The sequence below is a fragment of the Sorex fumeus genome, unplaced genomic scaffold (genome assembly GCF_029834395.1).
Source record: "Sorex fumeus unplaced genomic scaffold, SorFum_2.1 ptg000044l, whole genome shotgun sequence".
Lineage (NCBI taxonomy): Eukaryota > Metazoa > Chordata > Mammalia > Eulipotyphla > Soricidae > Sorex > Sorex fumeus.
Window position 1 is genome coordinate 44527303 of NW_026606101.1, and position 55610 is coordinate 44582912.

General features: G+C 59.4%; 2 protein-coding genes across 4 annotated transcripts; one reads left to right on the top strand and one right to left on the bottom strand.

Annotated features, from left to right (window-relative positions):
• Nucleotides 1-21371: 21371 nt before the first annotated feature.
• FGFR3 (fibroblast growth factor receptor 3) lies at nucleotides 21372-29972 on the top strand. Its single transcript, XM_056122121.1, has 17 exons — nucleotides 21372-21680; nucleotides 23552-23800; nucleotides 23907-23960; nucleotides 24439-24608; nucleotides 24693-24816; nucleotides 24919-25109; nucleotides 26050-26194; nucleotides 26489-26679; nucleotides 26764-26909; nucleotides 27096-27217; nucleotides 27393-27503; nucleotides 27613-27803; nucleotides 27880-28002; nucleotides 28089-28159; nucleotides 28228-28365; nucleotides 28635-28740; nucleotides 28812-29972. The coding sequence occupies exons 1-17, from the start codon at nucleotides 21593-21595 to the stop codon at nucleotides 28956-28958; spliced, it is 2367 nt and encodes a 788-aa protein (XP_055978096.1). The 5' UTR covers nucleotides 21372-21592; the 3' UTR covers nucleotides 28959-29972.
• A 3692-nt stretch (nucleotides 29973-33664) lies between these two features.
• Nucleotides 33665-54907, bottom strand: LETM1 (leucine zipper and EF-hand containing transmembrane protein 1). 3 transcript variants are annotated; one of them, XM_056122123.1, is made up of 14 exons: nucleotides 54614-54907; nucleotides 52854-52914; nucleotides 46039-46492; nucleotides 44329-44472; nucleotides 43066-43203; nucleotides 42060-42263; nucleotides 38684-38803; nucleotides 38264-38395; nucleotides 37924-38067; nucleotides 37551-37682; nucleotides 36470-36604; nucleotides 34784-34974; nucleotides 34367-34505; nucleotides 33665-33930 (listed from the first exon to the last, which is right to left on the bottom strand). In XM_056122123.1, the coding sequence occupies exons 1-14, from the start codon at nucleotides 54690-54692 to the stop codon at nucleotides 33781-33783; spliced, it is 2223 nt and encodes a 740-aa protein (XP_055978098.1). In that variant the 5' UTR covers nucleotides 54693-54907; the 3' UTR covers nucleotides 33665-33780. The 3 variants fall into 3 exon arrangements, with proteins under 3 accessions (XP_055978098.1, XP_055978097.1, XP_055978100.1); XM_056122122.1 differs by having other exon boundaries at nucleotides 37551-37685; nucleotides 54614-54903; XM_056122125.1 differs by lacking the exon at nucleotides 46039-46492 and having other exon boundaries at nucleotides 37551-37685; nucleotides 54614-54681.
• Between the last annotated feature and the right edge of the window lie 703 nt (nucleotides 54908-55610).

The window sequence follows — 55610 nt, forward strand, 5'->3', positions numbered from 1 at the left end:
GTTGTGAAAGCTGAGGCCCCGCAGAGAAATGGCCCCTCCCAGGCACGGAGCCCAGAGGTCTGGAGACAGGTACTCCCCTGAGCCCATCCCTCCTGTGGCCACCCCCGAGCCCCCCTCAGGCTCAGATCCAAGGGGCTGTGGGACCTTAGGACAGAGCCGCACTGGCATCTGCCCCATAGGGCCCTGAGGGAGGCACAAGGGTCCTTGCCCGCGCAGGATAGGGACTGTGGCAGCCCCACACACGGCCACTCTGGGGGAGCCTTGGTTCCAGGCATGCTGGGTCAGGTGGCCTGCAGGGGGCACTGGTAGGCCAGCCTGACCCCTCTGGGGCCCAACGGCTCAGGGCTGCCTCCCACACTACCTCCCGGATGGACAAGGACGGCCACCTCTCCCTCATGCCCTGCCAGTTGCCGAAGGGCTTCCCTGGCCACTAATCAGGGCCCAGCCCCTCAAGTGCTCCATGTGCTGCTGAGGTCGCCACAAGCCTGGTACCAAACGCCCCCGCGAGAGAGCCCATGGGTGTGTGCCGCGAGCACCCCAGGACCTCCACTTCGAGCTGGCAGGGGCAAGGTCAGGGAGTGAAAGCTGCCAACAGAAGGCGGCATGGGGGGCTGGATCGATAGCACAGTGGCCAGGTGTGACCCAAAAAGAAAAAAAGGCAGCATGAACGTGTGACATGTGGAGCTGGGAGTGACGGGAGTTCGTGAGTGAGCACGTGAATGTGTGAGTGAAGAACGTGAGTGGGCAAGTGTGTGTGAACGTGTGAGTGAAGGTCTGTGGATGAGAGTGACGTGAGTGGGTGAGTGTGTGGATGAGTATGTGAGTGAATTAGTATGGATGAGTGTGTGTAGATGAGTATAGCAGAGTGTTAATGTGAGTGTGTGTGGATGTGTATGGTTGTGAGTGGGTGAGTGTGAAGGTGAGTGGATGAGTGTGTGGATATGAGTGGATATGGACAAGCTCATGAGTGGACAAGAGTGACTGACTGGATGAGTGTGTGTGTGTGGATGAATGGATGAGTGTGTGGATAAGTGAGTAGATGAGTGTGAGTGGATGTGTGTGAGTGTGAGTGGATGAGTGTGTGTATGTGAGTGTAAAAGTGAGCTGGAGGGGCTGGAGTGATAGCACAGCGGGTAGGGCATTTGCCTTGCACGCAACCAACATGGCCAACCTGGGTTCGATTCCCAGCATCCCATATGGTCCCCCGAGCACCGCCAGGAGCGATTCCTGAGTGCATGAGCCAGGAGTAACCCCTGAGCATCGCCGGGTGTGACCCAAAAAGCAAAAAAAAGAAAAAGTGAGCTGGAGTTCATCATCTGACTGATGATATCTTTTATTTCAGGCAGTTTATCTGATTCAGTTTACTCAGATGGGTAATTCTGTGAATATTGTCAAACTTCTCATTAATCCCATTTTTTTTTTTTGGTGTGGCTATAAAAGAGTAAGGTAGAGACTGGAGTGATAGTACAGGGAGGCAGGCGTTTGGCTTGCACACAGCTGACCCGGGTTTGATCCCCGGCATCCCATATGGTTCCCAGAGCGCCATCAGGAGTAGTTTCTGCGTCGGTAATAACCCCTGAGCATCAACTGGGTGTGACCCAAAAAGCAAAAAAAATTTTAAAAAGAGTAAGGCATATATTGTGGTATAAGTCAGGTGCAGTGGGAAATAATGGAGTGGGCATAGGGACATAGGGCCCTGGAAGATTAGTGAAAGCAACAGCCCGGTAGGGTCTGCATCTGCACAGCGCCCGGTACGTACCTGGTGTTCAAGAAAGGGTGGAGGTGCACAGATAGCAATGAGACGCATTCCCTGTCATGGGCAGGTCTGTCTCATACAAGGAGATGGTGGTGCGGGTGGGTAGTTACATGGGTGATGTATATCCCAGGGCTGGATTATTTCTAGTAATAATATGGGTTTTTTTATGGACTAACACTGTGAGTGAATGCACATGTGAGGGACATGGATTGAGGAACTGGGAAGATGAATGAGGGAAGGAGTGTGATAGTGGGTGAGTGGAGATGAGTGGATATGTGTGAGTGGAGGAGTGTAAATGAAGGAGTTTGAGCAAATGGATGAGTGAATAAATGTGTGTGAGCAGAATGTGAGTGAATACGCGTGAGTGTGGGGTAGATGAGTGTGGACGAGTGAATGTGAGTGAACGTGAGCGAATGAGTGGCTGTATGTATGTGAACGTGTGTGAGAATAAATGAGCAGGTCAGTATGAAGGAGTGTGTGAATGGATGAGGATGGGTTAATGTGTGTGAAAGTGAGTGGAGGCGCCACCATGCTTGCCCGGAGGGGAAAGGGTGTTGCTCCCCTCCGCCCTCCCCCCTGTGGAAAGAAAGATGGCGGTCGCATGGGAGCCTTGTGGAGAGCAGGTATGAGCCGGGGGGTGTGGGGGCGACTAAAACCTTATGGGAAAGGGGGCGTTCCGGCCCGTCCTTCACGCCCTACCGAGGTCACCAGTTGCCCCCCACACGACCACAACTCCAGAGCACAGAAACCAACCTATTAATTATCTGACTTTCAGTAGAAATATTTCCAGGGTTAATAAGTAAAATAACAGAAATCCAAAACCGCGTAGCCGCTATTTAATTCTTGAACCCAACTGTAGAAAGCAAATCATTTCACAATGCTTTTTCAGCATGTCTGAATTGGGGGGGGGGGGGGGAATGTAAACTCTAAATAATAATGGTGCATCTTTTATCAAAACAATGAATCTAGTCAAAGTAGATAGAGTGTTAACTAGAATTCATCTGCCTCACAGGCATTGGGAGGGGTGGGGAGTGGGGTTTTATTGGGGTTCTTGGTGGTAAAAAATAAGTATTGGTAAAGGGAAATGTGTTTGATATTTGCATGACTGAGACCCAAACCTGAAAGCTTTGTTGTAACTTTTCCCACAGTGATTCAATAAATAAATAAATTATTTTAAAAAATAATTTTTTTTACCACCATTTTGTCAGTAAAGAAACAAACAGCACCCGGCCCAGACAAGGTCAGACCTGAACACCTGAAGAACCTGCCGTCAGTACTCATCAATACACTGGCTCGGCTCTTCACTCGCTACCTGTCTGAATGCAAGGTTCCGTCCCAATGGAAAACCAGCAGGACTGTACTACTGTTCAAGACGGGAGACATCCATGACATTGGCAACTATCGCCCGATCTGCCTATTGTCTGTCATCTACAAGTTGTTCACTCGAGTCATCCTAAATAGGATTGGCAGAACACTAGATGAAGGACAACCATGCGAGCAAGCCGGGTTCCGCAAAGGATTCAGCACCATCGACCATATCCACACGATAACCAAGCTCATTGAGGTTTCTCGGGAGTTCAAGATGCCGCTCTGTTTAACGTTCATTGATTTAAAGAAGGCCTTTGATTCTGTTGAGATGGAAGCGGTCATTGAAGCCCTAGCCAATCAGGGCATTCAAGCCCAATACATCAGGATTCTCCGTGAGCTGTATTGCGGATTCACTACCAGGATCTCACCATTCTACAAAGAAGTGATCGTTGATGTCAAGAGAGGGGTGCGGCAGGGTGATACCATTTCACCGAAACTCTTCAGTGCCACCCTCGAGAACATCATGCGACAACTGGAATGGGAAGGAATGGGAGTGAAGATAGATGGTCGGCAACTACACCACCTCCGCTTTGCTGATGACATTGTTTTAATAACACCAAACATCAGCCAAGCGGCACAAATGCTGGCCGACTTTGACCGTGAGTGTGGAAAGGTAGGACTACAGCTGAATCTTACGAAGACAATGTTTATGAGAAACAGCCTCGTTCCTGACGCCCCATTCACTCTCAACGGAACGACCATCTCCGAATGCAACAGCTATGTGTACCTAGGTCGAGAGGTCAACATGACAAATGACCTGGCACCCGAGCTGCGCAGGAGGAAGAGAGCGGCTTGGAACGCCTTCAAGAACTTCGAAGCAATAGCTAAGAGGACGAAGAACCTCCGGCTCCGGGCACATCTCTTCGATTCCACTGTTCTTCCTGCATTAACATATGCCTCAGAGACCTGGGCCCTACGCAAACAAGATGAGAACGCTATTCAGGTCTCCCAAAGAAGAATAGAAAGAGCTATGCTTGGAATATCACGTTTCACTCAAATGAGAGAAAGAATCCGGAGTTCTGACATCCATCGATGATCAAGAATCAGGGACGCTGTCTCATTTGCCAAGGTGTCGAAAATCAGATGGGCTGGTCACGTAATGAGATTTAAAGACAACCGCTGGACTAGAGCTGTTACTGACTGGATTCCACGGGATGTCAAAAGACCGCGTGACCGCCCACCTACCAGATGGTCAGACTTCTTCGTCAAGATCATGAACGATCGGTTTGAGGCCCTTCATGTTCCCAGAGCGAACAGATACCATTGGGCTACACTAGCACGCGACAGGGACAAATGGAGACGTTACTGGCGCCCGCTCGAGCAAATCGATGACTAACGGGAAGTTAAGTGATTAAGTGATTTAAAAAAAAAAATCAGGAAACTATGCAGAATACAAAAAAAAAAGAAAGTGAGTGGAGGGCCTGAGTGATAGTTCAGTGGAGAAGAAACTCGCCTTGCATGTGGCTAACCCAGGTTCAATCTTTGGCATCCCACATGGTGCCCTGAACACCCCCAGGAGTGATCCCCAAGCACCGGCCAAAAGAAAACGAGAATGAGAGCGAGGAAGAATAAGTGTGACCTGATGTGAGTGTCTGTCTGGTGCCCTGCAGCACTGTCCTCCCTCTCATGGGCAGGGCGTGCTATTGGGTGGCACCCCAGGAGGGCTTCTGTGCTCTGTTAGCCAGAGAGGGCTCAGCAGAGGCGGCTGAGAGGACCCTGCACTTCAGCTCATGGTAGAACCCGACGGGCACAGCGAGGAGAGCATTGGCCCGCAGCCCTGCACACACAGGTCATCTGTTCGCTCATGGGCTCACCGTGAAGGAACAAGGCAGGCAGCACAAAAGATAGGGTCCGTTAGCCTGTGTCAACTGCTCCTTCACAGGGCCTCCTGCCTTGGCACCTTGGGGGTGACCCTCTGGGGCAGAAAGGCAGTCTCTCTCTCTCTCTCTTTCTCTCTCTCTCACACACACACACACGCACGCACGCACGCACGCACGCACGCACGCATGCACGAAGCTCAGTGGCCAGCTGCAGCCTCTTGCATAAGCCCATACCCGAGTCTTGTGGGAAACACAGGGTCCCAAGTCGGTCCAGGCCCATCAGCCCTGGCCACATATGCTGGCATAGCCACACCAGGGCAGGGCCTGGGGTGAGCACCTTCCCATGCAGGGACATTCCATCCAGGCCAGCCCTGACAGTGGGTCTGAGCCCCTGGCCCTGCCTGGCCCCTTGGGGTGAATCAAAGTGACCCTTGGCACCGGGTCCAGGTAAGAGAGGGCCCAGGGTCCCTGGCCTCAGGGCTGCGACTCCCGGGTCACCTGCAGCTCTCTGAGGGGACCCTGGGCTGGGCTCTCCGAGAGCAGGGATGTGGGGGGGGGGCGCTTTCATGCTGGGGGGACCCACCCGTCCGAGGGCCACGGGCCAGACAGGCCGGATGTGCCCTGACGTGCCACAGAGCCCCCGTGCCAGGTGCCAGCCGTCTGCCAGTGTGTGAGTTCACTGTGCCCGCGGCACCCACCCCACCCCGCCGCACCCCACAGGCGACGTGACTTGCCGAGGTCCCGCCGCACCCCCAGGGTCCCCGCCCCATTCCGGAGTACTGTGGGACTCTGAGCTTGCGCGTCCTCAGCCGCAGGTCACAGGGCTGGCCGTGGCCCCCAGGGGCTGCTGGCCAGCGCAGTGGGGGCCCGGCAGAGCCTGCTCCCCGCCCAGCAGGAAGCAGGGCCGCCCTGCACCCCCTCCCCACGCCGAGCAGGAATGTGCCCGCCCCGCCTGGGCTTGTCCACACCAGGTGCCCGCCGCCACGCCCCGACCCGCTGCTGGGGTGAGCCGCTTCCCGGAAGAGGAAGCTGGGGTCCCAGGCAGCCCCTTACCCTGCAGCAGGACCAAGTCCACACCTGGCTCACTCCGGGTGGGTGGGGCCGGGAGGAAGGGGCCAGGGAAGGCAGGGCAGAAGCTCGCTGTGGGGGCTCATGCTGCCCATCAGGTGCCCCCATCCCCCCAACCAGGACGGGTCCAGGTCTAGGGAGCTCAGAGGTGGCCTCAGACACGGCCCCCACTGAGATTCGCTGCCTGACCTTCCTTCCCCACCTGCTGACCACCGACCAGGGCTCCTGAATAGGGCACAGGACAGGGCAGGACGGGGGCACTGCTGCTTCCCGAGGGGCCGGGTCTGAGTCCTGCCGCCGTGACCCGGAGGAGCCCTCCTGCTCAGGCAGGCGGGCCGGGCAGGGCTATCATTGGGCATCTCTGCCAGGCTGGGCATTTGGCCTGGCTGCACAGATACCCCTGCCCCAGCTGGGGGCCGCGGGGATCCCCCGACTGCCCTCTCTGGCCAGCTCCTGACCTCTGGGCCTGTTTCTGGGGCCAGTCTGCTGTGCCCCATGGGGCAGAGGTCCTGAGAGTGGGGGAGGGGAGGGGAGGGGCCGCTGCAGGGGCCAGTGGAGGGCCAAAGGCGAGGACCCTCTTTGTCTCAGATGCTCCCTCTGTGTGCCCAGCCTCTGTGCCTAGAGGCCCCAACCCAGGGGTGGTGGGGGCAGGCCAGCCTGCATAGTGGCCATAGTGGCCTCCGGGAGAAGGGGGGTGAGAGAGGGAAGAGGGAGAGTGCTCCCCCCAACTTCATACAAGTGAGGATGAAGGCAACGGCCCTTCAGCTGGTCCCCTGTGCCCCTCCAGGCCTGCCCGCCCTGCCCCAGATAGCGCTCTTGCCCCGGGCCTGATCACTGCAAATCCCAGGAAGTCCCCACCCAGCCCTGAAACCCCATCCAGCATCCCTACCCCTGCCCTGCTGAGAGAGCAGCGGAGTCCCAATGCCCCCAGCCCCGAGCCTGACCAGCAAATGAGGGCCCATCTGGAGCTGGAGGGGAGGTGCTGGGGGACCCAGGGAGGGGCCCGGGCAGCCTGACCCCAACAGACCTTCCTGGGACTGTGCCCAGCCTGGGCTTACCACAGAGCAGGGTGGCCAACCCCGGGGACTGCGTCCAGCCTGCGATGACTCAATCTCAGTGGGCTTTGTCCTTGGCCCCGCCCCCCTAGCCGGATTCTCTGCCCGCGGGCACCGGCCCTGAGCCCACCCCAGCTCCTAGCAACCTGCAGTGGAGCATGGGCAAATGGGGGGGCTCCCGGCCACAGGGCCTGGGAACAGCGCCGAGGTGGCCTGGGGTGGGGCTGGCTTGCCCGTGCCAGTCCCCAAGGGGGCATCCTGGGAGTGGCTGAGGGGGGCCCAGGGAGGGGGCTTTGTGCGCTGGGGTCCCCCCTTTTCCTGGGCCCCTCACTCAGCCTGTCAGGGCCTCACAGAAGGAGACAAAGGCTCAAAGACACAGTGCAGGGGGGGGAGATGGGCCTGGACGAGGCGCTCCAGGGATAGCCTGGACCCTGTGGGGGGATGTACCCCTGAATCCTGGCTCGAACACATGCGCATGCATCAACCCTGTTCTCCACTCTCCAGGATGGAGCCTGACCTGGCCTTCTGAGGTGTGACCTCTGACCCCCCTTCCTGGAGGGGGTCTCAGTGCTGAGCTGTGGGGAAGAGTGGAGCCCCAGGCTGTCTCTGAGGGCCAGAAGTGGGTACCAGAGGAGGCTCGTGGAGAGAGGAGAGGGTCTGTATGTCCTCACCGTGCTGCCCCCTTTGGGCTGGGTCTCAGGGGACACGTGACCAAAGGTTGCAGCTGGGGTAGTCTGGGGCATCCAGGAGGCTGGAGGGGGCCAACAGGCCAATGCAGAGGGGGCCCAGCAGATGTGACTGTCTCCTGCGGAACTCAGCAGAGGGGTTGAATCCAAGTGACACAGGAAATAGTGTGGGGCCCCACTGTGTGACCTGGGCTTTGCGACGGGGAGTTGGGGGTCTGGGCTGTGTGACCCGGGGCCAGGCAGTGCTCTGGGCTGCCAGGGCACAAACGGGGTCTGTTCCTGGTGGACTCTGTGGGTCCCTGCGCGTCTGGGCGAGGCTCCTGGCGGGACAGCAGCGGCCTGGAGGCGCCTGTGAGCCCCTGGGCCCGAGGCCGGGATCAATGGCCCAGTCATGGGCGGGAACTGCGTTCCTTGAAGCTATAAATTACAGGGCAGCCGGGCCAGCGCCAGCCACCGCAGGCTCTGGGAGGGGTGCGGCTCCTGAATCGGCCTTTCACCAAGGCCCGCGCAGGAAAGAAAACTTTGTTTTATTAAAGCAACAGCAAGGAGGCGCCGGCCAGGCCACAGCACTGGGCACCGGGCAGGCGGGGCTCACTCCACACCCGCGGCGGAGAAAGGCCCGTTCAGGAGCGAACTCTGGGGGGGACTTGTCCTGCTCAGGGAGGGCTGGGGACCTCACTGATGTAGCTCCCAGGGTGCCGAGCTCACCTGTGGCATATGGGAAGGAGGAGACAGTGGGGTCCCACCCCCCTTCCAGAGACACATCGGGGGGCTTGTGAGGAGCAACGTCCTTGTACTTGGCAGAACCTCAGCATAGCCAGGGCCTGGCTATCAGGTCGTCTCTGCCCATGTGCCCTGGGAGGTGTCTGGAGGACCCCATGATCCAGAGGGCCTGCTCTACTTTTGTTTGGGGGCCATACCTGGCCCTGCACTCAGGGATCACTCCTGGCAGCGTTCGGGGCACCATATGGGTGCTGGGGATCAAGCCCAGGTCAGCAGTGTGCAAGGCAAACGCCCTCTCCACTGTGCTCTCTGGCCTCCCTGCCTCTCGGGGACATGTTCCTGGGATGTCCAGAGTGGGGCAGGCTCCCTGTGTGCCCCAACAGGCAGCAGCAGGCCCTCAGCCTTCCCTGGAGTCTGGGGTCTCTGCTGGCCAGCAGTGGACCCCTGTCCAAGGCCTGGTCTCAGGAGAGGGGGTTCCCCACCTCCCACATCTGCCAGGATGACAACGACGCCAAGCCAGCATCTATGGCGGGCAGCCCTGGATAGGCCTCACAGATGGCCCAGGCTGGGCACAGAACAGAGAGCTGGACATGGAGGGCTGGGGCTGAGGCTGGGGGCTGCAGGGAGGCCGGGCACGCCCTGACCCAGCGCCTCTGTGATGTGGTAGGCAGAGCCCAGGCCTGGGGCACCTGGTGCTATGTGATGCCAGAGATGAAAGGCCTCCCCTCCCCCACGCCCTCCTGTGCCCCAGGGAGGGGTCCAGCACAGAGGGGGCTACCCATCCCAGCCACCCAGGGCCCAGCATCCAGGCCAGCGAGGGGATGCACAGTCCTGCGCTGGGCCGGGCCTCAGCCGGGCAGCTCAGACTCTCCTGGGTCAGCTGGGGGTCTTCCAAGGGCTCCCCCAGCCCCCACCACAGCCACTGCTGGGCCCCCGCAGCCTGGCTGGGGCTTCCCGGGATGGGGAGATTATGCAAATCCCGAGGCTCCTTAATTAAATCCCTAACGAGGCGCTGGGGCCCGGCCAGGGGGTGCTGAAAGCCGGGGTCACGCTCTGCTCCGAGGGGCCCAGCCCCGCACGCCCCGGGCCTGGGAACTGCTCGCACCAGGCGCAGCACCTGCGGCCTGCCCGGGGTCCCTGCGGGCGGGCTGGGGCCGCCAGGGTCGGGGGCGGGCCAGCCGGGGCAGCAAGCCACCCCCTCTCCCCCCCCCCCCCCCCCCCCCCGCGCCCTCAGAGCCCCTTTCAGACGCTCCTTGTTGGCCCAACAGACAGGCTGGGCTCAAAGGCCGGGATTAGTGAACATTAGTGCCTGGGAGCCACGGGGCGCCCCCCGCATGCCCACCGCCTGCAGCTCCTGGACAGGGCCAGGGCAAATGGGGACAGGGACCGCAGGGCTGGGGGGACCATCGGGGGCCCAGGACTGGGAGTGCTGCAGAGGACAGGGACTGTAGGAATCCAGGGCTGGGGCGACCAAAGGGGGAGGGGGCTGGAGGGTGGGGTGCAGGGAGACCATGGGCACCTATGCTGGGGAGGGTTTCTGCCCCCGGGGAAGAGGAGGCAGGACACAGGTGCTGCCAGGGCTCAAGCAGACAGGTGGGCTAGTGGGACTGTCCACCGCAGTTTAGCTGCTGCCCCTTCGAAGTTTGAGGCGCAGAGCCGGGGTCAGCTGCTGACACCCTTCCTGGTGTCAGATGGGCAGAAGGGCTTCCCTGGCTGGGCTCCAGGACATGTGCCCCTTGTCCCTCCACCGTCCTGTCCCAGAGGCTTCCTCAGGCTCCAGCTGAGGCTCAGTGTGGTGTGCGCCCCAGGGGGCCAGCAGAGGAAGGACCTCTCCTCACCTGCAGGCGTGGGGCCTACAGGGCTCCCAGCACCAGCACTGCAGCTCACAAAGAAGGGAAAGGGACCACACTTGCCCCCACTCCTTACACTGCCAGGGGCAGGTGGGGGAAGGGGACAAAAAAATCCACATGTACATATGAACACACAAAAGCACACTCAGAAACACATGTGCACTGGCACAGGTCATATATTTCCCCCCCGCACACAAATGGGTAGTGTACATACATGGACAGCGACATGCACAAACACATCTCATGCATCACATGTACATATTCACACATATGCATACACACGTGCATGCATGGGCAGGCATATCATATGCATGCATGGCATCACAAACATGCATGACATCACACATGCACATGCACACGCACACCACACATATGTGCACCCACATGCATGCGAGTGCGCGCACACACACACACACACACACACACACACACACTCCTCGGGGGCCCGCCCAGGAAGGGTAAACATCTCCAGAGGAGGCAGCTCCTGTTCACCCCAAAGAAAAATGTGGCCAAACCAGACCGGGGCTGCTCAGCTCCTCAGAATCACAGGGGCTCTCTGCCTGCTGAGAGAGCACTGTGGCCCCTAGGGGCCAGCCCCAGGGCCGCGGTGGGGGCTGGCAGAATGCTGCGGCTGAGGTGCCTCCGCAGGCCCAGGGAGTCTGCTCTGGTCGTGGTGGAGGGAGGGACCCCCCAGCAGGGAGCAGCAGGGACAGCTCCGGGCCCTGGACGCCTGGGACAGTGCCAGGCTCCTCCTGATGGCTGCAGAGGGTGAGGCCAGGCCCAGACACACAGAGCGCCAGCAAGGCCAGGCGCTATCAGATGACTCGGCACAAACCACACGGAGCCTGGGGTTTGCAGTTGGACCCCCGCAAGTAATGACAGGGTTGTCATGGGGCACAGCTGCCATGGGTGAGGAGTCCCCCCACCCCACCACAGAACCTGTGTCCCCACAGACAGCCCCTCAGAACCGTGTCCCCCACAGACAGCCTCCAGCTACCCTGCTCTGGCTCTGCTCGTGCTGGTCTGTGTGCCCCCACTGCCCCTCAGCCTGGAGCCCACAGAACCTTCTGGAATCCTTGGAACTGCTCTTCGGAGCCCAGCCCATGTCGATAGGGCCCAGGGATGCTGGGTGTCCCGCAGCACAGATGGGCCACCTGCCCTGTGAGGCCACAGCTCGCTGAGTAGGCTTGGGCCCTTCTTCAGGGCGCTGCCTAGCTGTTGGGTCCCCAAGTCTGGGTGGGCCCTTGGCGGGATGTGGGAATCGGGATGGTGGGGGGACTCGCCAGCAAGAAGCTGGAACGTGTCCTGAGCTGACTGGCATAAAAGGAAACTGAGGTAGGGCCCAGAGGGAGAGCAGGGGCTAAGGGGACAGGCACTCTGTGGTCCTCAGCCGGGTCTGCTGCAGGCAGCTTTAATTGCCCCTCGCTGGGCCATTGAACCTGCTAATCCGGCCTCCGCGGGCGGCTCAGGCGACTGCCCCTCCCCCGTGGCCTGAGCTTGGGGGTCCCTGGGTTCCCACGTCCCGCTGGCCCCAATTAAAGCGAGATTGGCGGGGCGGGGCAGCCTTGCTAATGAGCTCCCGGCTGGGCTCCCTGCCAGGCCAGGGGGTGTGGGGCGGGCAGGGAGGGGTGAGGGGGACCCAGAGCCGGAGACCCACCTGTCCAGGGAGGCCTGTGACCCAGTCGGGGACAGGCACCCCAGCCAGCGGCTAGGACCTGGCAGCCCATGTGAGCTGGGATACTCTCACGGCCTAGGGGCTCAGGCGGTTATGATGGGGTGGATGTGAGCTGGGCTCAGGATGCCCTGAGGGAAGACCCCGCTCTGGCTACAGGACCACGTGGAGGCGCATGGTCTGGCTGGGGTGGGGTGCTGGGTCGGGGCCAGCCCCACCAGGGCATGGCTCAGAGCAGAGTCTAGGCTGACCACTCACCTCCCCGGTCCTGGGGACCCCATCACCATTTCTGAGGTGCTGCCAGGCCCAGAAGGCGGCAGCTCACTGGGACCATCTTCCCGGGAGCTGAGTGGGGCGGGCATCCGCCAGCAGCTCCAGGCCCCTGCCCTCCTCAGGGGGAAACTGAGGCCTTCAGAGATGCCTGGGACTCTTCTCCTCTGCGCAGGGGGCTCTGGGCTGGGGGTGCAGAGCTGCGACCACTGGGAGAGGGAGCGCCGCGGAGGCTGGCCCTTGCACCCCACAGACAGCCCGGCAGCATGAGGGGAGGTGTTATCTGTGGCAGCCCTGGGGCCTGCGGCACCCAGGCAGTGTTGGCGCCTGGGCTACGGCCAGCTGGAAACCTGATGCCACCCCGCCTCCTTTGCCCCTGGGACACGGGAACCCTTGTCCGGGTCCATCTGCCGGACAGTGCACAGGCGGCCCCACAGAGGAGGAGGGGTGGGGGTCCCCTGGGATGCTTCCTTCCTGCCACATGATCTAGGTCACGGCAGGGACAGCAGGGAACCGGGCCTGACCCGTGGGACCTGCAGCACCTCCCGGACGCCCAGCCCTGGGGCTGCACCTTGGCCACTCTTGCCCCCAGCTCACCTCCCCAGCTGGGCTGTGGCCTCTGAGCCCCTGTCAACCCTGCGTGTGCGGTCTCCATGTGTGTGTCGATCTGTGCATCCGTATGTGCGTGTGTGTGCATCTGCATGTATATGTGTGTGTGCACGTCTGTGTGTGTGCATCTGTGTGTGCGTCTGTGTGTGCGTGCGTCTGTGTGTGCGCATGTGTGCGTGTATGTGCATCTGCGTGTGTGCGTCTGTGTGTGCGTGTTTGTGCAAGTATGTGCATCTGCGTGTATGTGTGTGTGCCTCTGCATGTGTGTGCATCTGCGTGTGTATGCGCGTGCATGTCTATGTGTGTTGGGGGGTCCTAGGGTGGCCACGTGTCACCACGGGGGGGGGGGCTAGCCCCACCCCCTCCCATTCCTCTGCACTCCCTGGGGGAGGAGCAGCTGCCCCCAGTGCAGTCGGCCCAGAGGGAGGTGCACCAGCTACAGCATCCTACCTGTCCAGAGCTGAGCGGGCAGCAGCAGCCACTGACCCCAGACCCCAGGGCCATTCTCCGACACACTCACCCCGAGCAGCATGTGGGGTCCCCAGAAAGCCATGGGCCCAGCATCAGGGGAGTTTCGAGGGGGCGGGGTGGTCCCGCCCTTTCCCTGCAGGGGCAAGGGGACAGGCCCGTGGCAGGCTCACTCCCCGGCCTCGCCTGTCAGGGTGGGCTTGTGGGGGGCAGGGAGCAGTTGGAGGAAGTGGCTGCCCTGCAGGACTGGGCCTATTGCTGCCCAGTTGCCCCCCACAACCAGGACACCTCTGCCAGGGAGCACGTGTGCGGCTCCCCCTGCCAGGCGGAGTGGCCCCTGGGCGCTGCCTTCCCCTCACACCTGCCCTCCTTCAGTCTTGCGTGCTCTCTGCAGGGCCTGGCCTCTCCCTGAGGCCCCCCCAGCCCGAGCCCCCCCTCCCACCCCCACCCCCGTCCCGCCCAGCGTGAGCACTGTGGCGCCTGCCTAGACGCAGCCCGGACGCCCCCCAACACACACTAGACTTTCCTCAAACAGAACCGCGTTTGCCTTCGGCCCGATTGTCTGTGCGGACAAAGGCTCCTTTCAGGCCCGCAGAGGTTCAGCAAATAAATAAATGAATGAGGTCTGGTGGGGGTGGGGTCGCGGGAAGGGCTGGGGGCGTCAGCTCCCCTCAGCCGGCAGGCCCCTGGAGGCCGAAAACAGAGCGTGCCTAGGGCCTGTGGAGGCCGGGCCACAGGGACACCGATGCTCTGTCCTGCCCCATCTGTCCTGCATCTCAGCGCCTGGCCTGTCCCCTCATCTGTGTCCACCATGGGGTGGCCTACAGCCAGAGCCCTTGGCCCTTATGCCCCTGGAGTGGGGCCCAGGAGGACGGCGGGCCCTGGCAGGGACCACACCTATTGCAGGGTGGGCTCCAGCGGAAGAAGCTAGGGGAGTCCAGGAGGGCTGCCTGGAAGAGGAGGGCAGAGGTGTGCCTTCACCAGAGAAGGGCCTCTGCTGACCGGGCACAGGGCTGACTCTGGCCGTTCTGGGGACAACAATGGCAGGCATTTAAATTCCAATTGAGTTGGCTGAGTGGCCTCTGGCGGGCGTGAGAACAGGAGCCCACACCCCCAGCCCAGGCCCCGCCCAACACATTCCTTTCTCCCCAGCGATGGCCGTGGCCGGCTGTCGCCAGGGGGCCCGGAATGCGGCGCTCAAAGGCCTGGACAAGGGCGCTTTGAGCAGTGACAGGCGGGATTGAGGCATCAGTGGTGCTCGCTGGGCCCCCCAGCCTCCTTCAGGTCAGGCGTGTCACAGGCCTGCCTGGGTGGGGTCCCCCTTGCCGGGGTCCGAGGTCGAGCCAGGCTTACTGTGGGGGAGGGGCTGTGGGGTTCGCGCAGGTGCTTGGGCTTCCTCCTGGCTGTGCTGGGGACTGAACCGGGTCAGCTGCACATGGGGAGAGCACCAGGGCCTGGCGCCACGTCTCGCGGGAAGAGCAGGGAGCTTGTGTGTATGTGTGTTTTGGCGTCTGAACTGGGTCCAGCACTGCAGGGGAAGCACCAACCCTGCCCCTCCCACACTTGTCTTGGTGGGGGGCTACATCTCACAGTGCTCCAGGCTTAGTTCTGGCTCTGTGCTGGCGAGTGTATGAATGTGAGCATGTGCGTGTGTGGTGTGTGTGAGCGTGTGTATGGATGTGAGTATGCGTGAGTATGTGAGTTGTATGTGTGTCTCCTCCCACCGGGAGGTGCCTGCCTCCGTCCTGGCTCACCTGCCTTCACTCCTCTCTCCCCATCACCCAGAGAGCAGAGCTGGGCCCTGCCCCTCGGTGTCCGGTGGCCCTGTCTCAGCAAGGCCTGCATTCGGCAGTCCCTGGCAGTCGGGGCGGGAGCCCCTTGTCTCCTGGGCCCAGCTCAGAACTTCAGCTGGGAGCCATGGGGGGGGGGGGGGGCGGCAGAGGGCTGGGGGTGGAGGGGCTGGCCCAGGACCACTGCAGGGTGTCATCAAGACGCCCCTTCCGCCTGACAGATGAGCTCTTTGCTCCCAGACACAGGGATGGGGTCGGCTATTCATTCTTGGTGTGCTGTCATCCTGCATAGATACAGACACAGATGCAGAGACAGACAGACACAGGCACAGACACACACTGAGACACACAGACTCACATAGACACGCACAGACACAGACGCATAGAGAGACTCACAGATACACACAGACACAGACACTCAGAGACACAGGCAGACACACAAACACATATACACACAGACACAGACACTCAGAAACACAGGCAGACACACAGACAGACACACAGACACGCAGACACCGACTCACACAGACACACAAATGTCAGGTCCTGCAGTGGGATTCAGCTGTGGTGCTGTCCCACAGACAGAGATGTCATGACCCCCCTGGGGTAGGACTGGGCAGCATTCCCTGACTCTAACCCTGTACATCCCTAGCGCTCCTCAGAGCCAGCTCTGGGGGAGCCCAGCCAGCCCTGGGCACCCAGGACAGGGCAGCTCAGACTCTGCAGTCAGGCCCCAACCTCCGACCTCAGGGCGCCCTCAGGAGGGGACACTGACCCCCCCCAGAGTTTCCACAGGTGCCCCAGCTCTGTTCTCACCATCTTCTTCCTCTCTCTGCCCTGTGGGGGGCACCGATGGGGGGTCATCCCACTCACTGCGGGAAGCTTGTTCCCCCACTGTGACCACACATAGGGCAATCTGGGGGGCTTCTGAGACCTTTGCTACCTCCTTGGAGGAAGGGGGCCCCAAGCAGGAGGGAGCCCCTGCCCCCAGGGTGTGATGGACAGGTCTGGCGGATGCCCACTGGCATCCGGAGGTCAGGGCGCAGGTCTGGGAGGGGGCTAGGAGTTGGGGGGTGGCCTGCCGTGTCCAACTCCCAGGCCTCCGGGCTGACCCAGGGCTGACCCTGCCCCGTTCAGTGAGGGGCCTGGGGGCCAGGACTAGGATGATCCCTGGAGAGGTGAGGACCCCGGGCAGAGCAGACCCCCGGCTGGCCCGGGGACAGGAGGGGGGCACTGGGGAGCCTCTTTTCTCCTACAAGGTGCAGGTTCTCACAGACCCCAGAGACCCCAGCTGGACCCTGCCACACCCGGCCCGGTCCAGGGCTCTCCAGTGGGCAGGGCTGTAGGAGGGGAGGGGAAGGGAGGCCACGGGCAGGTGGGGCAGCCCAGGAGAAGCACCCCACATGGAGAGCGGCCGCCGCGAGTCTCCACCTGCCCGCCGCCCGTTTCTGGCGCTTCCAGTTCTGTGAGCTGCGCAGGGTAGAGCGAGCAGCCCTGAATCCTTTAAGCCCTTGACAAGGAAACGCCACGTTGGGTGTGTGAGCATCAGAGTGTTGTGTTTTTGTTTGTTTGGGGCCACACCTGGCAGTGCTCAGGGCTCACTCCTAGTGGGCTTGGGGGACCACATGGGGTGCTAGGGATTGGACCAGGGTTGTGACCATGAGCAAGGCCAGTGACCCGCCTGCTGTGCTGTTTCTCAGGCCCTGTGAGAATGTGTTTGAGGGATGTGTGTGTGCGTGTGTGTGTGTGTCTACAGGGTGTGTGTGTGCTTGTATGTTTGGGGTGTGTGTAAGGCATATGTGAATGTGTTTAAGGGATGATTGTGAATGCATGTTTGGGGCATGTATATGTGTGTGTTGGAGCATGTATATGTGCGTGTGCATTTGGGTATATGTGTGTATATTTAGGCAAGTGTATGTGCATATGTGTTTGGGACATGTGTGTGTGGACTGTAGCGATAGCACAGCAGGTATGGCATATGCCTTGCATGCGGCCGACCCGGGTTCGATTCCTCCATTCCCCTTGGAGAGCCTGGCAAGCTACTGAGAGTATCCTGCCTGCTCAGCAGAGCCTGGCAAGCTCCCCGTGGCGTATTCGATATGCCAAAAATGGTAACCAGTCTCACAATGGAGACATTACTGGTTCCCGCTTGAGCAAATCGATGAACAATGGGATGATAGTGCTACAGTGCTACGTATGTGAATGCATGTTTGGGTATGTGTGTTTGTGTGTGTTTTGGGGATGTGTGTGTGTGTTCATGTTTGGGACATCCATGTGTATGTGTGTGTTTGGGACATCCGTGTGTGTGTGTGTGTATGTATGTTTGGGCATGTGTATGTGTGTGTGTAAGCGTGTCTGGGGAATGTGTGTGTGTGTGTGTGTATGTGTGTGTGTGTGTGCTGGGGGCACCTCTGCACTGAGTCCCACCCAGGCTGGATCCCACCGTGCCTGGGAGCCAGAGACTGGGCAGGGCCAGCCTGCAGGCCGGGGTTGCTGCTTCCCTGCAATCTTGGGGACCTCATTAACTCTGCCTAGAGATATCTTGTCCAGGAAAGCAGAGGACTGGAGCTGTGCCCCGAGCAGTCAGCCCCTCGGCATGTCCTGTGGGGTGAGGCCAGAGCCAGGCAAGGTTCAGTTTGACCCCAGGCACACAGGGCTCCCTGAGCACTGCCCAGTCCCCTTGATGGCTGCCTGTGCCGTGAGGCTGTGCCCTCCACATGTGCAGGAGTTTGCAGCCCCAACCCCAGAATCTAGGGATCGAAGGGAGCCTGTGAGCAGCAGGGGCTTCCCCACACGCGACCCTGAGCACACATGTGGGTAAGAGGGGGCTGCTGACCTTCCTGCACCCACCTGTCCCTCCATGAACTGCTGGTTCTGGGGTGCAACTGCCGTCAGACTCCCCTGGTCTCGACAGGTGAAGACGGTGCCAAGAGTCACCCCGGGCGGTTCTGGGGCCCCCACCCCGCGTGGCCCCCTTAGTGCCCCGAGCTGCAGCGGAAGGGGTATCCGGGCATGGTGGGAGTAAGGATGTCGCTGCCAGGCAACAGAGCAGGGAGTCACCATTTTGGCTCCCATGGGGAGGCCCAGAGAACCTTGGGAGAGTCCTAGGGACAGACCCCTGTTAGACCCCTGCCTTAGAGAGTTTCCCCATCTCTAAGGCAGAGCAACTGACTGCTCTGAACTTAAGCAGACAATATCCCATCCATGCCAGAGAACACGACTGTGCCCACCTGTGCCCACTGGGATCTGCCTGTACCCGCCTGTATCCACCTATGTCCGCTATACCTGCCTGCATCCACCTGTATCCACCTATACCTGCCTGTATCTACCTGTGCCCGCCTCTACCTGCCTATATCCACCTGTTGTGCCTGCCTGTACCCACTCGTACCCACCTATATCCACCTGTACTTGCCTGTGCCCGCCTGTATCCACCTGCGCCCGCTTGTACCCACCTGTACCCACATGTGCCAGCTGGTACCTGCCCGTGTCTGCTGCACCCACCTTACACACCTGGATCGTTTGAGTCCACCTGTACCCACCTGTGCCTCCCTGATGCTGTCTGAGCCCACCCGAGTCAGCCCAGCACTCCCCGGTGTCCCTAACGTCTGCAGGGCCAGGGCTGGGCTCCAGGGGCCTCAGGATGTGTGACATGGGGTGTTTCAGCCATCACCCTCGCGGAGCACATGCCCCACCCTCCTGCCCCCCTCCCCTGTACACCGGACCCCTTTCCAGTCTCCCAGAGTCAGTGGGCTGAGTGGGCTGTGGCCTGAGGACCTTCTCTTCGGGCACAGCAGGTATACCCGAGGGGCGTTGGCTCCCCCAGCCGCACAGCCCGCCTCCTCCTTGAAGGACACCTGCTCCGGGCTCCCTGGTGGAACTCAATGCCCCCTGACCCCAGCTCAGCAGAGGCCTCCTGAGGCGGGCAGCTGGCCACTGTAGCCCTGTGCCTCAGTTTCCCCAGCCAAGAGGGGAGATGCCGTCAGAATGCTGCCAGCCCCGGCTCAGCTGAGCTGAGGGGATTGGACTGTCCGGGAGCAGGGCTGGGCAGAGTGTGGTGACCGTGAGGGGCTTGGCAGGCAGGCAGGCACACAGAGCTGGCTGGCGCTGAGGATTCAGCCTTGTTTATTCCTGGCAGGAGCTGGGAGTGGGGGCACGCAGAGGGGAGGGGCGCCTTTTTCAAAAAATAATAACAAAAATGCTGGTCTAGAGAGCTCCCAAGCCGTGCTGAGCTCCAGAAGGGTCCTGGAAAAAATGCTGAGAAGGTTTAAGTGTAAATGGACCCGAAACACCATAATTAAATTTCCCTTAAATCTACCAGAGTTTGGGGTCAAAGAAAAAACAAAACTGAGGGAAAATACACTTGAGGTTTCAGGCAAATGCCAAGTGCTTAGGAAAATAGGTTTCTGAGCTGCTCAGTGGCTACCGGCCTGGCTCTGCCAGCGGGGGAGGGGCAGTGCGGCCCGCCACCCTGGTGCCAGCCGCTGGGCAGGCAGGCCTCTGCTGGAGTCTGAGGGCCGAGGGCATGTGGGCTGGCTGGCCCCACACCCCCAGAGCCCTGTGTACCCCGCCTGCTCTTGCTCCAGGAGGAAGGAGCTTTGCACACGCGTTGTCCAAGTGTTGGTCCGAGGCTTTGGGACTATTCTCTTTTTCTTTAACAATCTGTGTCTGAGGCTGGAAGAGGGCTCCAAGGGCTGGGATCTGGCCTGGGCCCCTGGGCCCTGCCAGAAGGGACCCCCTCGCATGGAGCCTGGAGGAGTCCCCGGCTACTGCCAGGTGTGGCCCCAAACCAAATTCCATTTCTGTTACGAATCGGAAGTTTTTTCATTTTGTTTCTCAGATTCCCTCAGAATAAGTTTGAAAGGCAGCATTGCCCCCAAGTGCGACCTCAGGGCGGGAGGCAGGCGGAGACCTGGGCTCACTTTCCCCAGCCCTGTCAGCCCAGGGCCCCCCACTCACCTGACCGCACCCCTGCTCCCGCCTGGCCGCCTGCCGCATCCCTGCCCCGGGCACGGGGCACGCTGTGCCTGCTCCCCACCCACAGTGCCCCCCTCACCCTCTGCCTCACACAGGCCCCAGCAAGCTAGAGCGCCCGCTGAGTCACCACTGCTGGGCCAGCCCGCCTCATTGGCCTCCTCCCACGCTCCGCTTCATGGGACCCCCGTGGGTGTGGGTGCAGGAGGGCAGGTCCCCCGTCACCTGTCCACGCCAGATCCAGCAGAGGGTGTGGGGGCCCGTGGGGAAGCTGGGAATCGGAACATTGAGAATCGGCAGCTGAAGTGCTGGACTGTGCGGGGTGCCTGGGATGTGGGGCTGTCCTCTGCGGGGTGGGGACTGTTCTCTGTGGGGGTGTGGGACCGTCTGTCTCTCTGGAGACCTCAGAGTCGTGGTATCAGAGCCACCAGATGCGGCAGTGACACTACAGGGTCCTCCAGATGAGCAGAGGCCCTGAGACACCACCACGGCAGGACCCACTTCTACGTCCCGAGGTGACCCGGGAACACAGCCTGATCTGAGATAGGATGTCTGTCGTTCAGCCGCATGGACAGGTCTTCTCTGGGATGAGGGAGCTAGAGGCAGTCCCCAGGAGGGTTCGGGAGGCAGCTCCTCTGGGGCTCCAGACTGTAACTGCTGAGACCCCAGCCGCCTGACTGGGGGAGGTGCTCCCACGCAGAAAGCCGTGTGTGGACAGAGCCTGGAGCACAGGATTTGGCCCAGGTTGGCCAGCTCTGGCCCGGCCCCCTGGGCAATCAGGATTCAGAGCAGGTGCCCGGACAGGAGGCACCCCCTGGGAACCAGGGGCCCCGGGGGTCCCTGCAGGGCAGGCACGGGGGCTGGGACCGGAAGAGGCTGGGTCTCCCGAGGGGCCAGGGCTGGTGGCCGCGGGCTGCGTGCCGGGTGCTGGGGACTGCGCGGGAGGCCAGGCCTCCCCAGCTCCCCCGCCCTGCTGCGTGCACTGATGCGCACTCTGACCCCAGAGCCCTCTCGCCCGTGGGCCGGACACGGCCACGGTCACGCCAGGTGTTCGGGGCTGGGCCCTGAGCGCCAGCCCTAAGCGTGTGTCCCCGCACTGAGCTCCGCCCGGCCGCGATGGGGGTCCGGCCCCGCGCGGCTCCCACGGCCCCCGCGCCCGCCCGGCGCCCGCGCGCCCCGCCCCGGGGGCGTCTCCGGGGGGCGTCTCCGGGGGCGTCTCCGGGGCGGGGCGGGGCGGGGCGGGCCTGGCCGCGGCGCGGGGCCGCCGGGCTCAGTGCTCGTTGGCGGCGGCGGCTCGGGCAGCGGGCGCCGCGCGGTCCAGCTCGGACGACCCCGCCCCTGGACGGCGCGAGGAGCGCGCGGCCGCAGCCGGAGCCGCCGGGCCGGGGCGCGGGGCCGGGGGTCCCGAGCCCCCCGCAGCCTCCTCCCGCCGGGCCGGACCGGACCATGGGGGGCCGCGGGGCCTGAGGACACCGCCCCCCGCGCCATGGGCGCCCCGCGCGCCCTCGCCCTCTGCGTGGCCCTGGCCGTCGCGGCCGGCCGCGTGGCCCCGGGACCCCCGGGCGGAGCGACAGGTAAGCGCGGGGGCGGCGGGGCGGCGCGGGGCGGGGGGCGGCGGCCGCGTGTCCGGCGCGTCCAGCGCGTCCCGCGCGCCCCGCGCCCGCGCCTTTGTGCGCCTTGGCGGGGGGCGCAGATGCGGGCAGTCCCCGAGAAAGACGCGACTGCCCCGGCCCGCGGGGACCCCGCCAGGTGCGCGCCGCCCCTCCCGCGCCGGAGGAGCAGGTAGAGAGCGAGTTGGTGGGTCAATAAACTTAAACCGGTTCCGTAACGAGCCGGCCCCGGGGAAGTACAAAGGCTCGTGAAAGCGTCAGCGCCGGGCGCACTTTCCCCGGCGAAGCCCGGGGCAGCTGGGGTCAAGGCCCGGGAACCGCGGGCAGCGGCGCCCCTCGGTGGGGGAGCCCCGGCCCCCGCCCCCCGCCCTGGCTGGACTTTGACCCGGACCGGCTGTCCGGTGGCTCATTAACCCAGCTCCTTCTGGCCTCCAGCCCGGCCGGCTGCCCCAGGGCTGCGGGCCCCACCGGGTGGACCCCGCCTTGTTCAGCCGAGAGCGGGGCTGCGGTTCCCTGGAGAGCCCGGGTGTTTGGGGTGCTGCAGCCCGAGTGCTTCTCAGCACCTCCCCGCCTCAGTTTCTCTCCTTGCAAGGGGCGTGGTGGGGGCGAGGAGGATTAGCCGGATAATCCTATAAACCCTCATTAGCCCGCCCAGCCCTGTCCCCCCCTTGCTTAACTGTTAAGAAACCTGAGCGTGTTTCCTGGTGGGAGGCGGGAGCTGGACTCTGGGGTCTCGCCCTGCCCTGATCCTCAGCACCAGTACCTGGTCCACAGGCTCAGTCCCTGTGCTGTGAGGGCTTGTCCTGGGGTGCTTCCTTTCCTGCTCCTCGAAGGCTGGAGACCTGGGCTGCCCCCCCCCTTGGGACCCTGGGGCTGGGGACCCTCAGGCTGTGGGGACCTGAGGGCAGGGGAATCCCAGGACTGAGCGACTGAGTGCCCCCCCCCCAGCCTTGGGGAGCTGGAAGCCCAGTTACCCCTGCCGGCTCCTGCATGTCCCCCTGGGGAGCCCTGCCCAGCACTCCCACTCAGGTCCCTCCAGGCCTGGGGGCTGCCCCTGGCCGAGCCCAGCAGGGTGTGGGGTGGCGGGTGGAGGGACACTCTGCTCTCTGCAGACCCACTGGAGCCACCACTTCTGCCCAGGGCCAGGCCCGGGAGCTGTTGGCTGCGGAGGACGTGGGGTCAGGCTCTGCCTTGGGGGTCTGGGTTGCAGACCCGGGACACTGGGGGACAAGCGTGGCTTTCGGCTGTGACTGGGGGCCTGAATCTAGGCTGTGCAGCTGCAGAATGACAAGTGTGGGCACAACTGACCCACAGGGCCGGGACCACCCCGCCTTGCCCTGGGCCCCGCGCCCGGGCCTGTGCCTCTGCCATTATCCGGCCTGGGCTGTCTGCCGTCCCCCCGGGAGCTGGGCCGGGACCCCAGTGGGCAGCAGTCCCCGGAAGACACCTCCTTTGAACTGTGGGCTCCCATGTCTGCCCAGAGGTGACCCTGTCTGAAGATTGGGCTTCCGCCCAACTGACTGCGAGGGCCCCTCGCCTTCTTATTCCACCTCAGAGCCTACTGTGGGTTCATGGTGTTGCCCACCTTGATGTGCTAGCCGCCGCGCTGCCAGAACATTTTCGGTCGGCGGGCGGGTGCTCGGTGTGGAGTGCTCCCCTCCCCAGGCATGTGAGGGCCTGGGTCCCACCCTCCTCCCAAGAGAAAGCAGCAGTGGTGGGAGAGAAGAGCTCGTGGGTCTGGGGGACACAGGCTGGGCATCGTCCCCTGCTGCGCCATCCGGGCTCTGCAGGACAGCTGGCAGGACTCGGGTGCCAGCCTCATGCTCTCTCGGCAGAGGCCCCGCAGGAGCAGCTGGTCTTCGTCAGTGGGGAGATCCTGGAGTTGAGCTGCCCCCCGGCAGGGGCGCCCGCGGGGCCCACAGTCTGGGCCAAGGACGGTGAGGGGCTCATGCCGTCCCCGCGAGTCCTGGTGGGGCCACAGCGCCTGCGAGTGCTCAATGCTTCCCAGGAGGACGCTGGTGCCTACAGCTGCCGCCAGCGGCTGGGCCAGCGCGTCCTGTGCACCTTCAGCGTGCGTGTGACAGGTGGGTCTGGGGGACAGCTGGGCAGAGGGGCAGCGAGGGGGGAGATGTGGGCCCTGGGGGATGCCGCCCTCCCCGGCTTCCCCCTACCGCCCCCTCTCACTCCCAGATGCACCTTCCTCGGGAGATGATGAAGATGGGGAAGACGAGGCTGAGGACACAGGTAAGAGCAGGGCGGGCGCGGGGTGCTCAGGTGGGGCTGCAGGCGGCATTGTTGGGACAGGCCACCCCAAGGGAGCACACGGGGGCGGGAGGTTCCCAATCAGACATGGACCTCTGGGGGTCCTGGGAGGGGCGGGGCGGGCTGTGGAGGGCAGAAGGAGACCCTGGGCATGGGGGCCCCCTACTTGGACTGGGGAGTCCTGGGCCCCTGGACGCCGGGGAAGTGCTGGCCTGGCGCGCAGCTGACATCATACAAGGTCCCCCAAGTACCTCCTGGAGTGACCTCCGAGTACAGAGCTAGGAGTAAGCTCCGAGCTGCGCTGAGCGTGGCCCAAAATGCACCCCACTTCAGAAGACCATTTGGAGTTTTGTCCTGACAGAAGACCCCCAGAGGTCCAGCACAGGAGGGAAACTGAGGCTGGGTGGGGTCAGTAGGCAGCTCCCCTGGGGCCGGGCTCTCACAGGCCCCCTGGAAGCAGGTGCCCCGTACTGGACCCGGCCCGAGCGCATGGACAAGAAGCTCTTGGCTGTGCCGGCTGCCAACACCGTCCGTTTCCGCTGCCCGGCTGCTGGCAACCCCACCCCATCCATCTCCTGGCTGAAGAATGGGAAAGAGTTCCGGGGCGAGCATCGCATCGGGGGCATCAAGGTGGGGGGGGCTTGGGGGCCGGGGTGGGCAGGGCTCGGGACACTGGTGCAGGCCGGCTGCTCACTGAGACCCCCCCCCCCGCAGCTGCGGCACCAGCAATGGAGTCTGGTCATGGAGAGCGTGGTGCCTTCGGACCGCGGGAACTACACGTGTGTGGTGGAGAACAAGTTCGGCAGCATCCAGCAGACATACACGCTGGACGTGCTCGGTGAGCTGGTGGGGGACAGATGGGCCGACTCGAGCCCAGCCCACAGCCCTGAACCCAGCTGTGCCCCGAGCACACCCTCCTGAGCCACCCCCTCTCCGGCAGAGCGCTCCCCGCACCGGCCCATACTGCAGGCTGGGCTGCCCGCCAACCAGACGGCGGTGCTGGGCAGCGACGTGGAGTTCCACTGCAAAGTGTACAGTGACGCGCAGCCGCACATCCAGTGGCTCAAGCACGTGGAGGTGAACGGCAGCCGCGTGGGCCCCGATGGCACCCCCTACGTCACTGTGCTCAAGGTGGGCACCCCCACGGCCAGGAAGGCCCAAGGGTGGGTGGGTGCGGTCAGCCTGCAGCCTCCCTTTGTTCCTGCAGCCCCTGTGGGCGCTGGGGGCTGCAGCTGCTGAGAGGCAGGCTAGGTGGGGCGGGCCTGCGCGGAGCCGCCTGCTGCCCTCGGGCCTCCACGCCTCCCGCGGCTCTCTTGTCCCTGCAGTCGTGGATCAGTGAGAGTGCAGAGGCTGATGCGCGCCTCCGCCTGGCCAATGTGTCTCAGCGCGACGGGGGCCAGTACCTCTGTCGGGCCACCAATTTCATAGGCGCGGCTGAGAAGGCCTTTTGGCTGCGTGTCCGCGGGCCCCAAGCAGGTAACCACTCTGTCCCACGCCTGCCTGGCACGCAGAGCTCAGCTGACACCCGGCCTGGCGCCTGCCTGCACAGCCCAGCCTGCTCGCCCCCTCCCTCCCCCCCGCCTCTACACTGCTGGCACCTTGGCCTTGACTGTGCCCACCTGCTTTGGCCCCGTGGCCCGTGTTGACCCACCCCCTGCTCCCGCCCCCTCGCACCTTGGACGCTCTCAGCCCTGGCCAGGCCGAGCCCCCTTTGAGCCTCCACCTGCCTGCGCCCACCACTCTCCGCCCACCACCTACCACTGCCCGCTCACCACTCCTGCCGTGTATCTGTGCCTCGGCCCTCTGCCTGTGCCCTCTGCCCCTGGCCCCCGCATGCCACGACCCCCCCCACTCTGCCGCACGCCTGCGCTCACCTGGGACAGAGGACCTGTTGGTGGAGGGACTGGCTTCGGCTCGGTGTGGACGCGCGCGGCGGAGGATTGTCGGCCAGCCAGCTGGCCACGGCGGTGGCGGCCCTTTTCCTTCTTTGCAGCCTGGCTGGATCGTCGCTGGACGGGCCGTGGTGCGGGGTGCTGGCGTGGCCTATCGCTGCTCTCTTCTCTCTTTGTAGACCGCGGGCGCTAACACCACCGACAAGGAGCTCGAGGTTCTCTCTTTGCGCAATGTCACCTTTGAGGACGCGGGGGAGTACACGTGCCTGGCGGGCAATTCTATCGGGTTTTCCCACCACTCTGCGTGGCTGGCCGTGCTGCCAGGTACCGCTCCTGCAGCTGCTCGCTCTGCACCTCTGGGCGCTGCTGGCTTGGGGCACACCCACGCCAGGCCTGGCCAGCCTCGGCAGCTTTGGTGTCTCCCTGGGTGGCGGGTGCTGGCGCATCTGTCCGGCTTCTCTCCTGGGCCTCCTGACTCGCGTCTGCCTCTAGCACCCTTGGCCAGGCCACCCCCTGGGGTGGCCACTCCCTTCCCGTCCCGGCTGTGCCCGCGGCTCTGGCCAGTCCAGCCTGGCACCCCCAGACTGGGCCTGGCCCGACGCCCCCATGTCTTTACAGCTGAGGAGGGGCTGGCCGAGGCGGGCGAGGCCGGCAGCGTGTACGCGGGCGTGCTCAGCTACGGCGTGTCCTTCCTCCTCTTCATCCTCGTGGTGGTGGCCGTCACGCTGTGTCGCCTGCGCAGCCCCCCGAAGAAGGGCCTCGGCACGACCCCTGTGCACAAAGTCTCACGTTTCCCGCTCAAGCGACAGGTAACAGGAAGTAGCAGCTCAGGCGGGCAGGTGGGGGCCCACCCTTGGCCCCCAGCACCGACCTGGTCCTGCCCACCCAAGCAGGTGTCCTTGGAGTCCAGCTCGTCCCTGAGCTCCAATACGCCGCTGGTGCGCATCGCCCGGCTGTCCTCAGGGGAAGGCCCCGCGCTGGCCAATGTGTCTGAGCTCGAGCTGCCTGCCGACCCCAAGTGGGAGCTGTCTCGCGCCCGGTGAGCGTGGGCCCGGGGAGGCTCCCGACAATCCAGATGGACATGCAGGAGCACGGGTGGTGCCTGGGGATACAGGGTGCGGCGGCCCGCAGGCTGAGGTCATGATCGTCACAGCAAGGCATTCACGGTTAAGTGTGGAGGGCTTCCTGGGAGTGGTGATGCTCATGGTGGCTGTCTCTGCCTCAGGCTGACCCTGGGCAAGCCTCTGGGAGAGGGCTGCTTCGGCCAGGTGGTCATGGCGGAAGCTGTCGGCATTGACAAAGACCGAGCGGCCAAGCCCATCACCGTGGCCGTGAAGATGCTGAAAGGTGCAGGGATGGGGGGAGGGCGGGGAAGGGAATGGGTGGGGAGCACTGCCTGAGGGAGCACTTCCAGGGCAGGGGGAGGGAGAGGGTGGGGGAGCACTGCCATGGGGAGCACTACCTGACGGAGCACTTCCTCCCCGGGGGAGGGGGTGCCTGACGGAGCACTCCCTTCATGCAGACGATGCTACGGACAAAGATTTGTCAGACCTGGTGTCAGAGATGGAGATGATGAAGATGATGGGGAAACACAAGAACATCATCAACCTGCTGGGCGCCTGCACGCAGGGCGGTGCGTGTGCAGGCATGGGCACCCCTCCCGCTTATCCTGGTGCATGCGCAGCCCTCTCACTACCCGAGAGTGTGGCGTGGATGCCGGTTCTGAGCTGCCTTGCCTGCAGGGCCCCTGTACGTGCTGGTGGAATACGCAGCCAAAGGCAACCTACGGGAGTACCTTCGTGCGCGGCGGCCCCCGGGCATGGACTACTCCTTCGACACCTGCAGGCTTCCCGAGGAGCAGCTGACCTGCAAGGACCTGGTGTCCTGTGCCTACCAGGTTGCCCGGGGCATGGAGTACCTGGCCTCAAAGAAGGTGAGTGGGCGGCAGTGCCCCCTGGTGGCCGGGCCTGCTGCCAGCAGCCGCGTCATGGGAATGGCCCTGCCCGCAGTGCATCCACAGGGACCTGGCGGCCCGCAATGTGCTGGTGACCGAGGACAATGTGATGAAGATCGCAGACTTCGGCCTGGCACGCGACGTGCACAACCTCGACTACTACAAGAAGACCACCAACGTGAGCCCAGTGGGGGCTGGGGGTGTGGAGGGCTAAAGCGGGAGAGGGTGTACGCTCACGGCACCTCGTGCATCCTTGCTCCCCAGGGCCGGCTGCCTGTGAAGTGGATGGCCCCCGAGGCTTTGTTCGACCGAGTCTACACGCACCAGAGTGATGTGTGAGTGCAGGGGTGCGGGGTGGGGCTTGTCACTGGGATAGGGCCCCTGACGCCTGGTGCCCCTACAGCTGGTCCTTCGGGGTGCTGCTCTGGGAGATCTTCACTCTGGGGGGTTCGCCGTACCCCGGCATCCCTGTGGAGGAGCTGTTCAAGCTGCTGAAAGAAGGTCACCGCATGGACAAGCCGGCCAACTGCACACATGACCTGTGAGTGCCCGCCCACCCCGCAACACATTACCTGAGTGCTCTCCTCCCTGCACACATTCCCTATGAGTGCCCACCTCCCTACGTGCCCGACTGTGAGTGCCTGCTCTCTACATGCGTGACCTGAGTGTCCGGTTCCTGCACGCATGACCTCTGAGTGCCCACCTCCCTACATACATGACTGCCTGCCCCCCACAGGCATGGCCTGTGAGTGCCTGTGCTTGCACTGCACACGTGTGATGCCAGCTGGTGCTGAGGTGCCGTGCCCACAGGTACACAATCATGCGGGAGTGCTGGCACGCCGTGCCCTCGCAGAGGCCCACCTTCAAGCAGCTTGTGGAGGACCTGGACCGTATCCTCACCATGACATCCACTGACGTGAGCAGGACCCCGGCTGGGGGCGGGGGAGGCGGGTGTGGAGGCCAACTCACAACACCTCCCACCCACAGGAGTACCTGGACCTGTCGGTGCCTTTCGAGCAGTACTCGCCGGGCGGCCAGGACACCCCCAGTTCCGGCTCCTCAGGGGACGACTCCGTGTTTGCCCATGACCTGCTGCCCCCAGCACCCACCAACAGCGGGGGTCCAAGGACGTGAAGGGCTGTTGGCTTGTAGAGGACTGTGCTCGCCAGGCTGCTACCGCTGCAGTGAGGCACTGGAGCCCGCCGGCCTGGGCCTGAGACATGGGTGGGTGGGCGGACGGACGGACGGACAGACACCTTAATGTGTGCGCGTGAGCCTCACAGCCCAGTGCCAGGTCTCCCGGGTCCCGTCCTGCTGTATAATGCACTCGGGGACCGAATATAGAATGTAAATGGGGTCTTTTTCCCAGGGACCTCTCCCCCAGGCTCCCTTGCTTCCACTGCCATGCCCCAGGGAGCATGGTGGTGGCCGGTGCCCAGGTGCCACCAAGTGCCCTGAGCTGAGCCTTCAGGCTCAGGTGTGGGTGAGCATGTGCAGAGCCCTCAGGCCTGCCCTTGGAGACTGAGATTACGGGTACCTGAGGCGGGGCCTCTGCCTCCTCTCCCAAGGGGCGCACCTGTCCCCGCAGATGCCAAGCACATGTGCTCGTCTCCGGAGACTGGGGTGCGGGGGTCCTCGTGCTGGAGACCAGTGGGGAGGGGCGTGCCTGCCCCCGCAGTTTTGTTTTAGAAATTGTGCCTGGGCCTGTGTACTTGTAAAGCTATTTATGGCCCCAGCCCTCGCCCCCTAGGGGGGTGCTATAGGGGGACAGGCCCCAGGAAGGGCTCTGCAGCCCCTTCAGTCACCTCTGCGAGGAATATGTGCGGGTGCGGGGGACCAGGTGGGAGCTTTGAGCAATCCTGACTCAGTGTCCTCCAGCTTCTGGCCAGGCGGCCTCCCACACACAGGGTCCGATGTCATTAATGTTACAAGTTTATATAATTTATTGAGTTTTGATAAGATATATTTGCTGTAGATTTAACCTTCTGACGCAGTGCTTCTAGACTTTGGGAGCTGGCCCTGCTGCCTCTCAGCTTGGGGGTGCCCTGGGTTGGAGGGGCAGCGCCACATGGCCTGGGGACTCTGCCGTCAGGCCCAGCCAGGCAGATGTGCTTCCCAAGAAATAAAGATGACTGGCTGTGGCCTCGATCCTGTGTGTGTGCTGCTGTTCCCACTCCCCCACAGCTGCTCTTCATCTCCCCCCTCCCCCTCCCACCACTGCCAGGAGGGGCTGGAACTGACAGGAGCAGGAGGCATGAAGGTTCTGTCTACACTGGCCACTCCCTGCTCCTACTAGGCCCTCCCTGTCCCAGGGTCCCCTGTACTCGGCCACAACGGTCATCAACGACCAGGTCATGGTTCAGTGACATAAAGGTAGCCCTCCCCCCATCTTTAAGTGAAACCTTCATTAGCTGGATTTCAAGTTCACGGTGTGGGCGGGAAGATCAGGGTGGAGGGGCATGTTGGAAACAGTCTGGGAAGACTCCCTGGAGGGGGGCATTTTAGTCCCCCGAGAGCTAGCTGGTGCTGCTGTCTTGCCTCTGCAAGGCCTTGGGTGTACCTTGCTCCCCTGGACCCAAGACTGAGGAAGGATCCCCTCTGTGCTCAGGGCCTCTCACTTGTCCTAGTGCCTCCTAAGACACAAGCTGTCCTAGTCTTCTCACTGCCCTTGGGTGCGCGGCAACTTGGGGGCCTGCACCCTCCTTGTCCCTGCTGACCTCTGGGAACGCCTCCATGGGTGTGGGGGCGACCGCCTGCTAGGGTCTTGGTTCATCTTATTAGGGAGCACCTCTCACACAGCCCAACACCCATGTCGACTCCCTGGTGACATCCAGCAGCAGCCCTAGGAAAGCAGGTCTGGGAAGAGAACCTGAGCCATAGCTGACGGTGCCCCCTAGTGCTGAGCAAGGAGACTGACAGGCAGAGAGGGTAGGCCGGGACCCAGGGCGGGATGGCCTGCAGGATGCAGCCCATTCCTTTTTTGGGGCCCTCGTCTGCCCTGTCATATCTCACTTGCTGTCCGGTCAGAGCCTGGAAACTGGGGGTCTCCAGGATGGGCTTACCCGAATGGGCTGGCACCACCCTTCTTTCCTGCAACACCCTTCTTTCCTGGCACCTGGTGCATAAGCCCTGAGAGTACAAAGGTCAAAACTGCCTGGTGCACAGCTGTCGCCACACATGGCACTCAAGCACCACTAGGGGTGACCACCCCGGGCAGGGGGACAGGGTTGCACCTGGTGCTATTGCGCTGTCAGCCAGGAGTCCCCTGACTTCCTGAGCCCTGCATGGGAGGCCCTGAAATACTAAACCACAAAATGGGTGCTGGAGAGTAGGGGATGAAAGGCTTGTCTCGCATGCAACTACAGCAGTAGCTCCTGAACTCGATTCAGGTACCCCACCTGGTTGCTTGAGCACTGCAGGGCTCACTGCTGAGCACAGACCTGGAAGTCTCTACGCCCCTTCTCCTATGGCACCAACAGAAGGGATCTCCTCCAGCATCTCAGCCCAGGTGCTGTTGGCCTGGGGGCAGTGCCCCTCACCTGCTTTGTCCTGGCCATGAGTTGGAAGGCCCTCTGGCTGCCTCTAGGAAATGAAGCACATCCTTCCTTTTAGGATGAGGTCGGGCACAAGGCTGCTGTCTATGTGCGGGGTTGTCCACATGTTGCCTCAGCTGCTGCCCCAGCCCCCAGCAGCTGTCTTTTTTTAAAAATTTTTATTAGTGAAACACCATGAAGTACAGTTGTAGACTTACAAATTTTTGTGTTTGGGTTTCAATTATACAATGTTCGAGTACCCATCCCTCCACCAGTGCCCATTTTCCACCACCATGGATCCCAGTATCCCTCCCACCCCCTCTTCCCCCCCCAACCCTCCCTGCCTCTGTGGCAGGGCATTCCCTTTTGTTTTCTCTCTCCTCTTGGGTGTTGTGGTTTGCAAAAGAGGCATTGAGTGGCAATCATATTTGGTCTATAGTCTACTTTCAGCATGCATCTCCCATCCTGGATCCTCCCAACACCCTTTATTTGGTGCTCCCTTCTCTATCTGAGCTGCCTTTTCCCCTAGAAGGTACTGCTGGCCTCCACGCCATCGAGTGAACCTCCTTGTACTTATCTTGGCTATTCTTGGGCGTTAGTCTCCTATTTTGTTATCTGGCAGCTGTCTTATGTGACCTCCTGGACTGTGGGGGCAGGAGCTTCCCTAAGCCTCGTACCCTGGGGTGTATTTTGAATTCTTCAGGCTCCTGGTTGGCTGAAGGGTCACCCCTTGTCTCCTGCCACTAACTTTTGGGCTGTGAAGGACCGCTCGGATGCTGTGGGAGGGTGCAGTGGCCCCCAACCCAAGCAGGCAATGCGGGGGGTTGGGGGGTGGGGTTGGGTGTCTGGGAGGCTGAGCTGAGCCTGGCCAGAGGGGGCAGCTTTCCCCATGCTGGACAGAGCGATGACAACAAGGGATCCACACGCGCTTTATTACCCCTTTCCTCACATGGACTGGAGTGCCAGTCCCGGGATGTGGCAGGGAGGTCACACAATAGTTGGAACTGGAACAAGAACATTTGTTTTACATTTTAGTACAAAGGAGTTGACACATGGCCTGGTCACTGCACAGGGGGTCAACATGCCCAGCTGCGAAGACCAAGGTCTGATGAGGGGCTCTTGGTTCTGAAAGTCTGGGAAGCCCCAAGGCAAAGGTGCCATTCGTGGAGCAGGGCCGCAGGGGAGGACTCCCAGCTCCCTTTCAGGCGTGGATACAAGGCTTCTTCTGAAAACCAGGCTGGGCCAGAGAGCCCAAGGCCCCACACAGACGGTGCTTGAGGCGCAGGGTAGCTGCTTAAACCGATGCCCAATCACAGGAAGCTCTGGCCTCCAGCCTGCATTTGCGATGCTCATTGCAGCTGCAATAAATAAAGTTCAGTAAGGTGAGTAGGGCACAGTGTGAAAGGCCAGAGGCCCTCGCCCCCAGCTGTGGGCAGTCCAGATGCTGGGCAGCGTGGAGGACAGAATGGTGGGCCAAGCCTTCCACAGAGCGGGGCAGCAGCACTCAAGCCCACCGGATCGCAAATGTGTTTCCCAGTGTGACCTTAGCGTGGAGCAAATGGCTGTGGGTGAAGGTGTTCTTTCCTGTTGGTTCACTGCCTCATCCTGGTGAGTCCGGCACTGGTGTTCCAGCTCTGAGGTATGAATCCCACACAAGGACGTTGAAGCACAGGCAGATCTGAGTAGCGGCAGTGAGTTTTCAGGAGGGTAGCCCCTGAGGCTGAGCTGCTGGGTGTCAAGAGGGCTGAATCCCGGTGTGGGGCAGCCGGGCCCGAGGTCATACCCTCCTCCCAGAGGAGCCACCTTGGCAGCTGTAGGAGTGTCCTGTGCTGGGGACCCCCACTGCACCCCGCCGCCCCTTGAGAGTGAACAGCCTGGCTTCTGCGCTGGTGGGAGGGCGGGGGAGACCTGTGACAGTCAGGCAGCCACTGGGGAGAAGGCATTTCCCAGAGGCTGAAGCAGATGAAGGATGTTGTCCTGACTTTGGAAATAGGCTCAGGGGACCACCTGATGGGAGCTCAGGGGCCATGACCCGGTTCCGAAGGGTCTTCTCAGGAGCAGAGGCTGTTGGAATCTGCTCCCACAGGCATGTGTCATGGGCACAGGCTCCATGGCATGCTGTGCCCACAGCGTATCAGACACCGGAGACCTCAGTCTGGCCTGCAGCTGCCTTTACGCCAAAATGCCAGTGCCAGGCCCCTATTCTCTGTTGGTCACCACAGTGGGGCCATCACAGCCCATGACTCCCTGGGGGACACAAGGGTCCACACTGAATCTTCATGGAATGATAATTAAAAATGTACTTGATCATGGAAGCTTCCAATTTATTCCAGATAAAGTATTAGCTCTGTCACTAAGAATCACCTCTAAAAATCACTCTGTTGGCAGGATCATGTGGCGGGAGCAGGCAGACAGGACAGCGCTTAATTCTTGGCCTCTGCAGCCTCCTTCCCAGCCTTGCCCTTGGCTTTCTCCTTTTCCTCCACTTTTTCCTCCTTCTCCAGCATGGCCACAATCTCAGCCATCTGGCTGGTGGAGATGTGAACATCTTCTTTGTCCACCAGCTCGATCACCTACACACGGAGGGTAGAAGCTCAGGGCGGGGCAGCACTTCCCTCATCCAGTGAGCTGTCCCCGGCTTGACCTGGGCAACAGGCACCGGGAGAGGGCTGGCCATAGGAGCAGGTGGTCAGTCAAACCCAGGCTGCCTCCCAAGGACCCGTCCCTTACAGGGTAGGACCTATGCTTTCTCCAAAAAACCCCCAGTCTGAGGGTGAGGCTGCGCCAGCCTGACCCCCACGATCAAGGGATATATCTTTTATTTTTGGCGTTTTAGATCACACCCAGCAATGCTCAGGGGTTACTCCTGTCTCTGCACTCAGGAATCACTCCTGGAAGCGCACGGGGGTACCATATTGGATGTCAGGGACTGAACCTGGGTCAGCCACATGCAAGGCAAAACGTCCTCCTCCCCGCTATACTGTTGGTCTGGCCCCCCAAGGGGCATACCTTGACCAGGTCATTAATGTCAATCTTGCCGTCCTTATTCTCGTCCAGTGCTGTGGCCAAACTGAGGAGTTTGTGTTCTGGAATGTCCTTTATCTGCTTCATGGCACTGATGAGCTCGGTGACACTGACGATGGTCTCCCTGGGGGCAGAGTCTGAATGTGGCCCCGCTGGCTGCACGTCGGCCTCAGGGAGACACCTAGGGGGAGCCCTCCCTTAAGCGCCCTTGCTCCCTGCTGTGGCATGAATGTGCGTGTGCATGGGAGCGGCACTGGGCAGCTGCAGCCAGTCACGTATTCACATGTGCCACAAGGGGCCAAGAATGAGTGTGACAGGCCACAGAGCTCATGCGGCAGCAGGACTCGGGTCGGAGGGGAGGCACACTGGCCCAGCTGAGGCCAGCTCCGCGCCTAGACTCACCCAGATGGGGCACCCTCGGTGGCAGGACCGAGCTTGCCAGCCTTCTGGTCTGCCTCGAGTTGTGAGAGCAGGCTGTCCATCTGCCCGATCATCTGTTGCACCCGTCTCGTCAGCCTCTTGCTGGCTTTAGACTCTTCCACATACATTTCCTCTCCCGTCTTTGAAAGTTCCTTCTTGATTTCTTGTAAGTCCTGAATGAAAATCATGAAAGTTGTAAAGTCTTATTTCTATCACCTCTACTTTGCAAACTGGTCATTAATATTATTGTTTTTTTGGCACACCTGGCGATACTCAGGATTCACTCTTGGTGGGGATCACATGGGGTGCTGGGAATTAAACCCAGTTGGCCGAATGCAATGAAAATGCCCCGCCCAGGGGCTGGAGCAATAGCACAACAGGTAGGGTGTTTGCCTTGCACGCGGCCGACCCGGGTTCGATTCCCAGCATCCCATATGGTCCCCTGAGCACTGCCAGGAGTAATTCCTGAGTGCATGAGCCAGGAGTAACCCCTGTGTAAAGCCAGGTGTGAGCAAAAAAAAAAAAAAAAGAAGAGAAAATGCCCTGCCCATTGCACCATCTCTCTGGCCCTTGTTTTAATTTTTGCAAATTCAAATACTGCTTTTGTGTCAAAGGAAAAAGAACCTGTTTCAGTCCTCTGCTTCCCCAGTAACTGTAAAATAAGAGACCGGGATGGGTCAGAAAATGAGGAAAGCCAAGTCTTCTTTAATTCCATCATTTCCTAGAAGCACAACTGGAGGGGAAAGTGGAGGTGGGCAGTTAAGAACGACGGTCACGGTCCACTACCCCAGAACGGGCAGCAAGAGAGTTCAAAGAGCAGTGAAAGGGCAATAATACATTAGGTAGGGTGCTTGCTTTGCACGTCACCAACCTGGGTTCAATATCTGGCATACCATACGGTCCCTCAAGCACTATCAGAGTAATTCCTGAGTGCAGAGCCGGGAATAAGCCCTGAGCACTGCAGGCCCAACTCCCACCACCACTACACCAAAAAGAAAGCAAGCTGCCAAATATTTCTCTCATCTCCAAATCAATCACCTTTCCCAATTAATTACCAGTAAACAGAGATGAGAAAGTACATTAGGAAGACGAGGAGGTATTTTTTTTTCTGTTTCTTTGGGCCATACCCACCATGTTCAGGGGTTACTCCTGGCTCTGCACTCAGGGATCACTCTTGGTGGTGCTCATGGGACTACACGGAGAGCCAGAGATGGAACCCAGTTGGCCGTGTGCAAGGCAAACACCTACTCACTGTACTATGGCTCCAGCAACATAATATTTAAAATTGTTTGTTTTTGAGCTACTCCTGCCAGTACTGGGGGACCATGCAGCGCCAGGGAGTCAGGAACTTCCCCATGCAAAGCCTGAGCTCAGTCCACTAAGCTCTCTATAACTGATAAATCAGAGGCTGGGGCGCAGTTGGAAGGCAGTACAACCCACCTCGCAGGAGAGACCCTGTGTCCCCAATCCTGGCAGTGAACCCACAAATATACAGCATTGGAGAAGCAGCCTCATGACAGAGTGCATGCCTTGGGCCTGGGTGTGTGGGCTTTGATGTGGGAGGCCCGAGCACTGCATGGCCCTGAGCACTGGAAGCCCATGCCTGTGCGCACGGACACCACTTTGCTGGGGAAGGCTCAGCTGTCAGGTGGGGTCTACAGGGCCCACCTCACTGTAGTCCTGCACATCTTCCTTCAGCAGCTCCAGCTCCTCCTTCTCCTTTGTCAGAGGCTGCTTCTGCTCCTTGAGTTTCGAGCAGGCATCACTAAGGACATCGATCTCCTCCTTGGTTATTTCCTCTCCCTGGGAAGAAATCGAAGGACACCTAGATTAAGCAGAGCTGTGACTTTTTTACCCCAAAGCACCTGCTTCCCCGAGTGCAGTGCCCCCTGCTGCCTCCCTCTACAAAGTCCTCAAGCTGGTGGTGATAGATACGGCCCAGCTGCCACAGGGGGAACATCTGCACCCAGGTCTGGAGGACGCTTTGCTTGGCCGTGGCTCTGGTCCTGCGCGCAGATGGTGGAAACTCCTTGGGGCCAGGACGTCCAAAAAGGAGGCCATTCTGGAGAAAGCCTGGGAGGCCTCCCTGGGCAAACCAAGACGGAGCCAGGCCCCCGGTGACCCTGAGAGGCAGGCAGGCATCTGCCTGCTGCTTCCATAGTTCCTCAGACTTTGCCCCTACAGTTTCCCAGTCTGGACTGTCCAGGAACCCCGCTCTCCCTCACCTTCCTTCCCTGCAGGCCTACCGGCCTGGCGGATATCCCCAGTGCTTGCCTGCTGGGCTGTCCCCTCCAGCTCTGCTGAACAAGGCTCCTGCCAGCCTCAGTGAGTCCACACTGCTGCGACAGGAGCCACTCTAGCACACATCAAAGCCTACCCTCCTTCTGGCATGGACATGCTTGACCTCAGGTGGACCCTCTGGGGCTGAGCCCCCATCCCTGCCTGGCAGATGGGGAAACCACCCTCTCCTGGCTCCTTCTTCTACTCTAAGGGCAGCACCTCCTCCTCCCAACATGCCCTGTGGTTCCACCCACCGAGTTCCTCAGTACCAGGGCCTACCTAGGAGTCTGGGAATGAGAGGACCCAGCAGACAGGGATGGCCACTACCAGGAAGGACCTCTCAGGAGTGGGAGACAAGTGTGGGGAGCAGGAAAGCCTCCCAGAAGCAGGAGAGAAATGGGGGGATGGAATGGGGTGGAGGGTGTCTGTGGATGTCCTTGGTGCATGGACAGCAAGCTCCTGGCCTTACCTTCAGGCCTTCCAGGACAGGGGCTGTATCTTTCAAGACCTCAGATGAAGGGGTCACACTGGCCACCTGTGACTGCACATCGACCACTGGCCTCCCAGGGGCAGCTTCTACCAGTACTTCAGGCTCTGCTTCCTTCTGAAAGGCAAGGCCACAGCTGCTCAGTACCCCAGTACCCAGAGTGGCCTCCCGGGGTATCACATGGGGCCTGATGCGCCTCTGGTCAGACAGGCCTATATCGTTAACAGGGAGGACTGACAAAAAAACCTGCTCACAGGGAGCGGCACACTTGTGAAGGCGACACCTGCACCCCAACCCCTACCTCCAGGGAGCACCCTAGCTGGGTAGCCCCCTCCCACCAAGCCCCACTGCTCACCGCCCCCTCCGAGCGCCGCTCCAGCTCCTTCTCCCTGTGCTCCTGCCGAATGGCCGCCTCCTCCTTCAGTGTGGCCTCAAGCTTGGCCTTATTGTCCACCTGCTCGCCTTCCACCTCAGCCACTTTCATCTGGGCCTCCTTCGTCTTCAGAGAGGGGATGCCTGTGAGCGAGCCCGGGACACACGGGCCGAGTGCGCCCCACGAAACCCTGGCCCATTTCTGAGGACTGTCCCATTGGGAGCTCCCGAGAGGGGAAGCACAGCTGAGACTGCCCTGATATCCAGGGGCCAGACCCAATGGGGGACCCATGGGCCCACAGCACCCGCTCCATGGCACATACCACTGTCTCCGGTAGGGTCTGCAGTGTGGACTTGAGCTGGTCAGCAGGGGAGAGTGTGTCTGGGAGGTACATGGCCCGGGAGAGGATGAGCAACGAGGATGGGATCTCCTGGTGCAGGTGAAGCTCCAGCCACTGCAGGGAGACCCCCACTCAGGGCTTCTCCGGATGCCCCAACCCACTCAGGGGCGTCTCCAGATACCCTGGCCCAGATTCAGGGCCCCTCTGGGCACCCTGACTATCCCCACAGCTCTGCCTCAAGGTTGCTTGGTTGGAGAGAGAAGTGGTGGTGAAAGGACAACCAGGTGCAGCCGCCATGCTGAGACCTGAAAGGTCTCCCAAGTCCTGGGCACCAGCTACTCTTCCTGCCCGTTGCCCTCAGGACACACAGACCACACTGCCTGCACATGAGTGAAGACGCACCTGCTTCAGCTGGTCCCTCAGCCGATCTTCTGTGACGCCGAGGGCACGCATTCCTCGAGCCCGACAAGCCGCCTGCAGCTCCTTGACATTTAGGCTGCCCACGCCCTCCTCATCGATGAGCTGTGAAGAAAGCCCTGGTAGTTTCGTGCTTCTGGGAAGAGTGGCAGAGCCTGTGCAGCCAGGCTCCGACATTCAGCCAGAAGAACTAATCCAATGCGCTGCCAAGCAGAAGTCAAGTAGCCTGAGAGTCACTGCTCACCCTGAGAGGCCCCAGGGCTGCTGGGGAGGTGACAGGTGCCATTCCACACTGCTGCAGGGGATAGGGGACAAACCTGGCTGACCTGAGGGAAGGGAGAAGCAGCTATGCTCGTTGGCCCAGGCCCCACTGAGGGCCCCTGCTCTCCACTGATGGTGTCCTCTGCTGGAGAGCAGTGGAGGTCCAGCACAAGACAACAGTGGAGCCTGGTAAGGGCACTGGAAGAGGGCAGGAAAAGAAGCACCCCATCGCCCCAACTCTACCCACCGGGAAGCAAGAGCCCCCATCTCTCCTAAAAGCCATATCCGACGAGCGGTGCAGATGCAGAGCCTGTCCCTGTGGTGCAGCCGTACTCGGGAGCTGCAGGCAGTGGCCCCTTTCTCCCATGGCTGAGCAGCACCTGCACAGGGGTACCAAGTGGAACTCCCCAGCAGTGGCAGCTTCAGAGACCAGTGGGGGACATGTGTGTTCCATCTCAGAGGTTCAGGGCTCTGGGCAGAACTGCTGCCCTCCAAGCTCTCCAGACACCCCACCTAGCCCTGCCACATGTGCTCAGATCACCACCTCGAAGACCTCCATCTCTGAACCTGGAATGGGCCCTCCCTAGTGGAACAGGCCTAGCAACTCAGGGATGGGGCAGGGTGGTGCTACAGTGGACCTTGGGGCCTCACACACAACAGGCAAATGAGCTGTCTTGCCAGCCTTGCTGCCACTGTCCAGGGGGGTGCCAGGCACCGAAGGATGTGTTCCCTTTTGGCTCTGCCCACCTTTCACCCCTCTCTGTCTCCCTGGCCTGGCATGCTCTACTGCAGAGACCTATTGAGGTCTGACCCTGCAGGGACTCGGCCCTGCTACTACTGGTAGCCACTGCAGAGCTGTCCAGCACATGCACGGGGCAGCGGCCTACAGGGCTTCTTGGCATGCCTGCCCTGGACACAGCCTGTCCTCTCAGGGCACTGCTGTATCCTGGAGACCCTTCTGGCTCTCTGCATTAGTGACTCTCGCAGGGCCTGTGACTCACCCTCTTTTGACCTTCTGTCCTGGCACAGGGAGGAGGTATTCTGATTATAGATTGTGCAACGATGATGTGGCACCAACTGATCAAGCAAAGAGCTACAGTTGTTCTTATCCCCTGTGCTCTGACTCTTCTGGGTGCACAGAAATCCTCTAGCCCCAAACCCAGTTTTCACTTCCTGTCCAATCACAAGCACCTCAGGTTGGCCACTCCCACAGCTAGGGCCCCAGGCAAAGTCCCACAGCCCCACCTGCTGTGGTGCCCAGGCCTCCTGGCTATTTCCAGGGGACCAGACTACTCAATAGTACCCAGAGTCAAAAGTGTGCTCTGCAGAAGGCGGGGCTTCTGCCCAATGACTCCCGACTGCTGTGTCTGCTGGCACCACAGTTCTAGCTTCCTGGCTGGGAACATCCAACAGGAAGAGGTGGCCCACGGGGTAGAGAACAGAGGAACTGCAAGTCAGCAGGCAGTCAGGCTTTGCCAGTTACTCAGTACCTCAGGGCTGCCGGATGGAGGCTTTATGCCCCCCTCCCCCCACCCCGCTCCACTGAGGATCAACAAGGACTAGGCACTGTGTCGAGAGCATTCCTGGGGGGTTGGAGTGACAGCACAGTGGGTAGGGCGTTTGCCTTGCACATGGCCGACTGGGTTCGATTCCCAGCATCCCTGAGCACCGCCAGGAGTAATTCCTGAGTTCAGAGCCAGGAGTTAACCCCTGTGCATCGCTGGGTGTGACCCAAAAAAGAAAAAAAAAAAAAAAGAGTATTCCTGGGGTCCCAGGTCTCTGGCTAGGCTTTCTCCTTCCATTTTTCTGTCTTGTTTTTACTTCACATCCAGGGGAAAGGGGGAAAGTATCCACCATCTTCACAGCAGGGGTTGTGTCATGGAGTCCACAGCCTAAATAGGGAGAGGACCTGAGCAAGTGGGACAAGGTGTGCAGCCAGGCTTGGCTACTGCAGGGCCCACCACCGGCAGTCTCGTGATCCCTGGACCACACAAAAGTTTCCCAGCCCACCGCAGGGATTATGGAAGCAGTGTGGGGCCTCGTGGGCTGGGAAGAGACAGCAGCACCAGGGGAAAAGAAGCTGAGTGACCGCTGGAGGCTGGCCCCCAGCATCCTGAGTACTCCCAAACAAGAAGGGTAGATTCAGGTCAGCGGTGAGGGGTAGAGCAGAGTACTCAGCGAGCCCCTCTGTGAGGAGCTGACGCTGCTCAGAACCCCTGTCACTTCCCAATGTCTGCACTGGAGGAAAACCCACCTAGCCAAAAAAAGACCAAAGGAGAAGAGGAGTGAAAAGATCTTAGATGACCTGGCGGTGCTGAGACTCAGTGCAGGAAAGACAGAAGCTGGTTGGGGCAGGCTCTGTGGCAGAGCTGCATTCCTGCCCTGGCCATACATCATATGCAACCTCCACGTACAGGGCACACCTCAACTCAAGTGTGGACCCCAGTGTACACACTGCAAGCAGAAGCGAGCTCCCAAAGCAGCACAAGTGTGCACCAGCCCTGGCACCCAGCGGAAACAGTGCAGGATGGGAAAGGAAAGCAGAGCAACAGTGTCACCTCAGAAGGAGTGAAGTTAATAAAAGAGCTAGAGAGACAGAACAGCAGGGAGGCACTCGCCTTGCATGCCGCTGACCTCATGTGAAACTGGCACCACTTACAGTCCTCTGAGTTCTGCCAGTAGTGATCTCTGAGGAGTCAGCCCTAAGCCATGGGGGTGTGGCCCCCACAAAAAGATATTACTGCAGGGGCTGGAGAGAATACACCAGGCATGGTGCATGCCTTGCACACAGCTAACAGGGGTTCAACCCCTGGCATCCATATGGTCCCCCAAGCCTGCCAAGAGAGATCTCTAAAAGCAGAGGCAGGATTAAGCCCTGAGCATCACCAGGCGTGGCCTCCAAATAAAGATTACTGCAGTGCTGCTTAGGATAGTAAAAGATATGGTCCTTCCACATCCCCTAAGACATGCGAATGGTCACCAGCCACCTCCACTGAGTGTGAGGATGGAAGGCTTTTCATTCCCTGCCAAGTGATGGGTTCACCATTTGCTCACATATGCACAGGGGTGTGTGTGGGGGGGATGGCTAAGGGCAGCACACCTTGTCATCGGCCTTGATGGAGCGCAGCCGCATGGTGAGCTGGAAGCGCAGGAAGTTGTTGGTGCCAATGGACTGCAGCTCCAGCAGCTTGCATAGAGCCACAAGCTGCGGCCGCGTCAGGTTGTCCAGGGTCAGCTCATCCTCGAACAGTTTGGAAAAGCGCATGATCTCCTCATTGCTGGGCCTCTCACCGGTCTCTCGGATCTGCAGGAGTCACCACAGGGGTCCTCTGTAGCAGGTGTGACCCGCCAGCATCCCCATTACTCCCAGTAGGAGATAGCTGGCAGCGGCGCAAAGCTCCCAGTATTTCCCCGAGATTTACCACTGCTCAAGAGAAGCCCCCAAGAGCTCACCAGGCCAGGGTGCAGCCTGCATCCCCAGGAGGGATCCCTCATGGATCCGTCCTGCCGTTTATAGCACTGTCCAGGCTGGGCAGTTCTGCAGACAGGCAGTCCCGCCATTCTATCTGCCCTGCACAGGGTATGAAGCAGAGCCGTGGGCCCTCCCACCCTGCTGCCCCCAGCAGCTCCAGGGCTGCACGCCAGCTCAGTGCCACAGGACTCTGCCTCCAGGTGCAGCCTGTGACACAGTAGCACCCTGAGCTCCCGGGGACCCTCGGCCCCACTTCAAGGAGCTTCTAAATCTGCTGTCAGCGTGGGCTCCCTGTAGGAGCTTGTAGGACTGCCAGGGCCCTGCACTCCGCTCTGGCAAGTCTCTCTGAAGCCAGGGAGCGGCACAAGGCCCGCCTCAGGTCAGGGACTAGTGTTTGTCCCTCCCCCAGCCGAGAATGTCTTGGGGTCAAAGGTTCCCCACATGCCAAACTCCACTTCCCCCAGAGTTGCTATAGTGGGGAGACACCAGCAAGTGCCTGTGGATCAGCAGGTTCCAGTGTGGGGCTTCTGCCTTGAGCCCTGCCAGCACCTCAGTACCACCCAAAGAAAGAGAGGGGGAAAGAAGGATCATGCCCAGCTGGGGTTCTGCCCAGCCGGAGGCTGTGGCTCAGCACCTTCTGGAAAAACATGGAAAAGTCTTTGGTGGCATTCCCTTTGGCCGCCTTGTTCTTCAAGGCCATCTCCTCAATGGTGTCCTGAAGAAACTTGGCCAGCTCCAGCTTGACTCGCAGCTCCTTCTTCAACCGCTCCTCCTGCAGGAGGACCAACAGGCTCAGCAACCCAACATTGACATTCTGAGGGGGACCGGGAGCACTGAGTGGCTCTCTGGGGGAGAGACAGAGTGAGATTCAAGAGTTTATGTATCACTCTGGGACTCCCAGAGCTGGGCAGGTACTCTGCCCATAAAGGTCAGTTCGTGTGGCATGAAAGTCCAGAACTCTTGATGGGGGGGGGGGGGGGGGGGTTGCACATAAGCCTTAGAGAGCCCTACTCAAGCCAGCAGGTTGGTCCCCAAATGAACTTGGTGACCAAAACATGGGCAGGCAATCTGGTCAGCAGACCCTGTCCCTGACCTCCCCACAATGAATCTCAAGCACTCCATACAGTCCTCTTGATCTTGAAAAGTCAAGATCAGGAAAGTCAATATTTTTCCCTACTTATTTGGGGGGGGGGGCGGTGTTAGGGTCACAGGCAGCTGTGCTCGGATGTCATTCCTAGCGCTGTGCTTTGGGTGTCAGTCCTGAGGGCACTCTGGGACTAAGCCGTGCCAGGACTGAACCAGGGAGAGCTGCCTGCAAGGAAAACACCTTATCCTGTATTGTCTCTCTCATCCAAAACACCAAATTTTATTATTATTATTTTGGTTTTTGAGCCAAACATAGCAGTGCTCAGAGCTTACTTCTGGCTCTTTGCTCAGGGATCAATCTTGGCACAGGGCTTAAAGGATCATATGGGATGCTGGGGATTAAATCTGGGTTGGTCACATGTAAGGCAAACACCCTCTCTGCTGCCCTATCTCTCCAGGGGTCATTCCTAGCAGGCTTAGGAAGAATCATATTTTATTTCATTTATTTTAGGTTTTGGGGCAAAACCCAGTGATACTCAGGGGTTACTACTGTTGCTGCATTCAGGAATCACTTCTGGCCTAATGGGATGCCAGGGATCAAACCTGGGTGGGCCATGTGCAAGGCAAGAGCCCTACCCGCTGTACCATCACTCTGGCCCTGAGAAGCCATAGCTTAGATTAAATGCATGCAACAAAAATGACTAAAAGCCCACCATCAGTTAAAAGGTCCCAATCCAGCCCAACCCCAGGAGGTGAAGACACAGAAGTGACACTGATTGTCAACAGCAGGCTCATTGCCCCACATTGTCACCTTGATAGACTGAGTCTCGAAAGTAGATGGCAACATGTTGGGGAAGAGCTTCACGGCCACCGGCAGAAGGAACTCCATGAAGGGCACTACCACGAAGACCAGGAAAGGTACCAGCCGGAAGAGGTCAGCACAGATCCGGAGGAACTGGGGAGAGACAAGGACAGGAGATGCAAAGGGACATCCTCCTCCAGGTTCCTGGTCTGTGGAGTCAGCTTGGATAGGACAGGCAGTGTCATTTGTTTCAGGCTCTGTCGAGGCTCTGAGCAGAGACAGCCTGCACCGGGGTATGGCTGCCACTGACCAGGCGCTGCTGTCCTTCCAGGTGCTCACCCTATTCAGACACTCAGCCCACCTGAGCACAAGCAGAGCTCTCTCCTTATGGTCTGTGGCCGAGTGTTCTGGAAGGTGCCACTTTCACACACTCATCTCTTTGCCTTTTCCACATGCTCTCCTGTGCATCACCTTCCTACTTTTCTTCTGTGAGATCAGAGAGGGCTCACCACTATTGACATGCAGCTTTAAGGGTGCTCGGGATGCCATAGACTACAGTGTGCCCTGGGAGCAGTGCCTGCTCCATCCAGCAGAAATTCGGTTGTTTCCAGACACAGGCTCCCTGATTCCTCCCCCACACTCCCTGCTCTCTGAGGTCTGTCTTCTGGGGTTAGGAGCACAAACATTTAAAATGCTACATCATGTGATGATTTCATCCCTTTTCCATGGCAAATGGTACTGGCAGTCGGATCCCTGTGTGGCCCAGCAGCCCTCCCTTCTTTCCCCGTGTGCCTCTTGGTCCTCAGCACTTCAGTATGTTTCTCAGAGATGCAGAGCATTGGGTCTCACTTTTTAATCTAATATGGTCACCTGAACTACTTAATAAGAGTGGAAGAAGAAAATGCCATATGGCACCTAAATAGATACAAAAAAAAGCATACAACAGAATCTAAACTCTGCTCCTGGGAAAAGTTGTTACAGTTTACAAAAACAATAGTGGGGACTATTAGGAGGAAGTGAGAGCAATATGGGAGCACCCAGGTGTGCACCTACAAAACATAAGCAACCTAGAGCACTCGGATTGACTAGTGTATTAAGTCTTTACATAAGATAGAAGATCCCTGACTTTTCTTTTTGCGGGTAGGGAGCTGGGCCCACCTGTCACATCTGTGTTCAGAAACCAGCCCTAGCTGGGTTTTTTTGCCCTGAGGTCAGGGTGTGGTGGTCTAGAGAACTCAAGGGCTTGAAGCTACTTTGGGCCCAGGAAGAGGAGAAAAGAGGAAGGGCAGCAATGCACGAGGCATGACAGGGCACCCAGAGGCCAGGAGCCTGGGAAGCCAGTAGGACCCTGAAGATCTAAAGGAATCACAGGCACAAAGGCCCAATGTCAGGGTCACAGGCTATGGAGTTGATGACAGAGATGAGACCAGGTCAGGAACACAGAGCCCAAGAGTGAAAGCAGTGCGGTCAGGAGGGAGGTGTGCATAGGCTGAGACTGGAGCCGGCTCACCCTCGAAGCCATACACCAAAAGGTGCCTTGAGAGGTGACAAGAGAGGGGCTGGGATATCGCTCAGTGGCAGACCACATGCCTGGCCACAGTGGCACCAAAAAGGGAAAGAAATGACAGGAGAAGAGGAAGCAGAGACAGGGTGTTAGAAGAGCAACCCTCGGAGGCACTGGGCCTGCAGCGGCTGCACCCTGAAGGAAACACCCCTTACCTGCCTGCGCTCACGGCGGCTCAGGGTGTGGCCATTGAGGATGCGCCAGAGCATGCGTGCAGCGATCTTGGTGTCAATCCAGAGCAAGCGGAAGCCATGGTAGTAGTGCTTCAGCTCGTCCAGAACCTTCTGCCCCAGCGACTTCTTCACGGCCACCTCTGCAGGGGGGCTGTACACAGGGCCCCCCTCCTCCAGCTTCTTGTTCTTGTCCTTCAAGGACTTGAGGGACTTCTCCACCACCGAGTCATCGCCTCGCGGAGAAGAAGAGTGCCAGCCACGTACGGAAAGAAGCTGTAGCCCCGTGGCAGCACTCCCTGTCAAAGCAGGAACCCACGGTGCCCTGGCCACTGACCATGGGTGATCAGGCCTTGGAGTCCATGAGCCAAGGAGGGTGTCACCTCTGAAAGAAAGGTACCCAGGGTGGAAGCGGGCACAACAGCCAGATGGGATGTTCCTTGAGAAGCAAAAGAGAAAATGGCAGTGAGGACCTAGGGCCTCCCATGACCTTCCAGCACTGTGTCCACCAGCACTGTGTCCAGGAGTGACAAAGACCACACCGTAGCACAGCAGACACCCAATTTCCCTGCACAGAAAACACTCCCACTGCTCCCTACACCTGAGAAACACCCTAGGGAGCTGACCCTCCACAGAGCAGGATGCTGCTGCAAGCCCAGCTAGCTACCCTGTCTGGAGCAAGCATGCCAGTCCATCACCTGCCCACAAGAGGGTGCCAGAGGGCCAGCAGGTGGTTGGAGGCAGGTAGGACAGACAGGGCCAATCTCTGGGTGAGTCTCAGAGGTGAGTGCCAATGATTTGGGGAGCCAGACACTGCTTTGGAATTTGGGGGAGATGGTGGGGTGCAAAGGAGGGAATTCATGGAGTTTGAGGTCCTCTCACCTAACAGATGGCTTTCTTTAAAGATCTATGGTTCTGTGGCCAGAGAGAGCAGAGCTACAGGATAAGGCATTTACTTGCCTTGCAAATAGCTGGCTTAGGTTCAACCCAGCATCTCATATGGTCCCCTGAGTCCATCAGGAGTGACCCCCGAGTGCAAAGTCAGGAATATGCCTTTGTTTAAGACCTATATTTCTTAAACAAGCCCTGAAAATCAACAAGGATGCACAAATCTAAGGCCCTGGTGTCAGCTAACCAGAAGTTATGGCACCCCCCAGGAAAGACCCAAAGACTGTCCCTCCCTCAAAGTGGGTACTAAAGGAATTCTCAGTGAAAGAACAAGAACTTGGCTTGAACACATCTTGGGAGTTAGCTGTTAATGTTTGAAAGCAATTTTGGCTTCTGATTTTAACTTTTTCAGAAACTCACTTTGTTTAACTGGGTATGTCTTTTTCAAGAGGGGCTGTTTCAAAGGGAAGTTGGCATCATCTGACTGTTTCAAAGAAACGGCTGTAGTAGAATCACATACTCTCCCATTGGTGTTTGGTGGACACTGATTACCGTTTGTGGGCTATATAAGCTTTAGGGCCCAGGATCTCCTTCTGCTTCTCCCTATTCTGCTGTGAAAGTTGGGGGGGTTTTATTTGTCAGTTTTTTTTTTACTTCATTGGGGCAGTGCAACTTAAGTAAAATAAAAGTGCTGGAGCAGGTGAGAAAGTCCAGGGCAAGGGTCAGGGATGATGTGGAGTGGGCAGTGGTCCCAGTTTCCTGGTGAAGAAAAGGGTGTGGCAATTGGTGGAGGCTTTCTGTTCTTAGGGCTTTGTAGGTCATTTTAATTCAAACAAAATGAGGGTGATCTGACTGGTACAGAAAAGTGACTATGAGGTGCAAAGAGATAGTTCAGGGGTTAAGGATTTGTTTAATCTGTGGCCCTGAGCAACACTGGGTGTGGCTCAAACCCACCCCACCCCCTCAAAAAAAAAAAGGAGGGGGGAGTATAGAGCCAGAAGGAGTTGGCTCAAAGATCTGAAATAAGAGCTCTGCAGGTGGGAGCTCCAGGTTCGAGCCCAGAGCAGAAGAGTCTACTTCTCAGCCACCAAGGGTGTCACCTTCTTCACTTATGGATCCTGATCACCTATGGACAGTGGCCAGGGCACCGTGGGTTCCATGCAACAGTCTTAGCCTCAACCTCCCAAACAAAGAGGAAGTCATTGCAACCCTATTTCTGGGGCAGACATATGCTGTCCACAGGTCCTGGTACCAGCATGGCACAGCCCAGAATTTGTGGGTGCTGGGGAGAGGGCTCAAAGGACTGAGTGTATACTTTTCGGGGGTGGAGGGGAGGGCTCCAGGCTCAAACCCAGGCTGATAGGAACAAGTCCAAACAGTGAGGTGGGAACAGCACCTGATCATCACAGCCCAAAGCCAAAACCAAAAAACCGGGCTGGAGAAACAGGACAGCAGGGAGAGCATTTGCCTTGCACATAATCAACTTGGGTTTGAACCCCAGTACCCCATGGGGTCCCCCAAGACACCACCAAGAATAAGTTCTGAGTGAGGATGGAATCCTAAGCACCATTGGGTGTGGTCCAACCTCTGCAGCCCCAAAAATAAAAAATGAAACTAACAACCCAACTTTAGACCAGTCTGTTTCTCAGATTCCTACAGGCTCACAGTTCCCCGCTTTCTTTTCCCTGACCTTGCAGACCAACCTTAGAGGCCCAGGCCCCACATTCCCTGGAGGAAGTTTACTGCTGCCCCTATGCTGCCATTCCAGTTGGCTCCACATCCCAGCAGAGGACCAAGTTCAGAACAGATTGCTCAGTTCAGAGTCCAGCTCCAGTGACTGCTGTGTGACACAAGTCAAGTAACTCAATCTCTGTGCTTTAGGAGACCCTATGTGAACGTGAAAGAGCTAAGAGAATGTATAAAGTACCAAAACGGCACACAGGGTGGCAGCTTTGAGATGACCCCACAGAGCAGCCGGGAAAGTTGGGATGCCTTATCCTATTGCTTCCCTTTCAGGCAGGACCCTTCTGCCTCAGCAGGGATCAGACTCTCCCCAGGGTCCTCTCCCCTTTGCTAATGCCCAATTCTCAACTCAAGGGAGGTGGGAGAGGCGGCACCCAGTCGGGCTCCCCACCATGTCTGTGCCAGCTTCACCAGCAAAGGAGACAGCCAGACCCAATCCCAGGCCCTGGCAGCTCCTGTCAGATCAGCACCATAGAACTTGGGCTACATATCACCTTTCCCAGGGACAGTGCACCAGGATACCAGTCTTGACTCATTCCTTCAGGGAAACAACACTAGAAGAGACAAACTGACCCTAGTAACAGGCACTAGCACCAAGAGGGACAAGTCTAGAAGTGAAGGCACTTGTGTAGGATAACAATTGATTTGTCCTTTCTCCCTTGCCACAAGGAGCTTAGGTTTATCAGGTTGCACCTATCACAGTTGACTCTTCTTTAGCTTTAGCTTCTTTTTCTTTAGTCCTTGGACTTTTCCTTTTGGAATTGATAGAAAGATTCAGCCCGAAAAGGCTAAGCTGTCTGAAAACACCCGGACTTTAGAGCTATCCAGCCTGTCTGAGGCAGAGAGAAGAGTGGCTGATTACAAGGCATGTGAGAAGTGTGAGAAGTGGTTACAAAGGAATGGGAGTGACACTGTGATGGGTGCAATCTGATAAAAACTAAGCTCCTTGTGGGAAGGGAGAAAGGACAAATCAATTGTTATCCTATACACCCATACCCAGGAACAAGGTGGAATCAGCTATAGACCACATGACCCTCAGGTGGGAATAGAGATGTCACCCATGGGAGTCTCAAGGCCTGGCACCTCCAGCTTGCCACGTGTGGAAGCAGGCCCAGGACTCGCAGTCACAAGCTGATCTCCCTAATGACGGAATTCTTCTTGTGGCCCTCCCTACCCTGGCTTTGGTCATAGGAGTGGCGGGGATATCCAATGGGCTGGACATTAGGGTCACACTTTTGCTGGTGTGTGTCCTAGCTATAGTCTCATGGTAGACCGTGTCACTGGTGTCCACACAGTGATTATATAACATCAGTTTTTGGTGCTTGCACACCCCTGATTATGGTGCAGGCCTGGAGGGGCAGACAAAGTCTCAGACAGCAGAGCCAACAGGACCCACAGCACATCTGGGTGATATGAGGAGTTAAACTCTTGGTCTTAACTCTAGACAGGCACTTGGCCCTCTGCCTTCATTCCAAATTCAAGGGCCAGAACTTGTAGGAACGTGCCGCAGCCTCTTCACTCTCTTGGCTCAGAAACTTCCACCTACTCACCCTTCAGAGATCAGCCCATTGCCTGTGCAGAATGTGGAGATTGCAAAACCAACACCCAAAGGGCCAACGGCCTGGCTGGCTGCTACCCAGGCAAATGGCGGGATTTCTAATGCTGCCCAATTAAAACCACCACATGTTGACAAAGCCAAGACTCACCAACAAGCCTACTCTAATGTGTGTGAGCTCAGCAAACAACTCTACAGCTTTCATCTCTTGACTTTCTAAAAACTGTGTAACTTTCATAAAAGGTTCTTTTCCAGTGATGCCAGACACTGAACCCAGTACCTTATGCATACAAGTGCTCTACCATGAGCCACAACCCCAGCCTAGAACTTAGAAAATGCTTGTATTAATAAAGCACAGCTTTCTTGATTGCCTTTGCTTGGGGGGGCCACACTGGCAGTGCCTGTGATTGAACCCAGGCCTCCTGTATGCAAAGCCTGTGCTCCAGGCCTCTGAGCCTTCTCCTAGGTCTAGGCTTTATTTTCATTCTAGTCTTACATACTAAAAAGATGCTTGTTAGTAGGAGTTACAGACACTGTAAGGCCAAACAAAGAAAATACTTAAAACAACATGAAGAGCCAGGGAGAAAGCTCAAAGGACTGAAGCACAGGCCTGCAGGCATCTTTTATTTATTTATTTTTTTATATTTAGTCACAGTGAAATTGCAGTTATTCTTCACTGGGTATCAAGTATACAATGTTTCAACACCAATCTCCTCACCAGCATCCACTTACCTCCAACAATGACCTGCATCTTGAATTCCATCTCACTCCACTTGGTGGATCCCAGCTGGGAAGCACTGCTTTACCCACCCAAGCACTGACTGTCAGGCTGGCAGCCAGGCTGACATAGACCAATAATTCCCATGCCAAAGCAGGCATTTAAGAGTGGACAGTGAGAGAATGTCCTTCCCAACACTTAGCGCCACATCTGAATGTCTCATAGCAAAATCAGTGGTCTATACCAAGAGGAGGGCATACCTTTTGCTCAGAGAAGAGGTTGCAAACCCAAGAAGGGAATTATACTTGCAAAGACTACACCTATTTTCAATAGCATTCCCCAAAAGGCTTCGTGGCATTCCAGTTACAATGCCCAAAGTACCAGTTTAGAACAGAATTCAAAAATTTATCTACAAAGGTCCAGAACAGAAGTGCCTGCAGGCAGGATGACAGCAGGCTGGACAACTCTTGAAGGTAAAGGACTGGACAAAGACCCCCACCCTGCCAGCTGGCCAGCAGCAGGTCCATGGCACTGTGCCTCACTAAGACTGCTGTGGCAATGAGTCCTGAAGCCAAAAGGCTACATCAAAGTCAGATGTGAGGGTTCTTTTGAAAGCCTAGGAACTGACTTTGCAGAACCACATCTTGTCCTGCAATCCTTGCCTGCTGGGTCATGGATAAAGGATTCTTAGGGATGAGATCCAGAAAATGTAATCCGCCCAGAGCACAGGAGTCCCGAAGGGATCCATGCCACAAAAACAGAAACTTCCTCAGAGCAGCCTGTGACTGAGAATGGAAGCCTAATCACATCCAAGCCTGGAGCTGCTAGAGTATTCCCACAGCAGGACAGCCACAGGAAGGGATTCCAAGACAGACCAGACTCTGGCCCCAGTGGTACCCAAGCAGTACCAGCCTGAGCACTGCAAGAAAAGGAGGGAGGGAGAAACAGACGGCTCTCTTCTGTTCTGGACAGCTGAGTTCAGTTTTAATGCTGAAAGGGAAGTCTGGGCATTGCACAAAAATGTAAGGAGAAAAGGAGACTGAACCCAGGGCAGAGGGGATGTTTGAAGATGAGTGCTACATGTCAAAGGGAAGTTCAAGTTCAAGGGCAACAAAGGGCAGGTAAGTGCACATACCAACTCCTCCAGGAAGCCCTCTAACTTTGAGGAAGACCTCTAGCTTCGTAGCAGTACTATGACCACCCACCACTGGCCAAAGTCTACATGCTCCAGATTTATCCCTAGAACCAGGAGAACTCAGTTACCATGCTGCTCTGGCAAAATGGGAATGAAGAGAGAAGAGAAGGAGGTCAGTATGCTGCCTGACCCATACCCAGTATGTTTCTGAACAAACTCATGAAAAGTCCTTGGGAACGTTGGATGCAGGAGGCAAGAACTCTGCCCCTTTAAATGCCCTACTGGTTCCACTGTCCAATGTAAAAAACAGATTTCCAAAAAAAAAATCTCAGAAAAAATGCAGAAAAAGCTAGTATTTGAAAGAGCTCTTAGAATTACAAATGCTCACTTTATTTTCCAGTTTCACTAAAGCATGTCCTTATATGTCTCAAAACTTTTCAAAAAAAGATTTCTAAAAACAAAACAAAGAATAGTAGAGTATGTCCCCCCAAACCGAGCCATGCATCACTTATAAGTTATAAGCGTCGACTGTTGAGCAGGTGGAAAGTGAGTTTCTTTTTTTTTTTTTTTTTGCTTTTTGGGTCACACCCGGCAATGCACAGGGGTTACTCCTGGCTCATGCACTCGGGAATTACCCCTAGAAATGCCCAGGGGACCATATGGGATGCTGGGAATCGAACCTGGGTCAGCCGCATGCAAGGTAAACGCCCTACCCGCTGTGCTATCACTCCAATCCCCGGAAAGTGAGTTTCTTGACTTACATGCGGTTTATCAAGCCCACGGTGCTGGCACAGCTGAGACATGCTCGGTCCCCCAGAGCACCTAGGGCAAAGCAGAGAACTAGGTTAGTCCTAGCCCTTCCTGTGATGCAGACCCACAGCCTGAGGTAATCATCTTGGCTGAAGCTTCTGGAAGTGCCTAGTGCTAAGTGAAGGTTCTTTCTGAGCTAGGAGTACAGCCCCAGGGGAGCCCTCAGGATGGGAGGGAAACCCAAGGCAGACCCTAGCTCTAAAGCACCCAAAGGGGAGAACCTCAGAGCCTGGTGCATGCAGAACTACTCTACTTGCCCCATGCACAATGATCACAATAAACAGTACCAAGAGAACACAGCAGGGCTGAGGTTCTTGCTGCGCGCCCGAGAGATAGGAGCCATGGAATGAAGGAAGCCAACCACCAGAGCAGCCATTGCTTGGGTGAATAGCATAGAACCAGTGTGGGGCACATATCTGGGGCTTTCATGTATTTGTGGCATTTCCCTAGTTCCCAAGTCAGAGTTCATTCACAGAAGCAGGATTGGAGCACAAAGGTCAGAGGTGCCATCCCAACTTGATTAGTGGCTCCAGAAAGATGGTGGCATTTTGATATACTCTGGCCCCACGAGGAAAGGCTCACCACAGTGCTGGGCTCCAAGAAGGCACTGGGGAGCCAGTGTGGGCAGGAGGGGGATAGGGACACCAACTTTCTACCCTGCTTCACTAGGCGCTTCTGAAGATGGGGTGGACGCCTGTCACATTTTTTCTGAACCACACCCTGCTGCATCCAGTACGGGATCATTCTTACTGGGGCTCTGGGGCCCCTATGTGGTGGTAGGGATGGAACTTGGGTCATTCACATACAAGGCAAGCGCTCTACCCGCAGTACTACCTCTTTGGCCCCTGACACCTGTCACTTAGGATGAACCCACAGGTCAGGACCTGCAGAGTGGACGGGCCTGTCAGATATAGCTAGGTCTAAGTCAGTAATGTCTAAGGCCACCACTAAGTGGCAGAGCGACCCCCACCCCCTGCCAAGGGTGGCAAGGCCCACGGAGAAGGGCAGAAGAGGCCTCTCGGTGCCAGCTGGGGGCCTGGGTGGGTCTAGGAACCGAAAGAGGCCATGCGGGGGGGGGGAACCACAGGTGGTTGGGGGGCCGTGGGGCGTTTCTGTGGGGAAGGAAGGGCAGGAGGCGGTGGGCTCGATCTCTGCAGCGGGGAAAAGAAGCCACCGGTTGTGGCTGCAACACCCGCTGCGGCATCAGTGTGGAGTTCGGGGACGGTAAACCCCCAACCCCGTCGGTCCCACTCGAGCCCAGCTGAGCGGGAGGGCGGCGCGGGGCGGCCCGAGCGTCACTGAACTGCCCCAAACGTCTGCTGGGCCGGGGCGCGGGGACACCGGGCCTGCGCAGGGCGGCCGCTCCCCGGGACTCCACGGCGGGCGTCTAAGGTCACGCTCGTGAGTCACCGCGGCCGCCGCGGGAACGCCCGGCACAGCGCCTCCCTCCCTCAGCCGCCGCCGTCCACGCCGCGCCGGCCCCGAGCCCTGCCCCGCACTCCTCAGCCGGCGTCCAGATCCCCGCGTTGGGCCTCAGGCCCGCCGGCCTCAGCCCCGGGCGCCGGCTGTCAGGCCCGCCCGCCTTCAGGCCCGCTCGCTCGCCTCAGCCCCCGGCGCCGGCACTCGGGCCCGCCCGCCCTCAGGCCCGCCCGCCTCAGCCCCCGGCGCCCGCCCTCGGGCCCGCCCGCCTCAGGCCCGCGGCCCGGCTTACCCCTCGGGGCGGCGACGCGGGGCCGCGGGAGCCGGGCGGGATCCCGGGCGCGGCATCGCCTCAGTAAGATGGACGCCATGTGGTCGGCCGCTCCGCCCGCTGCAGCCGCCTACTCCGCCGCGGCGGCCCGGTCGGCTCGCACGGCTGACGGTAACGGTCTGCTGCGGGAGGAGGGCGTTCAGCTCAAGGACCCGAGTCCGGCGGCGGCCATGTCCCGGCACAGACGTCCGGCGGCGCGGGGCGGGGCGGCCGGCCGCGGCTCCCATTGGGCCCCTCGGCGCCCGCCGCCGGCCAGGTGAGGGGCGGACCCGGCGCCGGCGGACTCGCGCTCCCGGCCTGCCCCGCGCGCCCGGACTGGCCCCGCCCCCGACGCAGTGCGGACTGGCCCCGCCCACAGGCCCGGGATGGCCCCGCCCCTAACCCGGCTCGGACTGGCCCCGCCCCTCCTGGCCGCGGCCCCGCCCCGCCGCACGGCACGCTGGGGCCCCGCTGGGCTCTTCCTGGGCTCCCCAGAGTCTGAGATTGCTGGGCGTTTGTTTGCTGGACGAGGCGTCGGCGGCACCGGAGGACGCGCGTGTCCCCCGAGCCTGGTGGTGCTCAAGGAGAACGGAGGGCGTGGAGCCCCGCGGCCTCGTTCAACCGCAGTCGCGGTTCGGACGCCGGGTTTCCAGAAGCCCTCTTGCTGGGCCGTGCTCGGGTGTTGGCGGCACCGCGGACCCCACGGGGCGGGGGACCTACTGCCCCCAAATCCAGTGGCGCCGGGCCTGTCCGGAACGCCCACTCGGCCCTCGGCCCACGCCTTACCTCCGTACCTCCGTTAGCCCCTGCCTGGAAGGTGGTTCCCAGACTGCACATGTTCTCCTAGCCAGTTTGCTGGTGTCCGCGCCTCGGTGAGGCCCTGTGCACAGCCGTCAGGCCTAGTGGATGCATGCTTGTGGGGTCCTGTGCACGCGCGTCAGGCCTCGTGCACATCCGTCGGGCTCATGCAGGTCGATAA

Bases quoted from the DNA above. Each gene is read 5' to 3' on its own strand.
- LETM1 (XM_056122122.1), bottom strand. From the start codon at position 54,692: ATGGCGTCCATCTTACTGAGGCGATGCCGCGCCCGGGATCCCGCCCGG. The intron at 38,396-38,683 runs GTGCGTCTTCAC...GTCTCCCTGCAG, and splicing joins TGAGGGACCAGCTGAAGCAG to TGGCTGGAGCTTCACCTGCA. The intron at 38,068-38,263 runs GTATGTGCCATG...CCCTCTCTGAAG, and splicing joins AGACCCTACCGGAGACAGTG to ACGAAGGAGGCCCAGATGAA.
- FGFR3 (XM_056122121.1), top strand. From the start codon at position 21,593: ATGGGCGCCCCGCGCGCCCTCGCCCTCTGCGTGGCCCTGGCCGTCGCG. The intron at 26,195-26,488 runs GTACCGCTCCTG...ATGTCTTTACAG, and splicing joins GTGGCTGGCCGTGCTGCCAG to CTGAGGAGGGGCTGGCCGAG. The intron at 28,160-28,227 runs GTGAGTGCAGGG...GTGCCCCTACAG, and splicing joins TACACGCACCAGAGTGATGT to CTGGTCCTTCGGGGTGCTGC.